This window comes from Jaculus jaculus, chromosome 17 (genome assembly GCF_020740685.1).
Source record: "Jaculus jaculus isolate mJacJac1 chromosome 17, mJacJac1.mat.Y.cur, whole genome shotgun sequence".
NCBI classification, from domain to species: Eukaryota; Metazoa; Chordata; class Mammalia; order Rodentia; family Dipodidae; genus Jaculus; species Jaculus jaculus.
In genome coordinates this window covers 28,566,572-28,638,660 of record NC_059118.1, presented here as the reverse complement: position 1 = coordinate 28,638,660, position 72,089 = coordinate 28,566,572, and the positions used below count along the sequence as shown (strand labels likewise).

Below are 72,089 nucleotides of genomic sequence, written 5' to 3'. Positions count from 1 at the left end.
TAGTTAGTAGGTACTTGCCATACTCTAACACCAGATGATATTCTGGGAATGCAATTCAGAGATGAGCAGGTGCAATCACAGGTACAGCTCTCTGCTTCTATGGCTCTGTGCTTTAGCATCCATGAACCTCAGTCCTCACCAAGAACATGTCATTTGTGGAGATTAAATGGGCTAATTATGTATCAATTAGCAAAGGGGATGTTACTTGGTAAATGCTCTGTCAATGGTAGCTACTTTTATAATTAACATGCATGAGAGCAACACTGGGAAATAAGATGTCCCATGTAATTGATTTTTTTTTTTTTTTTTTTGAGGCAGGGTCTCACTCTGGCCCAGGCTGATCTGGAATTCACTACGTAGTCTCAGGGAGGCCTTGAACTCACAGCGAACCTCCTACCTCTGCCTCCCAAGTGCTGGGATTAAAGGTGTGTGCCATCACGCCCGGCTAAATGAATTTTATTTTACAGTCAAATTGTTTGTTGATAGGACTTCTGAAAACTATGGTATAATGTACATATAATTAGTACATAAATTTTAAACAAATGCATCAATATCTCTTTCAATGTGGATTCTGGCTGGGGATTAAACTCAGGTCCTCATTCTTGCAAGGCAAGTAGTTTACCAGCTGAGCTAGTTCTCCAGCCCAAATGGATCAATATTCATCGAGATATATACTCACGCCACCACCGCCCATATCACTACACAGACTAGTTCCACAGAAATGGCCATAACTTGTTGTTGTTGTGTTTTGAGCCGAGGTCTCACTTTAACCTAGACTGACCTAGAATTCTCTTATAGTTCTGGTGGCTAAAAGTTTGCAATGTGCCTTTCTAGGGCTTACAGGAAGTCAGGAAACCCATTACCCCCATCAGAGGCTCTAAGGAGAAGCTGTTCTAGAATCTAGAGCTCCGCTATTCTCCTTCCTGGGCACACAATCCCTTCTTCCATCTATGAAGCCAGGGATGTACATCTGTTGCTCTGACTCTCTGCTTCTTCCCCATGCTTTTTTTTTTCTTTCTTGATCAAGTCTCCTGCCTCCTCTCTTTCCTTTGGGGCGGGTGTATTGGCATTTAGGACTTTCTTGTATAATCCAGGATAATCTCTCTATCTCAAAAATCCTTAACTTAATCACGTCTTCCAGGTTCCTTTTGTGACAGGTTCCAGAGATTATGAAGTGGACATCTTTGGGTGGCATTATTTGGTACTCACAAGTGTAGAGAAAGGTAGAAAGTGGATCTGGGAGAGCAGATGGAACTTATCCAGCGCAGTCCATCACACTGCCCCCTGACATCCATTCTTGTCCTCCATTCAGAGGAAACACTTGTGTCTCTGACATGCATGAGAAATACCTAAAGTTCCATCAGGTACCTTATCTTTGTGGAATGACACCAATTTGGTTACACTCCCTTCTGAGACTAAAAATGCTTGTCACAGAAAGCATCACTCATACATTTCTAGTGTTGGTGGAAGGAAAAGGGAAACAACAATCAAGTAACATGGAGAAGTGTTCATGCTGATCCTATGTCTACAGTTGCAGGTCCTAGACACTGAAAGATCTAAAGTTCTTGCTACTTATGAGGTAGTCTTAGCAGGGGTCCAGGTTTCCTGGACTATGAGTATGGTTGAAATCTTTCTACTACTTACCAGTAGCTCTACTGCTAAGTGGCTCTCCCGAAATACAGGCAAACTGGCTGTGCATTGGTGCTGTAATCAAAGAAGGCTGGGCTGGCCTGGGATGTTATCAGAACAACATCGTTGGGGTTTCTGGCTATCTGCAAGTGCATCAGATGACCCTTGTCATTTCCTCATCTGTGGAGCTGATTCTGCAACCCAACAGATTTTCTAGGAAATGTCATCACTAAGAAATAATTTGATTTTTCTTTGATAATTTGGAATCCTGCAGTGTCCCAGGGTGGTCATCACACAAATTAATAAGAAGTACAGGCCTACAAAGGGATATTAAGAAGGTCAAAGGCACTGGACTGATTCAATATTGACTCCAGGATATAGCTCCTTTATCAAGACTTTTTTTTCACATATATTAATTTTTCTGAAAGCAATTCTGGTTTGCAACTGCAATTTATTTCATTCCAGCTAATTTAATTGAGTGGGGGAGTTGAAGGGGCTCTGTGAGTGGCCTTTTTTTTTAATCTTAAGCCTCCTGACCAATCCGGGGAGGCCCGTATTGCTTTCTGCAAGGGTTTCTCTGGGCTCAAGACCACTTCCACTTGGAGCTAGTAGCATCTTTCTTCCTGAACTTAACCATCACGTTTTAGTCTGGCCCACTGCAATGATGCAAAATCAAGATATCCATCCACACAGAATTGTTGTTTAAGTACAGTAATGTGCAGCCAAGATGTAATTTAGGGAATGTTGGGCATTTCTTCAAGCTTGTACTAAGAACGAGTGGAGAATTAACACCCAGGCCATGCAGCCAGAGGTTGTTTTCTCTTAGAGGCAGCACTGTCAGAAAGTGTGTTTAAGTTTTAAATAGTTTTCTTAGGAACAACCTTGAAGCAGGCAAACTTCTTTTTTCGAGGCCTCTGGTCTTAGAGTGAACCATACAAGAAGAGTCATCAAAGAGAAAATATGCAAACTGTTTATAAGACAATAATTTTATCGTGACAAAAGCAATTTTACCACAGTTGCAATTCCTATGTTGATTCAAACATGTTTTCCTAAATACTCTTGGGATTTAATCATCACTTAAACCCTAGATCCATATGTCAATAGGAAGCATCTTTTTTAGGAATTTCAGAAAGGATGTTAGTGAGTTTCTGGAGTAGAAATCATCTCATCTGAAACATAGTATCTGGTGACCATATATCCAGTGGAACCATTTTTACAAAGGTAAATAAAATCACAAATGTGGCCAACTCACGCATGGCACACTGCTGGTACATCGCTGGTCCCTTGACAAAGCTCTTCTATTCAGCCTGACATATTAACAATACATCTTATACATTTAGTTTTCCCAATGCTCAGTTAATTCAGTTCTTGCTTTATTTTGGAGCTCAGAGATGTGATCAGCAGACACTACAAATTGTCTACCTCAAACCATCTTTACATCTTCAGCTATGTGGGAAGCCTAACAACCTAGCGTTGAAAGAGCAGAGAGAGATAAAATCTCCTTTGCAAAAGGCCTGGAGTTGGGAAAAAGCAACTTCACAGCGCTCCCTGTTACCAGCAGGTGGCAGCATTGCTCAGGGTGCCATTGCCAACAGTCTCTCCTTGGCAGTTTGGGGCGGAGTCTGAACTGAAGGAGCAATTTGAATACTGGTCACGTGTCAAGGGGGACATCAAGCCCTGGAGTGAGGACGATGATAGGAACTGATAGGAACGCAGGGATCTTGGAAAGTAGAAATCTGGAACAGCTTTCCAAGTAAAGGATTATGTTTGCACAAACACCAGGTTTATATATTCAGGTACTGGTCACTTCTAGAGCAGTGAAATTTGTGGTATTTTTGACTTTGAATTAAGTTGTTTATGAATTATCTTTGTATCATCTATTTAGAGGGCAACCTGTCATCAGGGATTTCTGTTACCAAGAACATTTCATGGCAGTGCATCCTTCTTGACTGAAAGGAATTATCATTGGAATAGACACTTTCGAGAAAAGATCAAATTAAATATAAACTTGTATTTATTTAAATAGATGTGTGTCCTTCTTTAATTTTTTAAAGTTGTTTTTCTTTATTTGCAAAGAGAGAGAGAGAGAGTTGTGTGAGAGAGATAACTGGAGTACCACTCTTGCTACTGCAAATGAAGTCCAGACGCCTGTGCCACTTTGTGCATCGGGCTTTTACATGGGTATTGGGTCATCATGCCTTTAAAGCGGTACCTTAAACTGTTGAGCCTTCTCTCCAGCCCCTCCAGCCTTAATTTTTAAATATTTTGGTGCACTATTAATGTCGACTTCAATTGTGGTACTAGTTGTGTGTGTGTGTTGATGGGGATTGAACTCAGGTCTTTCTGCATACTAGGTAAGCACTCTACCTTCGAATGACATCCAAAACTGTTCAATTTCTTCCTCTCAATATGTTCCTGGTCTCAGTGATCCAGGTGTAGTGTTTCAATACTTGGGAGGCATTGGTTGTGAATGTGTATAAGTGTATACTGGTTGTTTGTATTATTCTTTAAAAGTTATGCTTTGAAGGTCAGGATAGTTTTTAGTGCTTTGGACCTCCTCTTTTCCCTGTGCCCTAGTCTTCTTACTCCTGGGAGCCCACAGAGATAGGATTTACCAGCAGGAACATAGTCTTCAGCAACCCCAAGTCAGACAGGCTGATTCTGTTTTATACAAGACTCCTGCTTTTCTGGTATGATTCTAATCCTTTTTGATTAAGTATGATGGGCTACCAAGGAAAACCAGAAATGTCTTATCATGCCTGTTTGGTTCAAGTAATGTGATAGTATAGGCTTTTAAGTCTAGGGCTGGAACTAGAAAATCAAAAGAAAACACGAGAGAAGTACTTTTTAGAAAAACATATTGCATCACATTAGACTAAACAAAATGTAAAATAACAGCATTTATTATAGACCTTATAAATTGAAATACTTTTTTCAAAAAAAAAGTGAGATCCTCTAAAATGTGCCTAGACTCTGAGCTGTGCATATTGAGAGCACGTCTGGAGAAGGGTTACGTAGGAAAAGGAAAAGCCAAGCCCCAAACATCCACTAAGGTCCTTCCATTTGTATCATTTCTTAAGTAAAGTAATTTTGTACCTCCCCCAAAGAAAGAGACATGTGTTAAAACAGTCTTTGCATCTGGGTGTGGAAGCGCACATTTTTAATCCTAGCACTGGGGCGGGGGGCAGAGGCAAGAGGATCTCAGTGAGTTCGAGGCCACCCTGAGACTACACAGTGAATTCCAGATCAGTCTGGGCTACAGTGAGACCTACCTCAAGAAGAAAAATAGTCTTTGCAGTATTAGCTATAATTCTGAAAAGACAGAACAATGTCAATGGTTGTGTCATACTAACGATTAAGCAAAAGTACACCCAGCTACTGGGCGAAAGAGTGATCAAAAGGAAAACCAAGTACAAACAACATCGAGTCATCTTTTGAAAGACATTTCCCTGTGTGGCTGGGTGGACAGCAAGATCTCCATGGAGGCTGGAGCTCACACCCGTGCTAACGGCCCAGGGCTGCTCTGGTCGTAGCAGCTGCTTCTGTCAAGCCGCCCTGGCATCCAGTGTGTCCAGTGTCCAGCCACTCTGTGAGGCCTGTGGTCAGCATCTGTGTGCCCAGGTGGTGCTCCTCAGCTTTGATGCAGGCATCAGCTTGGTGTTAGGATGCCCATGACAGTACACGTGGCTTCCCAGCAACCGGCCACCTGGTCTGCTGTGATGTCAACTTGTCCGTGTCCCTAGGTGTCATCTGCAAGATGGGAACACAGAGTCATAGCTGTGGCCTCCAGCCTCCTCTCCTCCCCTGGCACCGATCTGATTAGTGGAATAAAAGGAGCTATGAGCAAACACAGGAGTCTCCACTCTCCTCTTTCTAAGGTAGCATGCATTTTTCAGATTCTTAACTGTTATAGGGTAAACTTTGACTTCTCATGATTGACTCTTCTCCTCCCACCCTCTAACTACCCTCTCCTTCTGGCAACTACACAGACTGCAGCCTAATTTTATTATTAGTTTAAATCATGCACAATTAGCGAGGCAAATTGATTAAAATATAAATCATACTAACATGTTCCCAAGACGAATGGTAATGATGTATAAATCGGGCTGTAAGTTATTCTGAAGGTTGTGTTTTTTTTTTTTTTTTTTTTTTTGAAGGGGCAGGGAGGAGGTCAGGTTTTCTCTTCACCAGCCCACATAACTGATAGTTAATTGCATATTGATTTTGTGTAGATATAGTTTAATGTAAGCAGATAAGGTTCCAGATTCCTAACCACATATTCATCAGAGTCAAAATGATAGCCCAGGGAGGCAGTAGGACTGGGAGAGCTGGGCCTGACTTAGCAAGCTCTCCTCAGTGTGTCTATTCTCACCTTGAGACACAGTTTCATATACTAGTGATCCCACGGTTTCCACCACCATTCTATTGAGTGAAGAGACAGTATGAAGAAAACTCAAGTCAATGCCAGTGAGAGAAGCTTTTAGATTATTTTATGAATTATTTCCTGGGTTAGTGTTAATGTCAGAAATTACCTGGAAAAGACTAATTCTGTCTTTGTAACCAGTTTGGATGAAAAAGGAGTTGCTGGTAAATTATAAGAAAGAATTCTACATGCCACCTAGCTTCGATGTACAGCCATGCCTCCTTCCCATTTGAGCTGTTCTTTTGGATGCTGATCATGTTAAATCCTTGCAAGTTTTGAGGTTTATGTAGAAAAGCAACTGGTGCAGGTTGCAAATGAAGTGCTCTTTCAATTAAGAGTGCCATAGCCAGGGCCCCGTCACTTACCCACTCACGTGTGCTCATGAGGGAGTTCTCTAGAAGGTGAGAGGAAGGTCAGAGACTGGGGCAAAAGACAGGTGGGTGTTGGGCTGAGCCTGAGAAGGTCACCTTTCCAGGGCTTCTTGTCAGCTCCATGTCATTCCCAAGACAGTCAGGCTTCAACTGGCAGCCAAACTCCAAGGATGGTGCCAGCACCTACAAAGGATAATTGGAAACAAATGCAAAACCAGGCAGCTTTTCCCTAGATTAACCTCCTTTTCCTTTCATTGCAATGGTTTATACATGAATGGGCTACATCATGCTTTTGCAGCCAAAATAATTTCCATCTTATATTGTGCCTAGGGTGAATGAATTGGAACCCCAACCTTCTGAGTTTGAAGATCTATTGCAGCTCTGCGTGAGAGCCAGGACGGAGGGGCTGCATGCATCAGTAACTCACCACTGTGTTCGTGACTGGTCCAAGGCCAAGAATGCAACCATCCTCCAGAAAGTAATGATTCTAAAAGTCTGACTTCTTACTAGCAAATTCCAAGACACAAAAGTCACAAGCATTTATGAAAAGCAAGGTTAACTCAAGAGAATCAAAAAATGTTACTCTGAAAATTAGATGCATCTTTCTGTGGCAACCAGATGACTAACAAGTGGTTTGTACATGACCTCTATTCAAACTCTGAAGAGATTCACTTCAGACCTCTCCGCCACCACCACTCCCAGGTTGATAAGTATAAACTATTTATCATAAATCACATTTAATAACCTGCTCAAATACACACATACACACATATATATGCATGTGTATGTATACATGCATATGCATATATCAATGAGATAGAGAAGACTGTCCTGTATTCTCCCCAAATATTCTATTTTTTAAATTTAATTTTATTTTAGAAAGAGAAAGAGAGGGAGAATTGGTGAACCAAGGCCCAGGCATGGAAATCAAACTCCAGAAACTTGCACCACCTAGTGGGCATGTGCAGCCTTGCACTTGCCTCACCTTTGTGTGTCTGGCTTACCTGGGATCTGAAGAGTCAAACATAGGTCCTTAGGCTTCACAGGCAAGAACCTTAACTGCTAAGCCATCTCTCCAGCCCTCTTTATTTTATGTTTAAAGTTATATCTGGAATGGATGGATAGTTGAAGAGATGGCTGGCCTACATTATTTCACTTAAAAGAATTCTTTTAATTTAAAAATATGAAGATCAGTACAAACAACATACAAAACCCAAATATTACCAGGCATGATGGTGCATGCCTTTAATCCTAGCACTCGGGAGGCAGTGATAGGAGGATCACTGTGAGTTCGTGGCCAGCCTAGGACTACATAGTAAATTCCAGGTCAACCTAGGCTACAGTGAAACCCTACCTCAAAAGCAATGATAGGGCTGGAGAGATGGCTTAGCAGTTAGGCCCTTGCCTGTGAAGCCTAAGGACTCGGGTTCAAGGCTCGATTCCCCAGGACCCACGTTAGCCAGATGCACAAGGGGGCGCACGCATCTGGAGTTTGTTTGCAGTGGCTAGAGGCCCTGGCGCACCATTCTCTCTCTTTTTCTCTGCCTCTTTCTCCCTCTGTCTGTCACTCTCAAATAAGTAAATAAACAAAAAAATTTTTAAAAAGCAATGACAACAACAAAAAGCAAATATTTATCACCAAAATTTTTATTTAAGCTAATACAGGTAATATTTTGTTGCCCATTTTTTAAGAAATAAAAATTTAGAATAATTTGAGGGCTGGAGAAATTTCTCAGTGGTTAAAGATGCTTGCTTTCAAAGACCAATAGCCCAAGTTCTGTTCCTTAGTATTCATATAAAGCCAGATGTACAAAGTGCCACATGCATCTGGAGTTGTTTCAAGTGGCAAGAGGCCCTGGAGTGCCCTCTCTTGCTCTCTCTCTCTTTCAATCTACTGCCAAATAAATAAATAAATATAATTTAAAAATAAATTTGAAGTCCTTAAATTTCCTCTCTTGATGCCATTCTTGTCCTTCCTCCCTATGTAAAGTCTTAAATTTATGCATTGTCTATATCTTACCACATATATGTTACTAGAAATAATAACCTTGGGGGATTTTATAAAATTATTTAGTTACATGTTCAAATACCCCATGTAAAGTTCTACAGATTGAGTTTCTTCTCAATATTCTCTTTGATCTGTATCCATGGAGTTTATTAATTTTATTATCTATTTGACATTGCTATGTAATCATACAACCTATGGACTGTGCCATAATTCTCCCTTTCCCTTTCTGGATATCAGAGTATTTCATTTTGTTCTTCATAATTATGCTAAAAGGAACATTTTCATTTATGTTGTGCTACACAGAACTGGGTATGAGGTTTGGATAGCCAGTGGAAAATGAAATGATGAGGCATCTCCTTTATCAAAATCTAGGGAAAAAATAGTACTGTTGGAGGTATAAACCTTTAAGTGTTTTCCTTCCTAGTATTTCTCTCTCAACCTACCATTGTGGTTTCTTCCTAACACTGCTTTAAGAAAAAAATAAAGTTGTTATTATGAATTTTAATTTTCATCTTGATCAGTGTACAGTGTCTGTTTTAAATACAAATGGCCAGTATTTTAACTTACATTTGGAATCACTGAAAACTGCTGCCTTGCATTTTGTAGTTCCTATATACATGTGCATGACACCCTTACCAGGTCACTGTAAAGCAGGGTGTTTGTGGGAGCCAGAAGACAACCTTGGGTGCCATCTACCTTTAAAAAATGTATTTCTACTGAGTTATTTTAGAGACAGACAGAAGCAAGATGAGAGAGAGAGAGAATGGACATCCTAGGGTCTCCTGCCACTGCAAATGGACTCCCGATGCAGGTGTCACTTTGTGTATCTGGCTTTACACAGGTGGTGAGGAATAGGACTGTTAGGCTTTGAAAGTAGGTACCTTTAACCACTGAGTCATCCCTCCAGTCCCTATGTACCTTTTTGAAGACAGGGTCTCTTACTGGCCTGGAGCTCTCCAAGGAAAGTAGACTGGCTGGCCAGTGAGCCCTAGGGATGCTTCTCTCTCCACCTCCCCAGTAGCTGAAAACCAAGTGTAAGTTACCATGCTCAGGATCTACATGCTTACAAGGGAAGCCCTTTACTGACTCTCCTGACTTACTTCTCTGGCTCCTAGGCACCCCCTCCCTTTTTCCTTTATTTATTTGAGAGCAACAGACAGAGAGAGAAAGAGGCAGAGAGAGAGAGAGAGAGAGAGAGAGAGAGAGAGAGAGAGAGAGAGAGAGAAAGAGAAAGAATGGGTGCACCAGGGCCTCCAGCCACTGTAAACAAACTCCAGATTCATGCACCACCTTGTGCATCTGGCTTATGCGGGTCCTAGGGAATCAAGCCTCAAACTGGGGTCCTTAGGCTTCACAGGCAAGTGCTTAACTGCTAAGCCATCTCTCCAGCCCCCTTCATTTTCTTTTTTTAAATTTCACCCCTTGATTAATGGCCAGCTTACCAACACTCTCCACCTTTTTCTCACTGAGGAGTAAAAAAGAACTAAAAGGGAAAGGAGCTATGGCTTGTCTGTCTTTCCTGCATGGCCATCATTTTCAGCATACTTGGTTGGTTAATGCAGGCAAGGAGCATGAGTGAAAGCAGATACAACGCAGTACCTGGCTGCTCATGCTTGGCTGTCTGCTGCTCCCTTCTGTCTGTATTTGAAGCAAGTTCTGTTTAAGTGGAAAGTGTGGCCTAATGGTGTGGTTAGCTCCTCATCTTCCCACTAGCAGACTGGATCTGGAGTTCATTTGCAGTGGTAGTAAGCCCTGGGATGCCCATTTTCTCTCTCTCTCCCTTTCATTCTCTCTGTTTCTCTATGTGTGTGTCTCTTTCTGTCTCTTAAATAACTAAATAAAAATAATTTTTAAAAGGTATACCTGAAGAAAGACACCTAAGGACACCAAGGTTGTCCTCTGGCCCCAAAACAAAGTCATGCTTTCTTTTCATCCTCTGAGTCCCTCCGACTTCTCGTGTCAAGGGTCTGGGAGAATTCTGTGTCATGGCATATGTCCTGAACACAGAATGTGCACAGGGTAGCAGCATGCAGTGGCCCCTCTGCCCGCCTGTGCTGAATTGTCCTATGTAGTTTCCATTAAAAATTACAAGTCCAGAAGTATGATTAGGAATTTAAAGACAGTGAAAGCAGAACATTAACTCAAGAACTGAGCCCTCTTGAGGGCAAATCCCCTTGAGACCACAAGTGCCCAGACAGCTGGTCTTGTACCCACATGGAGATTTCTTTGGCATATGTTCAGAAGTGGGTTCCTGAGTGGGTATGCACATTGCCAGTGTTAATTACTTTACAACTTTATATCAATACCACTAATATGATTCCCCTTGGCACATATCCTTACTCACAATTAATAATGATATATGACTCAATTTTTGCCAATGACGCTATTTTTGTTATTTCCCTGTTGGGCTGAACAGTTTTTCATTTGTTTATTTATTCTGGGGGTGTGGGACTCTTTTCTGTGAACTTCGTGTTCTATAACCTTTGTCCATTTATCTACCAAGCTGTCTGTCTTGGAGTATTGATTTGTGGGAGTTTTTTGAGTTTGTTTCTTAATACTTCAATACTAATCTGGACTGTTGTATATCTTGCCAATATCTTCTCTCATGATACTACCCAGCTTTTAACTTTGTTAAATGACCTTTCTGTTCTATAAAAAAAGAAAGAAAGAAAGAAAGATTTGCCAGGCATGGTGGCACACTCCTTTAATCCCAGCTCTCAGCGGACAGAGGTAAGAGAATCACCATGAGTTTGAGACCACCCTGACACTACATAGTAAATTCCAGGTCATCCTGGACTAGAGCAAGACCCTACCTCAAAACAAAATTAAGTTTAGTAGTAGCCAAGTTTATTCATCCTTGTGTCTATATTCTTATATCTTTCCTGCCCTGAGAAAACAAGTACTCTCCTATTTTTATATTTTCTTTTAGGCTTTAGAATATTAAGTCATGTGGACTTTGTTTTTATGTATGGAGTCAGGAAGAGATTTAACTTTTCATCCATTTTAGAGGGACAGTTTGTTTCCCCAACACCACTTACTAAACAAGGCCTCCCCTCCCTTACACACACAACTGTAGCTGGTGTTCACTGGGTTGGTTCTCAGATCCTTAGATCATTTCACTGATCTAGTTATATATCTCCATTATTTGGCAAATTTTTTTCAAGAGTCACATTTTCTAGTCATCAAAAAGCATGTAAGCAAGACTACAAAACCAAGCATGTTTTCTTACCTCTCAGGAGAGACTAAGCCATTCTTCAATCTACATAGCATGAAAACACAATGACTTTGAAATCAGAACTCAGTTCTTATCCCTGGCCTGTCATTTTCTGGCTGTTTGAACTTGGGGCATGTTTCTTAACCTCTGAGGGTGGACTCACTAATCTGTAAAATGGGGATAATAAGATCTACAACCTAAAGCTATTGAGAGGATTAAGTGAGTTAAATGCCTAGCGCAACCTAAACACTTGGGAAATATTACTTTCTTATCCCCTCTCCTACCCTTCAAAGGAGCCATGTGTTTCTGGGTTATTCTATTCACTTGTAGACTCTACAAAGGACAACTGGGGCTTGCTTAAAGGCAAAACAAAATTTATTCCAGGCTGATGATCAAAATCAGTCTCTTTTCTGAAGTCCAAATAATTGCTTGGGCTTTGGGGAAAGTGAAGTGGCAAGGGTATCTTAATGCGGTTCAGGAGCTGTCCAGTTTCTTGTTAATCAAATGACACAGACAGGTCATAAAACCCAAGCCAATTGGCACCCCTTTACCCTGCAAATTAAGAATCAATAGGATTAGAAGTCTGAAAATCTGGGGCTGGAGAGATGGCTTAGTGGTTAAGAAACTTGCCTGCAAAGCCTAAGGACCCAGGTTTGATTCTCCAGTACCTACATAAGCCAGATGTACTTAGGGCACATGCATCTAGAAGAAGCCCTGGCACCCTCATCTTCTCTGTATCCCCCTTTCTCTCTTTTTTCTCTCTCTCATAAATAAATAAACAAATGGCATAAAATAAATGAACAAAACAGTCTGAAATTCTTACATCTTACATGCCATGAGTCTGGGACCTCCAGCTCCATGGCCTTGCTCAGCCCAGTATCATTGCTTCAGACAGTGAGGATTTGTTTACACTCATACACCTTGAAACCTGGGATGGAGGTGAGAGTATGTTTGGAATTTCATGACATCCAGGTAGAAACAGAAATTGACATGGCACGTCTGGAAGATCAAAGGGGGACATGCATCAGGAAGAAATACATGACTAATCTGGAGGCAGCAAAAAGGAAGCTAACAGAGCTAATGAAGTAGGAGGTCATGCCTCTCTGATAACTGACATCATATGGAGCTCAATTTTGGACAGAAATAAACCATCATGAGCCACTGACCATGCTGTCAGTGAGGGTTATGTTTGGGGCCATAAAGTGGTAGAATGGAGAAGCCTAGCTGTGAGGGGTGGGTAGTCTTGAGGCAGCTGCCATGAAGAAAGGAATGTTTTGCTATGTGTTTTGTAGTGTAAGAAAGTTCCAATAAGTTCTATGCCAAGCTTCCTATCTCAACTAGGAATGCTCTGGGTACCATAACCAGCAAACTGGAAATGGAGAAATATACAAGTAGAAGGATGCAGCATACAGTAGCTATGTCACCTCCCCAAATTTCCCGACCTCCTCCACTGTATTTCCATACCTCCAACAAGAATAAGCCTCGCCACAAAGATGTGTTACTGTGGAGAAAGGATCCCAAGCCCAAGACTTGCCACAGTTCCTTGGTTACAATATTCCAAATCAGCGTCTTCTTTGGAAAATCTGGTAAGTTGAGGGAAGACCCAGAAAGAGTTCTGGGGCTGGGGATACAACCCAGAGACAGAATGTTTGCCTAGTACATGAAAGGCCCTGGATGAAATCCCCAGAAACAGAGGAAAAATTAGCTGTAGTCCTTGCTATTAGGGTGGTTTAGCAGCTCTGTGGCGCATTTATCACCTGGAAGCTTTGTTTAAAAACTACTGAATCTTCCATACTTCAGACTTTGTTTAATAAACAAACAAAAAAAAAAAAAAAAAAACAACTGCAGGGGCTGGAGAGATGGCTTAGCTGTTAAGGTGCTTGCCCATGGAGCCTAAGAACTCATGTTTGACTCTTCAGATCCCACATAAGCCAGATGCACAAAGGTGAGGCAAGCACAAGGGTGCATATGCCCACTAGGTGGTGCAAGTGTCTGGAGTTCTACTGCAGTGGTTGAGGCCCTGGCATGCCAATTCTCTTCTCTCTCTGTCTCTCTCACTCTAAAATTAAAAAATAAAAAACTCCAGATAGATATGACTTATAAAATACAGGACAACCAGTAAGTTTGAATTTCATATAAATGATAATTTTTTGGTAGTGTAACCAGATCCTGTAAACATACCTGCATTTTTTATTTGCAAAAATCTGGCAACTGCGTGTTTAGGTAACATTTGTGTGCATGTTTGGGAAACACTGGTCTAGACCAGTGGATTTCAAATTTTCCTATACTTCCCAATCACCGGGAAGCCTTCTGAGACCCAGTTTGTCAGGCCCACTCCCAGAATTTCTGTCTAAATAAGTCTAGGAGGGTCTATTTGCAATTCTAACAAGTTCACAATTGTGTGCATGCACACACACACACACACACACACACACACACACACACACACTTTGAGGTCCACAGCCCCAAAGCTCTAACGTGATGACTAGATCCACCACGAAATAGTCTCTGCAGGATCTCCCAGGAACTTGAATAAAGCAAAAGGTCACTCCAGCATTCATAGATATGAATAAAGAGTGCGAGAATAGGTCTCATACTGCAAGCCGAGAGCATAGAAAACATGATTGCCATTTATAACAAGGTCCAGGCAGACAAGTTTGCCGGCCCATGTGGAGCACCAGGAACTCACCACCTTTTTACTTGTGTATTTCTCCATTTCCTGGTTTTTGGTTATGGCTCCCAGAACATACAGGATTAGTATGGCAGTCTGGGCAGAAATGAATTCAAAGCAAGCGCCGACCTCTAATGGGGCTGGGTGGTAAGTAGAGACAGGGTTTAGGATCAGATTTGGCATGAGGACAAAGGTGGCCGATCACACAATGGCATTGCTAATGATGGTGAGTAAGGAGAGGTGTGGTGGGGCTGGCTCCTCAGTAGAAGTACAGAAGGGACACCAGCTTCTAGAGTCCCAGACCTAGACTCAGATCCCAGTTCTGCCTGTAACTGCGCTCTATGTTCCTCTGTCTTATTTCCTCATGGGAGCAATCGGGGAATGACAGCTTCCTCAGTGGTCGGTAGGCTTGTGAGAGAGAATGGAGACAATGCATGTGTAGAATGACTGCTATCTTGTGCAGGCACTCGGTGAATGGGAGCCATGCTATTAGAGGCACAAGAGATTTTAATTCTGTTAACCTTTACCTTTATTGTTTTCACAAGACAATAGACTTGGGAGATGTGTTGTCTATTTTGACAGTAAAATTATCTTACGAACTATATACTGGAGCAAGAAATACTTTCCCATCCCAACGTGGTTCCCCCAGAGCAACTCCAACTCCCATTTCTACCAGCTCAGGAGGAGTAATGAGGAACAGGAACGCACTGGAGCCTGGGCCCTTGGCTTTCAGCCTGCGTCTCTAGAAGGCCAACTGTACTAGGGAGGCACCAGGTGACACTCAAAGAATGAAATTCTTTAAATACTATTGTATCAATGATTGACAAGTTATTTTAGTAACTACTAAAGGCACACAGTGAGAGAAATGTGAACTAAAATTTAAATATTACAAAGGGGCTGGAAAGATGGCTTAGTGGTTAAGCGCTTGCCTGTGAAGCCTAAGGACTCCGGTTCGAGGCTCGATTCCCCAGGACCCACATTAACCAGATGCACAATGGGGCACACGTGTCTAGAGTTCATTAGCAGTGGCTGGAAGACCTGGCACACCCATTTTCTCTCTCTCTCTCTCTGTCTCTTTCTCTCTCTTTCACACTCAAATAAATAAATAAAAATGAACAAAAAAAATTTTTTAAATAAATAAATATTACAAAGAATAGACGTCTAATGAAGCATTCAAAAAACAATACCATAGCACCGTGAACACAACCCAAGTGATCCTCAGTCAATCTGTTTTGTTTTATAATACTTTGCTATTTTTTTAAGTGATAACACAGTACCGTTATCTTCTTTTGGTGTGCAATCCTCTGATTCTTGGTGCACATGTGTGCATGTGTGGGGATGGCTACATGTAGACACATGTGCACATGGGTGTGGAGGTCAGGGGGCAGCCCTGGCAGTTGTTCTTCCGGTTCTATCTACCTTTTAAGACAGAGCTTCTCAGTGTCCTGGTGCTCAGCAGTTAGGTTAGACTAGCTGACCCATGAGCCCCAGGGGTCTGCCTGTCTTTGCCTCCCAAGAGGGGCTATTACAAGCATGTCCTATTATATTTTGTAAATATGGGTTCTGGGGATTGAACTCTGGTCCTCATGCTTGGTCAGGCAAGTTCTATACCAACTAAGCTACCATGGCAGGTCTCCAGTTCTATGAATTTTACCATGTAGGTAAGATGTACAGAACTACTACTACCAGGTGGACATGGAACAGTTTCAGCAGGTCAGAAGTTTCCTGGTGCTGGTCTTCTGTTAGCTACACAGCCCTGATCCTAAACCCCAGCAGCCGGTGGTTTGGTCAGCATTGCTATGCTTTCATCTTTTTGAGAATGCCATAAAAATGAAAGAAATTACATGGAATGAAAAAGAGACTATTTTTTTGTCTCATTTTATATTTTAAGTTAAGAAACATCAAAAGGCATTAAAGTATCACAAAAGCTCAATATGAAGCCAAGAAAAGACTCATTTGCAAGCTAGCCTTTTCCTTTTATTGGCATAGTCCATGTCTTCATACACATTCCCCCTCAATTATTTTTCTTTCTTTTTATATTCATTTGCAAGGGGAGAAAGAGGAGAGAAAGGAGAAAGTGAGAGAGAATTGGCCTGCCAGGGTGTCTAGCCACTGCAAATAAATTCCAGATACATGTACCACTTTGTGCATCTGGCTTTATGTGGGTACTGAGGAAGCAAACCTGGTCATTGGGCCTTGTAGACAAGTGCATGAAATGTTGAGCCATCTCTTCAGCCTCCCTCTCAATTCTTTATAGACTTACCCCCGGCTTCCAAACTTCCTTATAATCTCATTTTTTGGTCATTTTCCTCCCATATTCTTCACTTTTCTTTCTTCCTTAGGAAACCCATTCTGAACATAAGTTAAACAGCATGACTCAGGGGAAAGAAAGAGCAAGTCTCTTTGAAGATACATTGATCCCAGTATCACCCTGCATCTGTTGGGATGGTGGCAGGACTGGTCAGATTCCTTGGTCCTCAGTGTCCTCTCTGAGTAGAGCAGTATCTGCCCTGCAAGAGTGAGTGACTCCCTGCAGGAGTGAGGATGGCATGAAGGGCTGAATTCAAAGCCCCTGGAAAAGAGGCAATCAACACATAGGCATATATTAGTCCCAGCTACTATAAGCAGCTTGTTATTTAAAGTTTTTTTACATTTGGGTATCCATCACAGGAGCCTACAGACTACTCCACTGGACCACATATATGTACAGGCACAAGACCAACTTTATTCACTGTTTTAAAAAATACCCAAACAGACTGAAAATTCCATGTTCTTGTCCGCTGTTCTGACAGTCTAGTGAGGTGTAGCTCACTTGAGCACCACAAGCCCTTGCTCTGCCAGTTCCCCTGAGTGACCTTGGCTCTAGCCCTGTGCTCCTTCATTTCCTTTTAAATCTGAAAATGTGAGGCTGATCTCAAACCTCTCAAAAGGTTCTCTTAGCTCAGAAGTTCTGAAACTCTGGGTACATAGACCATAGCTTTAAAATGCAGCAAGTTCTTATAACTTCTTTTTCATCCTACCTAGGTCAAAACTGTCCTGGTTGACCCTGACAGTATGGGCCAATTCCTCTTCCTCATTGTCTTATTCTGGTATGTAGCTGGAACTATACAGAAATGTGGAGAAATTATCAAACAAACATACATTGTATAAACAATGAGTAAACAATTGATTTTAAAAACTAAACTGAACCGTCCTTCTTAACTATCATGAAGAAAAAAGAAGACAAGTCTCAATGAATAAAGTGACCCACTCCAGTACTTTCTGCCACATTGATGCTTTTCGCAATAATATATGACAATTGTCACATTTCGTAGACTTCTACCATGTGCCAGGTATGAGGCTGAACACATGTTATCTCACTTAATCCCCCAGAGCACATCTGTGACTAGGTGTTGGGATTGTCATTTTAATCCCCCTTTTAACTGATTAGTAAACTGACCCTGAGAAAGCCATAGTCAATAGCCCATAGTCATACCAGTAGTAAGTGGCAGAGAAGGGGATTACATTCATTTCTATTTAAAAGGAAGACAGTAGCTTCCCGGAGTTGGCCTCATCCCCTTTGAATGTTAGTGCCCCAAAGTACCTGAATCTGATGCTTATTCCATGAATATGATTGAATGAATAAAGATATGGAGGAGAGGAAAAGGAAGAAGCTGGGATAGGAATGTGAGAAGACAGCAGAGGATGAAGGAAGAATTGAGGTATGGGAGGGTCAGGTCCTAGAGGCTAAGAAGTTTTACATGGTTCTGGCTCTGGGAATACAGATTCAGGAGAGGAGAAAGAGAAAGGAGAGGGCAGTGGTGGAGATGGGTGTCAGGAAGGTTCCTAATTGCAGGCCAGAGAGAGACAGTGATTTTTCTGATCTTAGAGCACAGAAATCCCTTGCCATTGCCAATTCCTGATGACCAGGTGGGCCAGTGTTCATGATTTGAAACAGAATTCTTTTGCAATGTAAGTGGGAGGAAAAAGAGATGTATCAATTTAAAATTTCCTAAGTAGTGCTTCTTGTCACAACGAAGTAGGATATGAAGAAAGGAAGGGAGGGACAGAGGGGAGGAGGGAGAGAGGGAGAAAGGAAGGAAAGGGAAAGAAGGAAAGAACCTGTGGAGTGACAGGCAAACCATAGCCTCACAGAAAAAGAGAGAAGCTGTGGATTCTCTATCAATCTTAGGATATACTGTCACTTTGAAGAGGTGGACAGAACATATTCTGAGCTGATATGCTCATTCACAATAAAATATATAATAAAAGGAATCATGCATTTAAAAGGAATTTAAAAAGAGTAAAAGAAAATAGATAATATATTCAAAATAACAGCTGATATTAATTGTGTGACATGGTACTGGGCACTTTACAGTTGTTATGCCCTTTAAGCCCTCAAAACACTCCATGAGGCCTTTATGGCTGTCATGATTTAAGGAATCCTTCATAGCTCCATTTTGCAGATGAGTAAAGCGGTGCATGGGAAGTGAAACAACTTAGTGGAGCTGGTACACCTAGCGAGCAGCAGACCTAGAATTCAAGTCTACAGGGTCTAACTCTCTACACCCCAAGTTATCCAAAATTCAAATCTGCTACCTCAAAAGACTAAGAAAAACGAAAAAAAAATCTAAGGCAGAATGGTCCAATGAGTTAACACTTAAGGTAAAGCTAGAGAGGGACTCCAGACCCTGGAGAAACTGTGTGTGACTTGGAGACAGGCACGTGATGCAGGGAATAAAGGCCTACAGGTATGACCTGTGCAAACAAGGGCCTCAAACTGAGAGAGGAAAGATCTGTTTCATGTCCTCCTCATTGTGGCTTTGAGACTGTAGGCAACTCATTGAGCTTCTTTAAGCTTCCAGCCTCTTCTGGAGAACAGAGTATCTGCAAACATGTTGTGGAGTATAACCTAAAGAGTAGTGGAATCTGGAAGTTGTCACATTCATGCCCTCCATGGATCTCATCAGGTGGCTTATGGCTACAAAGTAATTAATTCCCTGTAAGAAATTTGGTCCAACTTTTTTTCTTCCCTTCTTTCACCCAAGTCTACTTTGAAATATGCGCTGGGAGAGACAAAGAAGAGGGCACGTGATATTGTAAATAACCACAGATTGAAAAAGAAGAAATCTGCCATCAAAATCCAGAACATACCTCAAGTTAAAACAATTACAGAGGGGAGGCAGGCAGTGCTAGGAGGCAGCTGATGGAGGCCACGACTCGTGGCACAGGGGACTTGCTCATGACAGGAGAGCTGGTGGACTGTGACCTTCTCTTTCCTTCCTGCAGACTCCTGTCCAGCTGACCTTTCCACACACTGCGAAGCCCATGGCTCTCTAAACCTTTTTGGGTCCCTCCTTCCTACCCAAGCTCCCATACTTTCCACCACCAATTTCTGCAAAAATGTGTAAAATTTTATACAATATAATTATGAAACTGAACAAGCTATGAATAAGGGATGTAAATCTTAGCATTATTGGGAAAGCATTTAAACTTTACTAGTAAACTTAGTAAATCTCTATGTCCTAAGAGAAATGGCTAATTACTTAATGATTTCTTTTAGCCTCTGAGAAAAAAAAAATGAAGGAATGTATATTACCCAACACCTGGAAAACTTATGTATTAGGGTTGCCTGCTGTGAGGCTGTGTGACTGTGACTTTGGCAAATCACCCACTGTTCTGATCTTTCTCCACTTTCCTCAGTGGTAAGGAGAAAATTTGGATCAGGGTTTTAACCTACATGATTTGAGATAATTGTAACTATTATAAGGAAAATTTTGAATTTCCAATAAACATTATAGAAAACATACAACAAAAAGCTAAGGAGTTATGCACATTCTTGCTTAGGGTGAGGCCAGTCTGAAAACAAAATGAATCAACTGAAAAAAAAAAACTCTAAAGCAAATAAGATCACAGATAGATGTGAAGGTGGTAATTGAAAGAAAGAAATCTGGCCAGTCCTGGTGGCTGGGACCAGGACTCGGTCATCCTTTCTCTTGCTCCTCCTGGCCCTCCTTTATTCTGCATTTGGCCTCCATCAGAGCTTCCTGGCAATATCTGCAGTAACCCTCCCTGCCCAACACAGCCACCTACTTCTCTGAAGTCCTTAAGTATAAAACCACAATTGGCACCAGGGATCATGCCATCAGTTGCACTTCACAGATACAATTTTTAGTAAGGCCAAGAACATATCGAATCTTCTTTAACATTTTTATAAATTTTGTATAAATTTATAAATCTTGCTCACAGGTCTCTGCCCTCAGTTCTTTGTGGATGTATTCCTCTGGCTTCACAGAAGCATTTTTTTTTTTCCATGTGACTTGTTAGGAATTATCTGTATTCCAGTCAAAGGTGTGATCCTAAAACCAGAAGAAGAAGGGCTAAGCAAACAATATTTCAGACCCATTCTACAAAAGTCATACCCGAAGCAAACAGAGGCTTTGGGATGTCCTGATATTGCCTTAACATAAATATTATGATGAGTAATGTTTTATTTATGGCAAGCATTGATCCTTCTAGAAAGAGAGAGCACATGCAAACTATTATTAGCAAAGAAATGCAAAGACCATTTGGTGTACTGGGGGTTGATAAGGAAGAGCTCAGCACAGGATAAGCAAGCAAGAATGGTGTTCTCATCTGAAGGCAAAGACACAGTGGCTGAGCAGATTTAAAGAATCTGGCTAAGAAGTTCAAGGGGATGATCAGGACCATGGGCTTCCTAAGCCTGATTAAGGGCAGGAGAATGACAAACAGGGCTCTTAGAAGTGTTTCTTCTTTCCTTTCCCAGAATATTATACCTTCCCTTGCTAAATAAGCTGCCTAGTAAAGGCAGCCCCTCTGTGATGAGCATCATGAAATGGGCCTGGGATGGGGCTAGGGCTCCTCTGCTGGCTCTGAGGGAATCTGTGTCCATGGAAGTGCCTCCCTTCCCAAGTCTGGATGACATCATGGTCTCTGGCTGTGTCTGCAAGACTTAGAAGCTGTGTGTGACACTTGGTCCTACAAAGCTGAAACAGTGCGAGCCTAACTAGTTAAGAGTGCTCAGTAAAAGGCAATACTGATTGGTTTATGTTGCACACATTCTGCTCCGCCTGAGTGAGGGAAGGACCTTGGGCTCCTCTGCCTGGTCCACTGTCTCCTCTCTTCCTCAGCTGTGAGTTCTGTGGGTTCTCTGTTCTCTCTTTTACTTACATCCCATGAGCCCTTAGGTTTATAAACAATAGGAAGTAGACAGCAGCCCTGCTGGGACACATAGCTCCATTGGGAAGACCATATCCTCTTGGCTGAGTCATTTGATACCACTGAGCTTCAGTGTCTTCATATGTGACATAGGGTTAATAGCAGTGCCTACCCCATGGTGTTTTCAGGAGAACTTGACAAGATGGAGTGTCTTGGGCACTTCACAAACAACTTGACACAGAATACTTAGTTAATAAACCATATGGCTGTCTGTTATTACAAACAGATTACATCTCCCCAGGGAAAGAAGCAAGTTTCAAAGTCCTGGAAAACATACAACCAATTAAAACATATCCCTAAAACACACTTCAATGAAAAAGAACACAATCACATTTAATTTATTAGCTGTAATAGTACCTAAATATTGTTGATGACATTGGCGCTTGTCTCAGTCGGTGATTTCAACAGGATCAACATTTGCAGCCAGTAGGTTATGCTGCTCAACCATTTAGGAGAGTCACTGTTCTTCAGAGAAACATAACTTTCTTGACTTTTTCCTCCTTTCCATCAAAGCCAGGCACTTTAGGAAATAAATGGTTGGCAATTTGGTACTTATCCTTTGGCTTAGGCACCAGACAACATCTCCTCTGGGCTTCTGCGTCTTCCAGTTGCTCTGATTGTACCCCAGGGTTTTTGACTTTAAGTATCATGGATTGCTCTTTAGACAGTTAGAGGTCTCACTGCTGCTTTCTCTTATGGAGGGAAAGAATGAATGAACTTGAAGTATCAATAAGGTACGAATGAGCAATTATTGGGATTTTTTGTGATTAAATGGCAGCAACACACCACTTCCTTCACCATCCCTTTCCCATTTCTGCCACTGAGGGTGTTGTGGAACACTGATAGGAAATCTGGGTTGTATGTAGTGATAATAAGCTACCATACAGTAAGTGAGGAATTTGAAGCATAGAGGTACAGAAATGCTTTCATGAAAGGCCTTTCCAATTGTCTTTTCCCTTAGTAATTAGTGTATTTTGACATCAGCTTGAAACTCAGAGCACGACCAGAAGACAGAAATTGATACATATCTTTCTTGGTCTTAAATCTAAGAACATTTATCTTTCTGAGTTTATCCTACTTTTGAACCCTTCCTAATTAAGTAGAGTAAAACCATATGAGAATTTTCATTAAGGCCACAATTTATTACAAATGAAATTTACCTGTTTTCATTCAGGTTGTCTCAGTGGAGGATGAGGACTCGTTCTCTCAGTGGGTTTGATGATTTCAGATGTCCATCACATTATCTATCAGATGAAGTGGAGATAATCTAATTTTTGCTTCCACAAAAAAATTTTGGAGTCCGAGAAGATAATGTCCCTGTAGAATGTCCTCTGGACGTTAACATAGACTTGAGAGGGCAATAGGATGTCCTCCAAATTGTGGAGGCTCTTGGCCAATTGGAAGTTCTAGAAGTAGCCACCTGTAGAAGGATGGGGGCCTCTGAAAAGAGACCTAGGTACCAGGCTCAGATTCAAGTTCGTCATTGAAATTTCTGTTTATAAAATGAAACATCTAAACCTACCTCCATTATCAATGATTTCACTTTATTGTAAAAACATAGGCTTTCAAGAAATGTTGGAGTATCTTCATCGGTCCAGAAGGAGCAATGTATTTAGTTTTGATAGCAGGCTGACCTCCCTCTGATCCCAACCTTCCCTGTTGAACAGGTTGTCCATGGACACTACTATGACTATATTATACGCTTTGTATATTACCAAGCCTGTGATGACAGGACTGGATGGACCTTAGGTGTCACCTGGATCTGTCACAGCAGAGAGGGTATCATCTATAGTTACACCAAGTTTCTGCTCATATTAGCTCACAGCACAATCTATTTTTATAGGCATGGAAATTTCATATTGCAAATCAAAATTTTACTTAGAAAGAACCAACTCATTGCTTCGTAGACAGCACACATTCAGGCCTTCAGCATTATGTTTATCAGTTTAGTTCTCAGTGATATTTCAGAGCAAATGGGTAGTTTTTATTAGGTGTAATTATTTCAAGTAGGAAGGAACCCAAATGGCAAAAGACAATAGCAAAAAACAATTCTAAAATGTTTTCAAGCTACCTGATTAATATTAAAAGCACTTACATCAAATGAGAATTTGAGACAAGAAATACTTCAATTTCTGATATAAAATGTGACTCCTATTTCCTCTTGCTCTGTCTAAAAATGAGGAGGTTGGCAAGAATGTGCAGTACCACAGTGGAAGAAAGCAAGATCAGAAAGGAGCAACCACAGCCAAGAGTGATGCTGAGAATTTATGAAGACTTAGAGAAAATTTTCTGATCTCCCAGTCGTGTTCATATTTTATGAAGAAAACCTGAACAACAGGAGGAAGAGGAAGAGAAGGAGGAGGAAGAGGAGGAAAAGGAGGGGGAGGAGGAGGAAGAGGTGGGAGAGTAGGAAGATGAAGGGGAAAATGAATGAATCCATCTTCAGTTTGCAGAAGCATCTTCCTGTGGGAACTGTCCAACAGTTGACTGTTTCTCCTACTTGTCAAGGTCCTCACTACATACTGATGACTGAACTTGTCCTTGGTTAGGATCTACAGATACACAGTCATTCATTTGAGCATCATCAAAGCAAGGAGGGACAATATATTATTTGGGAGATGATAAAGATAGTCTCATGCTGAGTATGACTTTTTTTTTTTTAATTTCAAACAAAGCAAACCTACCCTTACATAATCTCTACCACTTGGAAGATCCCAAAATGACAACACCTCTAATGTCTTTCACAATATATGCTAATCTTATATGCTTATGTGAGCATGGAAACTTTAACGCACACACACACACACACACACACACACACACACACACACAATCTGATGTTGCTTTTATCTTGACCAAACAGAAAATTCTCACGGAAGTATGAATTTATTCAGACTCATAAAACAGCTACTTTAATGAAGTAATGCATTATTGACCCACCACTTGACTGTGTATAAGGATTTGTTTTTGCTACACTTTCTGTTACACAAATATCTCCACTTGATAAGCAAATTTCTACCTCATGCATATTTTACAAAAAATAATTGCACATCCTTCTGCATATGATCTTAACCATGGGCAGGTCACGTGTATGCAAACTGCAGCAAAATGAAATGTGACCACTGTTAAAATCTTGTCATAAACTACAATGTTAAATTATCAGGGATATTTAACACCAGCAACACCTTCTCTCTTTTCCTGTGTTTACCTACTTCATCTCAGTCCAATATTACTTTAAAGAAAGAAAACTTCATTGCATATTCTAGCAAAGTGTATTGGTAGGGGAAGGTTTAACAGAGCCAGAGAGAATGTGCAAGGAGTGAGAAAGTGAATTGATGGATGGATGGTTAAATGAATATAAATGAACTGACACCTTTACAGGAAAATAACATTTCTTTTCTTTTTTTATTCTATAGATCAGTGGGTTTTGTATCTGTAATTCTTTCATATCAGCAAAGAGGAAATAAACTCTCATGTAAATCATTTTGCCCCCATCTGGAGCATATTAAAACCATGGTTTTTTTTTCTTTTAAGCAGACTCTTTTTCCCTATTTGCTTATCAGTTCATCCACCATTACATTTTAAATGAAATTGCAAGACCCTTGTCCCTCCCCTAAATTTCAGCCTGATGCAGGAAAGCGGGAAGCAGACTTTTCTTGCTTTAGAATAGTGACCTAGATTCAATTACAGATAGACCCAGAAGAGAGAGGTGACACCTCACAATTTTCTTAGAGGTTTTGAAAAAAAAAAATGAGAAATTCCAAAACAATACTTAATGGCAAAGAATCTGTTTACTTCCTTTTTATCCGTCTTCTTCTCTGACTTAATTATATTGGCTTGGTCCATGTAATTTTCTCATACGACATAACAATTGCTTTCCCAAATCATAAAAATGAAAATTTCAAAGAAATTTCGGAATTTGGCCTTTGAAGGTTGGTGTGTATTTCCGCAACCTAAACCTAGACAAGATGAAAAAAGCACACACAGGGCACATTTCCTCCTTATGTTGTTTAAGACCCCCAACCAATGACTTTACAAAAGTGTAGCTGTTTTGATAGCGTTTTACCCAAGCAGTGAGTGGGGGGCAAAGGCAGGCGCACATAGCTTTTACTGCTTTTTCCAATTTAGTGTAGAAAAATGTGGTCAAAATAAACTATAGGGACGGAGCCTGTGAGTCTGCTTATTGACTTTTATCACTAAATTAAGCATATAAATGACCTTAACGGGTGGCTTGGTATATTAATTTTTTTTTAAGAAGAACAATGATGCTCTATTTTTCCTCCTCCCTCTCTGATCTCAGGCTGAAAGGAGTCTCGGAGAGATAAGAGAGATGGGATTCCGTCTGCGCTCCTCGGGTCCGCCCTGCTTACCAGAGAGCTGGGAGACAGTTGCCTTCTGTGCAGAATTTCCGTTCAGGGTTCACAATAAGCGGTTTCAAGCGGGACACGCAGCCCACCATCTCCACTGCCCTTCCAACAAACAAAGACACCGAAGTCTGAGGACCAAGGCGCGGGAGAAGCGGGGAGCCCTCTGCTGCGGCGTGCGCGGTGGAGCTCCGTGGCCGCCGCGGGTTCGGAGCGTAGGAAGAGGGCAGAAGGGAGCCCGCGTCTACGCGGGTACCCCAAGCACCTTCCCCTTGGGTGCGTGGCAGGAAAGCGGAGCGGGGCCGTTATCGGGGAGCTGAAACCGTGCGTGTGGACGGTTTTTCCTGGGAGATCCTGTCAAGACTTTTGCAAAGGGGGCCTCCGAGGGGCTGGAGGCAAGCTTTGGGTAGGTGGGTGCGCGGCAACCTGAGGGAAGGGTCCCCCCATGGGCGCGCGGGGCAGCGCAGGGAGGCTCCTGGCCCCTGTGGAACCGGTGGAGGATTGTTTCATTTCAAAGTGAAAATCTGCAGGCTTTGGGAAACGATATTCAAAAAACAGTATATAATCTCCATATGCCGCTCAATGGAGGCTCCTCATAATTTACAGCGGCAGATAAGGCTAGAGGGTGTAATAAAAAACTCCCAGGGCCTCCCCTCCCCCTTCTCCGCCTGCCCAGAATTGCACCTTGGGCAGCGGAGCAGAATCCGGAATGTGAACTTCTCCCGACATATGTTTCCCGCAGATAAGTAAACAATCTGGACGTGAAATGGAAATGGTAATTAATGCAGTAATGCTGTTACACCTCGAGTGTGCAAATCCCATTGACTCGCCGCGCCACGGGGGGTGCCGAGCGCACGGAGACCGACGGCGGCGTGCGCCCCGGCCGCCCGCTCCCTCCCTCCCTCCTCCGCCTTCTTCGCTCGGTCCCCGGGCGGGGCGTCCGACCAGCCCTCGGAGGCAGCGGCGAGGCGGCCGGCCGGGACGTCCCGGGATGCTGGGCGGCGCCCCGAGCTCCCTGCCGCACACGTGCGCGGGCCCCGGGGCGCCTCTCACCACGTCCCTCGGTCCTGGCTGTCGCCCCGCAGCCAGCATTTTGGGACCCGGGTTCGGCGGGGTGAGCCCGGCCCTGAAGCCCACTCCCCAGAAAGCCTGCGCTCTCCATCAGGGTGTGGCAGACCGCGCCGCGGGCTGGAAGTAGACAGAACTCCTTCACCCCAGGGCTGCCGTCGAGTATGGCTAACTGCCAGGTATCTTTGCCTCTCAGCACTAAGAGACTAGGGATAGCTTTCCTTATAGACTAGAGCGGGAAAGTTTGGAAACGGCCACTGACCGCCAGACAAACGCAACTTCTCTACTTCTTAGCAAAGAGACAACTTGCACGCACTCCTTCCAAGAGGTCCGGCCTGGGCACAGGCTTTCTCCCAGGATCTTAACTCAACGCCTGGGGCCCTGTGGCGAGGGGGGGGTGTGGGGGCGGGAGGCAGTTAAGGAAGGTCGGAGAGGAGATGGGAACTCTGGAAAAGCTGTCTAGGGATGCCTTGAACTAGCCCTTCGCTCTTCCTGGAGGCACACCTGGCTCACCCAGACCTCAGAGGCGGGGTTTGAGCCGGAGGATAAGGATCTTTGCTCAGCCACACATAGGGCGTGGGGTCGTCAGGAGCAGGGTCTTGGAGCCTCCGCTTCCCTGCCTGCTGGCTTCTTCCCAGGGCGGGAACAGTTATATTTGCATTTTAAAACCGGGGCTGTGCAACGGTCTGGAATCTCCATTGATCCAAAGCAAGGGAGAAGCCCGACAGACTCACAGCCAGGGCTCCACCCAGGCAACGCACTGTTACAGGTAGCGCGGCTTCAGCGCTGGATTTCGAGCGCCCCCTCGCCAACTTCCAGCTTCATTATTTCCCGTGCTGCGGCCCAAGGCCATGACGCAGGTTCTGGGTTCAAGGCGCATCATCTTCGAAGCACCAAAAAAGAAACCAGCCCAAGTTGCTTTCCTACAGTAGTCTTCAAGACGAGGGAGGAGCCCAAGAGAGCCAGTCCTTTGGCAGAGGTAGACTGGCCTTGCACATCCTGCACCCAAAATCTAATGGAACCTCATCTCACCCCATCCTGCCTCTTCGCCTTTACACTGGTACGCAACACCTCACAAATAAAGCCATGAGAATTTTAGCATGAACCTTGTGAATTAAGTGATAATGTGAATACAAATGACTTCAAATTCATGTTCCGTTTAGAACAATGGTAACAAGGCCTGAACCAGGATAGGCAGAAGGGATCGGTAATGCACCAAGGCAGTCCTGGCTTAGCCGCTAGCCAAGTTTCCAGGGAGGACCCTGGCAGCCCCTATTTCTCCCCAGAAGCAGACAGGACAAAAGCTACCCTAGATGGTGCCCAGTGGGGAAAGTCCCCAGAGTGTATCTGGACTGAAATATCTCTTTGCTTTGAACCAGTGGAGATGCCAGGAGGTTAGCTTGTTTTAATGCGCAAATGTTAGGATGTCTCAAATGTCAGTCTTTCACACCTCCGTGGGACTGACTCAAAGTAACTGGCCTTCTCCATCTTCACAGTTAGCGATCTTAAAGAAATGGTTACTAAAGAAAAACCTTCAAGCTGGGAGGGAATCGAATGTTTTAGGATAGGACCCAAATATAGGGAAGTGCTTAGAAAACAAGGAAGCCTTTCCTTTTTTCCTTTGCCTTTCCCTGGCAAAGGGCGGAAGCTGAAGCAAGCCTACGATTCAGAATCTCTCAGAAATATGCCCCTTGGAGAACGGAAACCTAACTAAGACCCCACGACTTTTGTGGGTGTTAGGGGGAGCCGGGCGCCGCCCGCAGCCACCCGGAGCTGGCCTCTGGCCGGCCTAGGAAACGCCCTCCCAGGAGAGGTGGTGGAAGCCGGGTAGGTTGAGAATCAGTTTAGGGGAAGGTTGCTGGAAGTGGCACCTGTGGGCGAGAGGCCGTCCCCCCCGCCCACTATCCCCTGGATTGTGCCTGGTCAGCTGTGCTCCAGGAAGACTCAGGCCGCTCGGGAGCGAAGTCCAGCGTTCCCCGGGCTGCCGGAAGGGCACCTGGCACACCTCGGATCCTCCCGCGCGCCGCCGGACGTCGGGTTCCCGGGACACCCGAAGTCCGCGGAGGGGACCTCCGTGGCAGAAGCGACTCTGCTCCACTCTGGGCAGGCGGGCGGGGCGCTCCTCTCCCTACAGGTCTGCTCTTATGATTTTCTTGAAAGAAAGAGACAGTTGTGAGCAAACAGGTTTGGCAGAGACTGCTTTCCACCAACACCCCCCCCACACACACACACCCTCCCCAGGGGATTTCTTTTTGTCTGCGCCTGACTTCAAAGTCAGTAATCGGGGCCCCTGTCAGCGGTGTGACAAGGAGGATTTGGCTGTTAGGGCGAGTCGTGGCCGCGCACCTCGGTGGATGCTGTGCGGCCCGCGGGGCAACGGTGGCGAAGCAGTCGTGGGCCCCTGGGGGGTGGCGGGCAAGGCTGGGCCCAGGTCTGGGGAAGGCAGACCGGAAACAAATGCAGTGTGATGGGGGAGTGGGGATATAAAAACCAAAAAAGAAAGAAAAAAAAAACCCTTCTGAGCCAACTCTGCAGCCTCAGGTCCAGGTACCCACTGCTGCTGGTGCCTGGCCCATCTGTCTTCTAGAGCACTCCTAGAGCGCCCCTTCGAGTCCCAGGGCCAGGAGTAACCAGGTACCCTCCTTCTTTCTGGTTTTAGTTTTAGCTCTTGCCAATGCATGAGGCCTCAGCCACTCAAAACAGCCTGTTGCCAGCCTTCCGGCCTAGCCTCACTTCGGAGTTGGCTGGGTACCCTAGTGGTGCGGTGCGCGCCGGGTTTCTCCTGGGAATTTGGGTCCTCGCGGTGCCCAGGGCGCTCCTGCGCTGGGCTCTGTCAGGAGACACCAGACCCCTGTAAGCCTTTATCTTAGGATATGTTAAGGGACACTGAGCTATGAAGAAAAAGAGAGAGGCTGACAGGACTGTCAGTTGGAGTTACATCAGACAGCAAAACCCAGAAACCTCAGCCCAGGCCTCTAGGGTTTCCGAGGGCGCGGGAGGAGGGGCCTTCCCTACGCACCCGGAGTCCCCAGACCCCACGGCCACCAGAAGCAAGTCACTTCCTAATTGTCTCGATTTGTAAGAGGGTTTTGTGATGCTAAGTAAGCGAGGCTCAGCCGGCCCGGCCTTCTCCACACCTCCCCCAGTCGGCCTTTGTTTACCTTCGCCTGATCGCTCATTTATTTATCTATCTATTATTTATCGGTGTCCCCTCCTATTCAGAGCCCGTGTATGTTAATTGTGTTATACCATTTAATTCTAACATCGGTCTCAAAAGAGCTCTTAATGAGAAAAGCATATACAACACGGATCACTCTGCTATTCAGCCCAGCCAGATGGACAACTGCTAACTTTTTTTCCCCAAATAATGAAAGTCCCCCTTTGACAAAGGGGCTCGGATGAACAGGCTCCAAATAGCACCTCAAACGCTTCTAATTGTTTTGCGGACAATATGCTAATCCGAGGGTTTGGGCTTTGGTGTCTGTTGACAACGTTTCTCCTGCACCTCGGGCCACGGACTATTTGGAGAGACTAGGAAAAGCGCTCAAACCCCTCCACAGCAGCAGAAAGGCGACAAACCCACGGCACAACCCCGCCCGCCTCCCCGCACCAAAGCAAAGCCAGTGGGGAAAACACACGACCCACAGGGAAATCGCACCAGTATAGATTTAGGGGGTGAAACTCGCTGGAGACGCAGGAAGATGAGAATCCTTCAAGTCTGAAAACAAATTCTGAAGAGTAGTGTCGATAAAATCAGGAAACAGTAACTTCAAGACAACATTCACCCAGAGGGAACAGAAAGGAGCCTTCTTAGCTGTTTCAATTTTTTTGTGATTAAAAAAAAAATACACATCATAACAACATTACCTTCTTTTCATCTCTTTCTACATAGGAATCAGTAAAAAGTCTTTGACAGTCTGTGGCGGAGACCTAGGACACATTTCAGGTCTAAAAATTTAAACATAGGAACGGTATCCAACTCCAGACCCCTAGAAGGCCTGGCACCCTCCTCACTCCATGAGCTGAACTTAAACACCCATATTAGTCCAAACTGCTCCCCCAATAGGCAACTGGTTCCCAGGAGATTCAAGCTTCTCCCCAGTTATTTGGAGAATGTTTCTGAAAAAGCAAATCCACCCAGAACTCGGAGGTCTAAGTTGGCCTTTGTCCTAGCTCACTCGCCCCTGGAACATGGTCTGACCTTTCTGTGCAGACCACCGGGAATGAGTGACATTCAGAGCACTGCTACCTTTGTCTAGCCTCTAAAGGCAAAAAAGTGGGTTCTCGGGGCACGAGACTGAGGCTCTCTATAGCCACTTAGAGGCCACCAAGTTCCTCAAACAGGGTACTCCCAGCCTTGGCAGCTGGCGCCCCTCCAGGCACTTTCAGCCACCAAAAGGACCCCCGGCTCCATGGACCTGGCCTTATGACTTGATTTTATGCACATCAAAGGCTACTTTATTTATTTTTTTTGCAATGACAGATTGTCTTTATTCAAAACGTCTTTGTTCAACAAATGAACAGAGGAACGAGGTAAAATCCTTCTAGGTACATTTCCAAGACATTGTTAAAACACTGATGACCATTAAGGATTTTTTTTTAATGATTTCAACTTTTTCTTCACTTTCTATGTCCTGACTTCATAACCCGACATTCTGTCTAAAAGTAAACTTAGTCTCTAGGAGCACTGCTTTACACAAAGTAAACAGCCATGTGGGTCCTTTTAGTTTCCCCTTTTAAGAAGCAAACACTAAAATAGCATGGTTTTAAATAGAAATGTTTCCCTTTCTGAAGTTTTAAACTTTGAAGCCTTCCCCCCATACACACATGAAGAGCAAACAGTGCCTAGTTGTATCTGATGGCAAAACACAGAGACAAGGCTAACTCTTTTCTTCAGGGAGGGGGAGAGAATATGCATATTCTAGAGATATTACCAGGATCTGGGAATTCCAAGTCCAAAGCCTATCCAAGGAAAGTGAAGGGGACATAAATAAAGCAAAATTGCCTACTTTTTTTTTGTCCAAAGGGGGTACAGTCAGAGACTTGTTTTGGGAGAGTCGGGATAGGGGCAGCCATGTGGCTATCATAACGTTGGCAAGTTTCTGGCACACGTCTGTGCCTTGGGTCCGGAAGGACGACCCCTCCCTTCCTTGTAGAAGAGAGAGGCAGAATCTGGGGTGGGGAAGGGGCAGCGGCCCAGAGGCATCTGCAAGCCAGGCTAGGCGCAGAGGAAGGGGCGCAGACCCCTACTTCCAGGCCACCTTTCAGGTCCGGGCTAGGCTGGGGGTTACATGGCCGTGGCGTGGGCTGAAGAGTAAGGGTCTATGCCAGTCTTGGTCATGCCTGGGAAGAGGATGTAGGCGACAGGGGGCTGCAGGGTGGAGGCAGACCAAGCGGTACAGTTACAGGGCACCACGTAGCCCGGGTTGGTGGGGGACGGATGCGTGTGCGTGTGCTGGCTGGGGCAGCTGAGGCTGCCGAAGGCGCCGTTCTGGTAGCCCAGGGTGGATGCGTAGGGCAGCGCGCTGGTGGCCAAGGTGTGGGGCACTTCACCCATCTTCTGGATGGCACTTGAGCTAAACTGCGCGGGGTCCAGCAAGGAGTAAGGCGCCGAGGCCGGCGGCAAGAAGGCCCGAGCTTTCTCGGGAGCGCTCAGGAGGCCGTCGGAGGCCCCGACCGGCAGGCCGGCCGCCTTGAGCGGGTCCGTGTCGCCCAGGTAGGGCAAGGGGAAGACATACCTGTCTTTCTTGAGCAGGTTCTTGGGTTTGCGTCGTGGCCGGTACTTGTAGTCGGGGTGCTCCTTCATGTGCTGGGCGCGCAGCCTCTTGGCTTCGTCGATGTAAGGCCGCTTCTCGGCCTCCGACAGGAGCTTCCATTCCGCGCCCAGGCGTTTGCTGATCTCCGAGTTGTGCATCTTGGGGTTTTCCTGGGCCATCTTGCGACGCTGGCCCCGGGACCATACCATGAAGGCGTTCATGGGCCGCTTGATGTGATCTGAAGGTTTGGACATGGTCCCGGATAGGACAGCGGGGATGGGGGACTATGAGGCCTCTGCGGGCGAGCCTGGGTGCGCTTGTCCGTTTGTCTGTCCGTCCCCCGCCGGGACTCTGCGCTCCCCTCGCCTTGGCGCCGCGGAGGGGAAGTCACAGAGGAGCTGACCCTGCAAAGTTTTCAGCTGATCATGCCAGTCCTAGCACCCAGGCAGCCCCCCGAGGGGGGGCAAAGGGCAGGATGGGAGGGGGAATGAGCGGGTTGGGGGGGCTGGGGACACCAGAGACTGGGGCCCAAGCACCAGTCCCGGGATGAGATGGGTAGGCAATTTTTTTCTGGCGATGGCTGGAGGTTCCTCCTCCTCTCCCTCGTCACCTTTGCTTCTTCTCCTCTGGCTTCTCTGATTACCCCCTCCCCTGGCTTTCCCGGAGCTGCCTCGCCTAGCACCGCACCTGGCTGAGAATGCGGGGAGGCTGGAGAACCGGAGCCAAAAGCGGCGAAGTTCAAAGGCGAGGTGGGCCGGGACCGCACGCACTCTGACATAAGCGCGGGGCGGCGACTACCCCAACCTGGGCGCCAATCAGCGGCAGGGAAGCCGAGGGGGCGCACCTGCCAACTCGCGACTCGTGCAAAGCCGGAGCTCCGCGGATGGGGGCGGAGAGAGGTGTGGGGGGAAAAAGGGTACTGGCGAGAGAGCCGAGCGACCAGCTCGGGACTGGGGTCCTCGGCTTCACATTGCCACTGGCACTGTCCAAAAAGAAAACCGCTCGGTGCCTCCTCTTTTTCTTTCCCCGCGGTTCCAGGAGAGGACTAGGGCTTTAAAAATGCAAAGACCCAGGGAGGGAGTCCTCCAAGGGAGCCAGTCCAGAGCTGCTCGTGTTGATAAATAGAACGACCTCGCCACGAAATGCAAGGACAGTACTTTCCCCATCCTTGTCAAACATCCTTGAAACAGAAAAAGAATGTATCAAATTCAGGGCAAAAAAATAAAGTGAAATAAACTTTTCACGCCAGACCCTCGGTGGGGCTTCGGCGCTGTTCCCTCAGCTGGGCATCCACCTGCGCTCCGGGATGCGATGCCCACTTCTAGGCCCCTGTATGTCGCAGCAGTGGGCAATGAGCCCAGGTCGGAAGGCCTCCTGGGCTGCGAGGTACAGGATTCCGATCCAGATTGGTGAGCCCTTAGCACCAAGACTCGCTCTTCACTTCGGGGCGTCATTGTGCGTGTATGACGACGGAGAGGGGGAGAATCCATCATGTTTCTTATTTATTTTTATTTGCTGATTCTCAACCTCCAATTTTCCTCAACTATTCACACTGGAAGGACACTCAAGAGGCTCGGCATGGGGGCCTTCTAGTGTCCCTTCTGCCCTCGCTCTACAGTACGGAGCCTCAAGCCATACTTACAACCAGTCTTGGCTTTTCCCAGGACGGCTCTTCCTACCCAGCGAGGCGGCAGGACTCGTTTCCAGAAATCAGATGAGCATTCTTCGGGTAAAGAGGACGAAATAACCCGCACAACCAACCTGCGAGCCTGTTTCCTTTGAATAATTGCCTGCCCGGTGCGAAATGCCCTTGGGGGAAATATTTATTAAATGGAAACCATTGTCCCAGGCCCGGCAGGACCTGCCTGTGTTCCAAGCTTATTGGCTTCTGCACCATCCTCTCCCGGGAGGGCCGACGGAAATGCGCACGGCCCGCCGCGCCGGCGGCTTGGAGGGGCCCCCGGCTGGGGGAGGTAGGCAAGAAGTGAGGAGGAAGGGAGGGGTCGTTCTTTAGAATGTAGTGTATCAAGTTTGGAGAGAAGACTTCTGCTTCCCACAATTAGAAGAAAGACCTTGTGACTTTCTTTCTCACCGTTAGGCACTGTTCCGAGTTCTGGGAGCTGAGCCCATTTTACAGACAAGGTAACTAGGACTGGGAAAAAAGACAGGTGACCTGCCACGAGTAACTCCGGTGGGACGTGGTGGCGGCCCCTGGTGTGTACAATTTGAAAATCTTTCGTTCCTCCCCCACGCCCCATACTGTTCTGCATTACATGGAACTCCGTGGCTGGGCAGCTGAATGCGCCCCACCTAGATCCCGGAAGTCCGGGCAAACCTGCCGTGCAGATAAACCGCGCCAGGCAACCAGTCTTGTTCTAGGTTTCTTAGACTAGGTTGGAGACACAATTCCAGCCAAGGGTGCTACCAACCAGTCCGTTGCATTTCTTCTCAGCCGCAACCCAGGTCTGCCCTCTACCCCTTTTCCTTCCTCTTCTGTTTTCCCCATCCCCCACCCCCTCCAGGGCGTCTCAGAAAGCAGAGACACCTTCCAGATCTGAAGAAGGGTTTCCACGCCTGGCAGGTGACCTTTACTTAGTTCTGACCAGTGGTGCTATCCTTGGGGCCGAGGAGAAATTTAAGTCCACAGTCTGACCATTGTAATTCTACCGAGTGAGCCCAGTGGCTTTGGGAAAGGATGCGAGAAATAACTCAAGTCTGCAGAAAGGTTCGGTATCGAGTGGACTCGTCGGTCGGACTTTCTCTCTGAGCCCCAAAGAGACACCACGTGTGCACCAGAAGGCTTAAGTTAATGCCAGCAGCCCAACCTCTCAGAAATTTCCCAATGAGGCAACCTGACACAGGGTCCTAGACCCTTGCTCTTCTCCCACCCTCCAAGACCCCTCCTTCAATTCTTCCGCCCCCGTCCTAAAGCTCTCCCTAGGTTCCAATCCTTTCCCTACTTGCCCTACGTTGTAGTCCACTAGCTACTCTCAACTCAGGAGCTATCCACTATAAGGAAAGGATTAATACCTCAATATAATGGTTGCATGCCCAGGGGCAGCAGTTTGAGAGCTGGGAGCCACCTGAACCCCAGGGGTTCCAGTGCCCCAGGCAATCCTGACCCAGGAGGCCAGTGGTATCTCAATGGCATTTTAGCCGTGAGACATGAACTTGAATCAGGAGTTAAGGGCTGAACATTTCATGCCTCTCACCCGCTTGTCTCTTATGGGAACTTGGTAGGCGCACCTCTTTCGAAGTCATGCATAGCCATGGGTTTATTAGAGATTCTTTCACTGGCAGGGCGCAGGAGTTCCCGTGTGCCTGGGATCTGGTCTGGTATTGCCTCTGGCCCTAGTCTCTACCAAACTGCATTTTCCCTCCATCTCTTCCATCCCCACAACTCATCCCAGCGAGGTACCCACCTCCTTCCTCCAGCTCCATCCCGCTGCGAGCAGCGATTTCAACTAGTATCAGGGTAGAGGAAGCCTAAACGCCCTGTTCCCCAGTTTGAAGTTCAGGCTTCAGGCTGGGCATGTTGAAGTCTTTCTTCTGTTTTCTTTAATTTTCTTTTCTTTTGTTTTCTTTTCCTTTCCTTTCTTTTCTTCTTTCTTTCCTTCTTTCCTCCCTCCCTCCCTCCCTCCCTCCCTCCTTTCTTTCTTTCTTTCTTTCTTTCTTTCTTTCTTGGAACAGGTCTCACTTTCTGTCTAAGCAAATGAAGAAATCTCTGAGGTCAGGAACCAGTCCGCCTTTTGTTGACCTCCTGGTTGCGCCAGCACTTCTCTTCACCCAAGTCCTTTGCATATTCCAGGCACTAGCTCCCAGGCTCCCACGGCTTCTGGGGACTAGGACTCCTAAATTCTTGTCCAAGCCCCCTTTCCTAGGCTCGCCTGGGTCCCTGTGTTGGCCCTGATGGCTAAGTACATTCATCTCTTGAGTGCAGAGAAGTTCAGTGAAGGTTTCTTCTGCCTGAGCTCAAGGGTAACTTTTCCACAGGCCACTTCAGAGGCAGTCTGGGCAGGGTTCGAGGCCTGCATCCACCTGCCGAGGCCTCGATTCCCCCTCCAGCCACCCCAGGCTGGCTCTTCCCTAGCTAATTGAAGCCACTGCCAGACCCTGAGAGCCCAGAGGAAGGTTTGCAAAGGGCCTCTTGGAGATCAGAGACAGGAAGAGAGGAGCTGGTCAGGATCTTATAGCTTGCAAGGTTTAAGAAGCTAGTAGAAAGTCACCTGCTGAGAAAGGTCGACCCTGCTGGGACACAGTTTGGTTTGCCTGCTCAAGGCAACCCTGGCCCAACTCCTTGCTGCTCATATTTGGTCTCGAGGTGCACAGGTGTTTAGTGACAAGAACATAAATTTGGCCCACAATCCAGGAGCCACCAGAAGATCTCTGGAAATACTAAACTTTGGTCGAATCCTGAACTTTTAATTTCTTATCAAACTTATTAAAGAAAATTCTCCACACCCCTCATGTCCCAGCTCTACTTTAAAATCCAGAGACTTTGTGTGCCTTATCTCTCAAAAGTGCTTAGAAGGACCTCTATTTTTTAAAAAATAAGACACTTTCTAGAATTTGCTTGGGCTCTTCCCTTCAGAATTTAGCCCTGCTCACTCCCTGGCATGTTGACCTTTTGCAAGACATTTTGGCACCAAGATGACACTGGAGGGCGTGGCTTTTAACCAGAAAACAGAGAGATGGCAGAGCAAAAGCTGGTCCCAGGACAAACATCTGCAGAGCCAGTGTCAGAACATATTTACTACCTCTTTGGCAGAGGTAGTTGGGCTGGTTGAAGGTCATTTGTTTCCACACCAGAGCATGCTCAAGTAAGAAGGTTCCCATCTCCCAGCATGCTTCAAACTGTCTTCATATGAACTATTTAACTTGAGTCTATTTGTAGCAGAGATGAGGTGACTCGCTGACCCTGTGAAAATTTAATAGGGGATTGTGTAACATCTACACACAACCCACAGAAGATTGAAAGGTAAAAGTTGTAGGAGGGTTTTACATTTATTTATTTCACTTATTTATTCATTCATTGACTGTTTATTGAACAGCACCACTATGTGCCTGGCATTGTTCTAGGCGCTGGGCTTCCTCAGGGAGAAGACCTACAACGGTGATTGCTGCAGCCTGATAGCAGATAGGCAATGAACAAGAGTCAATTCCTGGCAGTGATTCCAGGTTCTCCAACCAAGTAGTTGTATCCCTGCAATTGACCTATTTGTTATATTTTTATAGCTTGTAATAAAGAAACACCGATTTACTATGAGATCTAAAATTATTTCATATCTGAAAGGCCCTTAGAACAATGCTGGCCATGTTGGAACTGCTCAATAAATGGTCAAGTCGTATTATTTTACCATTAAGTATGGAGTTAACTTTTTATCAGTGTAGGGATGGAACCCAGGGCTTTTTATTTTTATATATGCTGGGTAGGCAATCTATGACTACATACTATTCCCAGCTCTTGTCAGTAACTGCTTTAAAAATTTTTTTTTTAGATATTTATTTATTTGACAGAGAAAGAGGAAGAGAAGGAGAGAGAATGGGTGTGCCAGGGCCTCCAGACATTGTAAACAAACTCCAGACATGTGCACCCCCTTATGCATCTGGCTAACGTGGGTCCTAGGGAATAGAACCTGGGTCCTTTGGCTTTGTAGGCAAATGCCTTAACCACTAAGCCATTCCTCTGGCCTCATATAACTTCTGATAGTGATAAGTGCTAAGAAGCTAATCATGTGATGGTCTAGTTCACACTGAATGGTCAAGAATCTGAAACTGGGAAGGAACTGTCCTTATGAGGGAAGAACAGGCAGACCAGGTGTCACATCTCACACAAAGAAGAGCTGGAAATACCACGGCCTGAAGAAGACCAGTTGAAGCATCTGGAGTTCTTAGGGAGTTAATGAGGCTGAAGCTTGGCCGTGATGCTGGGAAGGAGTATAAGCAAAAAGCTGGTAGAAGCAGGTAGTGCCAAATTTCAAGGCCAAATAGGCTCCATAGGGTCTGGGTTTTATTCTAAATGTATTGAGAAGTTATTGGATGGAGACACACCAGAACCACCTAACAATAACCCCATGACTACACACAAAAGTATTCATAACTGTACCTATGACAGAATCTCATCTCCAATAATCTTCATATGTGGGTGGATTTTTGGCCTTAAGATCAGGTGATTCAATGACACTTAAAGGTACCTTACTGAATGCTACAGACTCCTCCCATTCTTCCTATATGCTAGGAAACCTAGGAATAAAATAAGGGGTCCTCACAGCTATTCATAATTCTACAAAACATGTCCATTTACATACAGTAGGTATTAGAAAACTGCTGTGTCCCTAGCTTTTCTCATTTTCCACCAAGTGGAGTTATCTATACCCCTGAGATCGTCAGACCTTGGAATTGATTTTATCTGGGGACGCTTACTCAGAATTTAGTTATATTATAGCTCAGTGGTTAAAGGTGCTTACTTGCAAAGCCTGTCAGGCAGGATTCAATTCACAGTACAATATAAAGCCAGATACACAAAGTGGTGTATACATCTGGGGTTTATTTGCAGTGGCAAGAGGCCCTGGTGCACTCATTCTCTTCTCTTGCTCAAATAAATAAATAATATATTTTAAAATAATTTAGATATTAAGTATCTTGGTCTCAGAAAGTCAAGCATCACATATGAGCAAATAATGTTTCTTATAAAAATAAGAAAGTCACATTTTATTTCTAAGGACAACAGTCAGAAAAATATGAACACACGATGCCACTGCCTGGGGTGTTACTGTCCTCAGGTATTCCAGGAACATAATCCTTGCCTCCCCTCATTCTTCTAATGTAAGGTTCCTAGGGCAACAGAGACAATACTCTTTGCCTAATGCAATTGGCCAAGTCATTGCAGCATACATTTTCTTGCCAGTTTTATCATAAACGACTTATTGCAGAGGATCAAAACAAACTTTGGCAACAAGCCCCAGTCAAGGATCAGGACAGCAGTTACTCCTTTTAGGTTACCTGCTTCTGCCACAGACTGAACAGGTGAGAATAGTATGGGACTTACCACGAGATGCCGTGTTCAATATGTTTTTGATGTCCCTGTTATATCTTTGAAGCTTCCTTTTTATCTGTCCTGAAGAACAATACTTAACATTTTATTGACTAGAAAGTCATGGAAATATTTGCTGAGTAAGCTGATGGCTCAGCAGGAAGAACTATAAAAAAAATGTAGTTTAAGATCTCAGGTTGCTAATTACTGTCAGACTTTGGGAAATTGGTAATGTCTTTTGGCCTCAACTTTCTCATCTGAAAAATGGAAATAACACAGGGGTAGTTTGAACATATGTCCCCTATGGGCTCAGGTGTTTTATTAAAGCTTATGACTTGGATCTCCAGCTGCCTGGTTGGAGAAGGTGCAACTGGGGGAAGATCCTGGGGCCCAGCCTTAAGGTGTGTTTGGGGCAGATCTGAATTCCAGCACTGGAAGAGCAAAGACAAGCAGCACATTCAGGTCCAAGTTCTACTTGCAGATCTTGCATCTTCCTGGCATGATCAAAGCTAGCAGCTGGCAGAACTGGCAGAGAACACCATTTGGTGGTGCTCCACCCCATCTGCTTGACCTCAGCTGCTCTCCCGATGTAGTTCCAGGGTAGTATTTTTTTTTTTTTTGCTAAATAAATCATACAAACATTCCTACACCTTGAAAAATGTTCATAGGTGGGCGTTATGACTATTTTCCTTTTCTAATTTCTTTCTCTGCTCTCATGGCCTAATCACCCATTTTCCACTCAATCTACTTTGCAGGTAATGTTTGTTCCCCCCATGCTTTCTCATAACCTCCCACATCATTTTCCACAAGATCAGTGGCAGAGTCTGTCTTGCATATATAACAGAATACTAGTGACTGGGTAACCTAACTAACAGAAATGTGTTTCCATAGGTCCAGAGCCTGGGAAGTCCAATGTAACTGTGCTGGCAGCTAGAAGAGGACCTTTCTTCTTCTTTCTTTCTTCAACTTTGTGTGTGTCTGCCTGCATGCATTTGTGCGTGTGCACTTATTTGTATGTGAGTGTGGGTATATGCATGCTGAGGTCAGAAGACAACTTTTGGGTTACCCCTCACCTATTCTACCTCATTTGAGGCAAGGTTTTTCACTCTGGATTTTACTTAACTCTGCTATTGTCTGCTAGGCTTGCTGAAAGCTTTGGGGGAATTTCTCCTGTCCCTATCAGTGTGCTGGGAGTATAGAAGACTGCCATGGTTTCCTGTTTTGTTTATTTATTTATGTATTTTTATTAATATTCTGTTTTTTTACTTGAGAGAAGGGGGAGAGAAGGAGGGGGACAGACTGGATACATTAGGGCCTCTAGCCACTGCAAATGAACTCCAGATGCAGGAGCCACCATGTGTATCTGGCTTACATGGGTACTGGGGAATTGAACCTGGATCCTTAGGTTTCACAGGCAAGGGCCTTAACCGCTAACCCATCTCTCCATCCCTGTTTTGTTTTGTTTTTTTAAAAGATTTTTATTTATTAGAGACAGAGAGGAGAGAGAGAGAGAGAGAATGGGCTCACCAGGGCCTTTAGCCATTTCAAAGGAACTCCAGACACATGTGCCACCATGTGCATCTGGCTTATATGGGACCTGGAGAATTGAACCTGGGTCCTTAAGTTTTACAGTCATGTGCCTTAAATGCTAATTCATTTGTCCAGCTCACCCCCCCCACATTTAAAAAAATGTGGAATCTGGGGATTGCATTCAAGAACTCCAGCTTGGGATGCAAGCATTTTATCCACTGAGCGTTCCCTTCAGCTCCTAGAGGGTCTTTTTGCTCCATCTAACATGTATTGTATAACAAGAGAGGGAAGGAGGAAAGGAGAATGGAAGAGAAAGAGAAAGAAAGAGAACCAAATTTATGTTTCTCCCCTTATCTGAAGGGGAATATGCTTCAAGACCTCCACAGGATGCCTGAAACTGCAAATTTGATTAAACTCTATATGTATTTATACCCATGATAGAATTTAATTTGTAAATTAAGTATAGTAAGAGATTAACAGCAATAACCAATAAAAGGACAATAATTAATAGAACCAAAATAATCCATTATTAACTAAAATACCAGTTCCTTGAATGCAATTACTGTGATACTGCTGTGGTTGATATGACAACCAGGAAGGCTTGTAAGTGACTAAGGGTGAGCAGCATGTCCAGTGGGGATATGCTGGCCAAGGGGAGATTCACGTTCTAGATAGGACGGAGTAGGACAGTGTTCATCAGAATACTCAAAATGACTAGAAACTCACAACTTGTGACTTTATACTTCTAGAAGTTTCGACTTAATATCTTTAGACCATGACTCACTACAGGTAACTGCAATTGTGAAAGATAAAACTACAGGTAAGAGAGCCACTACTGTACAGTAAACCCATTCTTAAGAACAACACTATCCTCGAGGAAAGGCCTCATGGCCTAATTACTTTGTAAAGACTCTACTTCTCTGGTGTTTAAAGTAAAGGGATGGTGGGGGGAAGAGAGAGTAATGAAAGGAGGAAGAAAGACACATGGCAACTTTCAGTCATGTACAGAATCGAGATTTAAATACATGCAGAAGCATATAAAGTGACATGAAGTGGGGGACTGTTTAGGGTGGGAGAGGAGCAGTGGGAACAAGCAAGAGGAAGAAGAAAAGGCAATGGGGATGGATTTAAGCACAGTTCAATGATACATGTATGGAAAATATCAATGAAGCTCATTATTTCTTTTACACACACTAAAACATTAATACAAACATGTAAATAGCTAGCCCCGGGAGAGAGCTCAGTCAGGATAGTACTTGCTTTGCAAACATGAGGACCTAATTTCAATCCATATAAATGCCAGGTATGGTGATGTCTGCCTATGATCCCAGTGCTGGGGGCAGAGGTGGATCACTAGAGCTCACTGGCCAGTCTATTCTGACTGATGAACTTCAGACCAGTGGTAGAACCTTCTCAAGAAGAGGTGGACAGCATATCTGAGGATGACACCCAAAGTTTCCCTCTGACCTCCACATGGACATACATACATGTGCACATACACCTACACACATAAACACACATCACACATGGATACAAAATGTAAACAGGTTGGGGATGTAGCTCAATGATAGAGCATAGTTAGTAGACAAGATACCTTGGGTTCAATCTCCAACACTACATAAATAGAAATAAAAATGTAATAATTATCTCTAATAAATAAAGATCAGACCTGGGATGGGGCCCATTGGGTTTGGGTCCCCAGACCCCACATAAATATCTGGCATGATAGTGTGTGCCAATAATCCCAGCACTGGGGAGGCAGAGAGAGCGATTCCCTGAGACTCACTGAGTATATTCTAGCTGAACAGAGCTCTAGGTTCTGTGAGAGACCTTGTCACAAAGAACGCAGAGAGTGACTGAGGAAGACCCTCAACACTGACAGCTGCTTCCATACTCATGTGCATACGCATGTGCACACACACACACACACGTGCAAGATGACCCCATATGCACACAAGTGCAAAAAAGAAAAAGTCCTGCTAATCTCTACCTCTTCCGTTTAACTGGAGATTTAGTTTCTAACAGAGGAAGTTTGTGGGGCTACATTCAAAAGACAGAAGTCGGTCCTATCAGGCAGTTACCATTCTGGTCTCCTTAGGGACATTGCCTTCTACTGGTCTTTTCTTCCCGGGTTGACTTTCCTATTTTCTGTTTCTCACACCTTATCTCTTCTCATTTTACTCCCATGTCTGGCTGAGGCGCGTCCTCCAGCCTTTTTAGCCATGGCAGCCCTCAGTGTGAGTGGACTACAGGGTCCCACGCTTCAGTGGACTCCAGTGGAATGGCTGGAATGGCTGCTGCTCTGCCTGGTGCCAGGAATCTCCTTTCATCCTCACATGGAGCATCCCGTTTACTTCTCTCCCATGTTGGAATTCCAGTTATTGCTATCCCATCTTCCCCTCTCAGGTTAAATCTTCATGCTTTTGGGTTGCAGGAATGCCGTGTCTTCAAGTTTGCTATCCTTGAGGTGATAACTCCTTACTTCTCTTTATCCCAGCTCCTTTCTTTCCTGCATCTTAGCAGTTCTTTCTCCCCTCTCTTCTGGGAGCCAATCATTGCTGCAGTTTTACCCTCTGGGAAGCAGAGCCTCCCCTAAAATCTGACAAAGAAATCACTTTTTTTTTTGGCTCTTGAAATCTCAAATTTAATTCAAAGTGAAATTTTGCAATCAGTAAACATAATACTTAGATGGAGTCCATCTGTGTCCACCACTGGTGATGTTTTTATCTATTAGTTTTTTATTGATTAATTTTTAAACTTTGTTTTATTTTACTTTATTTGTTTAACACTCTGTTAGAAAAAGAGACAGAGAGAGGGAGGTAGAGAGAGAGAGAATGGGTGCATCAGAGCCTGCAGCCACTGCAAACAAACTCCAGATGTATGAGCCACCTTGTGCACCTGGCTTATGTGGGTCCTGGGGAATTGAACCTGGGTCCTTTGGCTTTGCAGGCAAGTGTCTTATCTTAACTGCTAAGCCATCACTCCAGCCTTTTATTGATTAATTTTTAAACAGACGTGGTAATAATTCTCCTCCCCAGGTCCCCATTTCCCTGTGGGTTCTCCTCAGTAAGGTTATTTGTGTTCACTGTGGGGTAATTAGGGCCTTTGACTCTGGAGGGGAGCTGTGTCTCAGGGTGAAACAGTTGTTTCTTAAACATCTCTGCCTATGAGTCTGGAAGACCCAGTGCCTCTGATTCTCCTTTGAGTTACTGGAGAGAACATGAGCTTATATATGGGCACAAGGACAGCCTGGTTGTCCTTGTCACTCTAGGTGGAGAGGATCCAAGAGGAGTTGATGGAGGAGATAGACAAAAGAAAGAAAGGGATCTGTCCTTCTTGGTCAGTATCAGCTGCAAGTATCAAATCCTTCTTGGATCATACCATCTTTAACTGTTTTGCATAAATACTTTACACACATTATTTATTCAATAAGCAACAAGCCTAGAAAGAAAGACCTGCCATTTTCATACTTGAAGATGAGGAAAAGAAGGCCCATAAAAGTACAGGCAGGACTTGCCCGAAGGTCACAGAATTACTTAGTCCTGAGGATCCAGGGTTTTCGCTGATGTGTTGTCTCACTCTTGCTGTCGTGGCTGCCTACCTGCTAACCCTGTGCGACATTGGGTGGAACCCAGGTGGGGGTAGGAAGCAGAAGAGAACTCTGTGGGTTCCAGAGAATAAGACCTTCGTGGAAAGCTGTCTTGGCCTGGGCTTGACTCCTTGTTCTTCATGGAAACACAGAAAGGTCATATGGGCTGATGGAGGGAAGGAGGAACTTTAGGTACAGATGTGTATGCATCTGGGGCAGTATAGAGATGAGGTGAAGGACTCCCATGAGTTGAGGAAAGACCCATCGTAAGGCAAACTAGATCCAAGCGACATCAACTGCCAGAATGAGGGGTGACAACATAGAGATAAGAAGTCACCATAATTGTACATTTTACACATAGAGGGTGACAATAAGATTTTGTGATACTCCGAGATTATCATTTAGCTAGAAGTAAACAAGAAGAGACTGAAAGTTAACCAGTACTTATTCTGGATAAGAAGTTACTATTGCCTTTAGTATAATTTTTACTTCAATACATTTTCCTAATTTTAATTTTTTCTAATTTATTTACTTATTTGTGAAAGAAAGAAAGAGTATGAGAGAGAGAGACAGACAGACAGAGAGAGAGAGAGAGGGAGGGGGGAGAGATTGGAATATGGGCATGCCAGGGCCTCCAGCCACTCACTGCAAATGAACTTCAGATGCATGTGCTACCCTGTGCATCTGGCTTATGTGGGTTCTGGGGAATTGAAACTGGGTCCTTAGGCCTCACAGGCAAGCGCCTTTACTGCTAAGCCATCTCTCCAGCCCCATTTTCCTAAAATTTTGGGTTTATCAGAAAGCATACTGGTTTGATAAGGAGGACTTATTCTGGCCTGCTATTATGGTTTTAACCAAATGTATCATTTTTTTCAAAAAATTTTATTTTAAAGAGAAAGAATTGGTGCACCAGGGCCTCAGCCACTGAAATTAATACTTGTGCCACCTAGTGGTCATGTGTGACCTTGAGCTTGCCTCACCTTTGTGTGTCTGGCTAAAGTGGGATCTGGAGAGAAGAGCATGGGTCCTTAGCTTCACAGGCAAACACCTTAACCACTAAGGCATCTCTCCAGCCCCAAATGTGTCTTTTAATAATTCTTTGCTAAAAATATTTTTAGGTTTATATTTATGATGGTAGAGTAGATTTATTCCTCTATCTACCTATATTCAATAATTAAATTCTGGGGGATAAATTTAGCAATGATTAGCTTAGACATGAGTCAGAGCAGTTCATTTGTAATTCTCTGGTTATATTTTAAACTATAATCTCACATCTTGCGATCTATAGTTCTTATGCCCTGGGATCCTTTTTGTAAATGAATTTTCATTCTGGGCACAAGATAATATCAGAAGGAAGTCATGGAATGCCTTGGCCAGTGCCTCTTAGGCATATACACATCTCTAGACCAGGATCATTATTTCAGCTTGTATGATCCTACCAAACCAAAACACTTCTTTAAAGATGTCTATATGGAAGGCACATTTACTCTGTATGTGAAGATGGTTTTGAGCGGAGTAAGCAGGTCACTTAGACATTCTCTTGTGGCCCTGGTTGATGGCATAGAACTCCTTCTTCATTGGTGATTTCTCTAACATATTATACAAAGTCTGAGACAGATGATGCTAACTTCCCAGCCAATGGCCATTCACCTATGCTTCTTGCTACTACAACTCCATGTTTTTCTCTTCCTGGGGTTGCTTGATCCAACTGAGATAAGCAAATAATTTAAAATCAGACATATTATCCAATTTGGCCAATGAGAATTCTGTTTAGGGGTTGGGATCTTTTATTTTTATTTTATTTATTCATTTATTTTATTCATGAATTTGCATGTCATCCTTGCACAAGGGCCAGGCTAATCTTCTCTGTATCATTCCAACTCTAGTATATGTTCTGCCAAAGCGAGCACTGGCTTTCTTACTTTTCAATGGAGCTTCACTGGAAGAAATGAACTCAAATTTTCCCATTTTTGGATCTTGTTGCCTACATGCCACCACCACCTTCCCACTGTATTGAAGTGGTCCCAGGAGGAAAACTAAGAGAGTATAAAGAATAGACGAGGATGGAGAATGGCAGTTTCTTGATAGTTCTACAGAGTTGCTTTGCTGGGATTCCCTTTGTATGTGAGATCACACACACACACACACACACACACACACACACACACACGAGCTGGTTTTATTGTCTAACAACTTTCTGGTTAGGTTTTATGTTGGTACAGCCAAAACTTTACTGTGCGATTGGGAAACAACCCTCCATCCTTACCTCAGGACTTGGCTCCTGTTATCCAACCACGGCTTAGCTTTTATCTGTAGAAGCTGAAACTCTTTTGGTATGCACATCTGAATCTTTTATAGATTTTCTGCTCAGCCACACTGTATTTTCATATACTTTTATCTAGTAAAATTGTGATTACTTTTACTGACCAGTTTGTTTAGGTTGACATCTACTACTTGCTGTATAAATAACACCTCAGTGTTGAAATCCAGAAGGAATAGCAATGAGCTATGCTGAATTTCACCCCATAATGATTCTGGGAGAGCAGACAGCTCTCCTTTTACAACGGCTGAGGAAACATGTTAGTTCCAGTGGGAGAGACCAGCTTTCCTCTCCTGGGGCCAAGTACTGAGTTCCAGGATTGTGGTGATTTGCCAGTCCTGCCATGCTGCCCTTGGCTGCTGAGCAGCCTTTTTCTCACCAACTGTCCTGCCTGTACTTCCTTCAGTAGGGCTGTAGGAAGCATCTGCTGGCCATCAGCCAGTCTACCTATAACAACTCTCTTGATACCTCTCCACATCCAAATGTGGCTAATGTCCCCTCCCCAACCCCATCTCCATCTTTTACTTCTTTCTTCTCTTCAGAGGAACAGGTGTCCTTCTTTTCGCTATTGATCATTTCTGTGTCTTCTTGCTCTGGTGCATAGGACCTTTATATTAACACATCTCTTGCAAAGATTGTTCTTTTCACCTGCAGATGAACACTGGCCTTCCTAGTTCTAGTGCCACAAATAAACAAACAAACAAAACCAGCTGACTGAATTAGTTCATCAAGGTATCATCCTATCCCTCTTCTCTCTAAAAAAAAAAAATATTACTTGGGTTTTGCATTTCAGAAGGAGTAGGCATGAACCCTGCTGAGCTTATTTCTGCAGTGATCTTGGGTAGAAGGTAGAGCTCCAGACATCTCACATGGAAAGTCTGTGCCTTTGCCTTCCTGTCTTTCCTCCACCCCAGCACTGATGCCCTGCTTATTGCTTCTACTGATTACAACCGTCAACTGCCAAAGGCAGTTGGTTCTCCTAACTGCAACCCATGCTGATCAGTTCTGCTCATTTGTAATACTTGGAGTTTCTCCCCATCTTCTAATTATTATTATTTTTTCTCTCCAGAAGATCCAGCCTAAGCCCCCTGTCATCTTCCTTGTACTTTCTTTCAAGGAGAGCCCCAGTGTGTACCTATGACAGGGTACTAGTGGTTCAGGAAAACCCTTGAACCCCAAACCCTAGGTTTGTGTCTAATTGTAATCAAGGCATTGAATAAAGTAAGACTGAGAAGGATAATTATTAAATTATATTTATTGATGGAAATAGAGAACCAAGGAAAGAATGAATATACCCCCATGACTTGAGAGCCCATGTGGTGGGTCTGTAAAACTGATCGAGATGACAGAAAAAAGAAAGTTCAAAGAGCTCCTGCCATGTAAAGAGCCCATGTGGAAAGTAAGGGCTGTGGGGGGGGGCCTCTCCACGTGGCTCAACCTGTTGGACTAAGCTGAAGGGAAACTTACCAGCATCTGGAGGTTCAGGGGAAGTTAGAAAGCATAGAGACTTTGCTCTTACCCTGCAAATATATTTATAACCTTATGTTGGTGCCCCTCCTTCCGGTTCCAGTGAGCCAAAGGGACAGCTGATTAGTTAGGGGACTGTCTCAGGAAGAGGCCATCCAACTTCTGGGGTCCAAGCTTGACCACCCATAATGTTAGCATTAGATTTCAATCCTAGTGAAAACCTCCCTCCCAGGAGGGACCCAGGTTGTTTGTTAGTGGGAAAAACAGGTCTAGAGAACTAGGCAAGAGATAAGAAGTCAGATCATAGACTTTTTTGCCTTCGGGGTCCCAGTCACCCTACCTGCCTCCCAGTTACACCTTCAAGCCTCCCAGTCATGCCAAAAATCTACTAGCTGAGCTCAGAGGAGCATTTAGCCAAGAACCATCTGGTTAGCCTTATTTGCATTCAACATTCTTCAGGTTATTGTGCCTGTTAACTAAATGGATGTCTTCTGAGTGGACTGAGACTTGTCTTCTGCTATGATCTCCACTACGCCCCAGGTGTAGTACTGGTTTTTGTGCTCACTGTGCGTTTTAATGTGAAAGCCCAGACATTACTTCTAATTCTTTCTGTCCCAAGCAAAAGTTGCCTTTGTTTCCACATTGAGTCATAGGCTGACATAGAGAAGGAAAAGCATCATAGTTACATCTTTTTTTTCTTCTTTCCCCCATATGATAGCTAAAACTGCGTAGGTTGTCTCGGGAGTTAAGCTTAGTGGTCTGTGACCTGAGAGAATGTCATGCTTAAGAAACAAGCACTCTTACCCCAAAAGCCACTTTACCAGCCCATAACATGATTCTTTTTTTTTCCCCTCCCCATCTCAATAAGTCTCTCTTTTATTTTGATGTCGTGATCTTTCCCTCCTCTTATGATGGTCTTGTGTAGGTAGTGTCAGGCACTATGAGGTCATGGATATCAAGGCCATTTTTTTTTTCAAATTTTTATTAGCATGTTAATTCCCTCCCCCCCACTTTCTCCTTTGAAATTCCATTCTCCATCATATTACCTCCCCATCACAATCATTGTAGTTACATATATACAATATCAACCTATTAAGTACCCTCCTCCCTTCCTTTCTCTTCCCTTTATGTCTTCTTTTTAACTTACTGGTTGAGGCCATTTTGTATCTGGAGGGAGCATGTTATAAGGAGTCCTACCCTTCCTTTGGCTCTTACATTCTTTCCTCCACCTCTTCTGCATTAGACCCTGAGCCTTGGAAGGTATGATTGAGATGTTACTCCGTACTCTAGTCACTTCTTTCCAGCACCATGATACCTTCTGAGTTGTCCCAAGGTCACTGCCATCTGAAAAGAGAAGATTCTCTACCCAAAGTGAGAGTAGCATTAATATAAGGGTATAAATATTAACAGAAGTGCTTATGGGGCAGTTTGATAAGCATAGTATATACACTTATCCAGACATCAGCAGACGTTACACCCCTAGGGCTCATGACAACTCCTGTTTTACGTTTTCAGTATCAGGGATGTATTCCCTCCCTTGGAGAGGGCTTCCAATTGCACCTGTTGGCTCATTTGGCCTGGCTGACCAATTATAAGGCTTGCAGTGTCCACTGTTGAGTATCTTCACTGGTGGTATCTCTTTCTCCCATTGAACTGCATGTAGAATGGCTTCTTCTAGCTTTGTGTCAGCTGGTCTACATGGAGGAGGTTATCAGCTCAGTTCCAGCAGGATTTCTCAGTGGCCTTGCAGCCCAAGTATGTGGAGTCTTCAGCAATAGGGTCTTACCATCAATTCCTGGTGGGAAACCAAGGACCTTGGCAATGGCCTATAATGTTTTGGGGGCATCAGGGACCTCCCTGGCCAACAACTCACTGGAAGGTATTCCATCCCTGGCACTGAAACTTTTCTCGCAATGATCTAAGGCTCCTGAGTGTTCCATTGTCCAAAACTGGAGGATTCCACATGATTTATTTATATCCTCTTAGATTTTAATAAGCCCTCTCTCCACCTTTCCTTTACTCAGTCTCCTCCCCTGACTCACTTTGGGCCTTTTCACCCCTGTTAATCTATTCTTCTGCTTATATATATACAATACCAACCTATTAGGTACTCCCTTCCTTTCTCTTCCCTTGGTATCTCTCTCTCTCTCTCTCTCTTTTTTTTTTTTTTTTTTTTTTTTTTTTTTTTTTAGCTTACTGGCCTCTGCTACTGAGTTTTTTCCTTCTCACACAGAAGCCCAATCATCTATAGCTAGGATCCATATATGAGAGAGAACATGCGCCACTTGGCTTTCTAGGCCTGTGGTAAAGAAAAATGAAGTTATGAAATTTGCAGAAAAATGGATGGATCTGGAAAGGATTATTCTTTAAAAAAATTTTTTTTTAAGTTTTAGAGAGCAAGTATGTGTGTGTGTGTATGTGTATGTGTGTGTGTGTGTGCGTGTGTGTGTGTGTGTGTGTGTGAGAGAGAGAGAGAGAGAGAGAGAGAGAGAGAGAGAGAGAGAGAGAGAAAGAGAATTGGCACACCAGGGCTTCAGCCCCTGCAACCAAACTCCAGACTCTTGCACCACCTAGTGGGTGCATGCCACCTTGTGCTAGCCTCACCTTTGTACGTCTGGCTTAAGTGGGATCTGGAGAGTCAAACATGGGTCCTTAGGCTTCACAGGCAAGTGCCTTAACCACTAAGCAATCTCTCCAGCCCCATAACATGATTCTTAATGGCTGAAGTGTTCATTGCTTGTTTGGCTTATAGAATAATATTCAGTTAGCTATTCCCAATCTCTTTTGGTTAGGGGAAGGTCTTCCCTCTCTATTGATCTGCCATCCCAAGGCATTTGGATGTTAGCTAGTGGGTTTGGATAGATGGCAGGAAGGCTGGGTTGTGGAGGAGCTGGCAATGTTCTTAGGTTTGTAGCTCTGATAATACTTCAACCTTTTTCTGTTCCCTTCTCTCTGCTTCCTGGACCGTCATAAAATGAGCTGCTTGGCTGGCTGTGCCATGCCCTCCCGTCATAATGGACTGAATCCACTGAGACTATGAGCCAACATGCATCCTTCCTCCTTTCTCCTTCTGTCAAGTATTTTGTCACAGCTATGCAAAAGTAATAAATACCCAGCTAGGCATGGCAGTGCATACCTTCAATCCCAGCAGTTGGGAGGTAGGAGGATCACCATGAGTTCGAGGCCAGCCTAACACTGTAATGAGGAAATTGGGGTTCTGGAGTGCTTCCTGGAACCTCAAGACCTGAGTTCATATCTGAAAACTAACCAAAGAATTGACCATTTCAGATTTAAGAGAATGATTTTTAAAATACCACATTTTATTCAGATTTTACAAAGGAGTGAGGAAAGGGGAAGGCTGGGGGATAAAATGGGAAGAAGTATACACATGGAATGAAAAGATAAAAGAAAGCTTAAGGAGCTCCTGCCATGTGGGAAGCTGGAGGGTATAAATAACCCATGTGGAGAGTAAGTGCCAGGGGGCCCTCCCTGCTGGGCCTGGGGTAGGGCCTAGGCCCAGCCAAGGGAGAAACTCATCCATAACTAAAAGTTCCCAAGTGATCAGAGAGAGCCACTACCCTCTCCTTGCAAAAGTATTTGTAACATTAGGATAGTGGGCTGTCTTTTGGCCCAGGTGGACCAGAGGGCCAGCTGATTTGTTAGAGCTAGGAGCTGTCTCAGGAAGACATTAGCTTTGGCACCAAGTTCTGGGGGCTGAACTTGACCAACCACAATGTTTAAATCTATGAAAGGCCTCCCTCCTAGGAGGGGTTCTGATTTTTTATGGAAAAACTGGCCCCTAGGGAACTAGGCAAAAAGATAAGAAGTCAGATGATCTTGGATTTCTAGAAAGTGCAAGCTTCCTTGTCCATTTTATGTTCAGGGGTCCAGTCACCCTAACTCTACCCTCCCTCAACACTATATAGTCAATTCAGGTCAGCCTGGGATAGAGCAAGACTCTACATTGAAAAACACAAAAAGACTGGGTGTGGTGGCATGTGCCTTTAATCCCAGCCCTTGATATGCAGAGATAGGAGGACTGCTGTGAGTTCAAGGCCACCTTGAGACTACACAGAGAATTCCAGATCAGCCTGGGCTACAGTGAGAAAACTGACCCCAAGAAACCCAAAACCAAAAAGCCAAAAAGTAACCCCCCCAAATGTAATAAATACAACACATTACATCAGGACATATATTACCACCTTCTTGCTAACAAAACCACCCTTTATTCCCCAGGCTATAAATGGGACATCTAGCATGCTTTACATTCATGGGTGAGCTTGTCACTTGTTTGTGGACAATGAGGGCTCACACAAGAGAATACCTGCTGAGGGCTTCAGGAATAATCTTCCACCGTCAAGAACAAAAGCAATTTTATTAGTGTCTCTGGTATACCAGTTCACAATCCCCTTGGTCCTTTTCTTAAGGAAACTGGCTGTGTGCAAGCCAGTGCCTAGCAAGCCAGTACCTGTGTGCAAGCCAGTACCTGTATGCAAGTCAGTGACTGTGTGCAAATGCAGTCTGGTGAGTCCACACCAGAGCCCAGAGTTGTATATCTCACTCCTGTCCTGTGGCTTCTCTGAATCTGTAGCCGTACAAATTAGTGGGAACCCTGCTCTCTGCCCTTCTTAAAGCACGAGCTGGTGGTATGGGGAATAATAATGACTTGGAGGCAAATTGATCACTGTGGTGATAATTTCTCTCTCTCTCTCTTTTTTCAGACTGAAGAGTTGTGACATTTTATAAAGCTTCTACAAAAGTTCCAGTAGATTTGGACCCTAGTATCCCATGGTGTTGGCCACCTCGACAGTGCATTCTGTTATTGGCCCTCATCTCTGTTTCATTGCTCAGATCTTAGAACTTCCCTTTTTGTTTAGAGAATTCTATTCTCAGTACATCAGCTGTGGGTAAATCTCTGTCTTAGGTTCTACATCCAGAAAAAGTCAGACTAAGAGAATTTGAGTGGAATAAATATACTCTTTCCTTCTGTGTTTTTCCTTCCCTTCCATCTCCTCTTTTTCTCTTTCTTATCCCATGAGGATGAGATATGTGGAACAATAGCCCATTTGTGACCATAAGGAGAAAATAAAGACAACTATTTGGAAATTGACCAACAGCCTTCACTCTAGTGAGCCATTGAGCCAATTCTCAAGCCACCTACTTTAGGTATTTCTGTTGTGTGTCAAAAATAAACTAAATTGTTTAAACTGTTTGACTATCATGGAATCTTCAGTTCAAAGCATCTGATTTGATTTATTTATTTATTTGTTTGTTTTTTCTGAGGTAGGATTTTGCTCTAGCCCAGCTGGAATTCACTATGTATTCTCAGGGTGATCTTGAACTCATGGTGATCCTCTTAAGTGCTGGGATTAAAGGTGTGTGCCACCTTGCAGGGCCCATCTGATTTTAGATAAACATAAATATCATTTTATATTCAGTCTGGCTTCTCAAATGCATGTTACTGGACTAGAAATTCATCTGAAGGGATGTAATGAGAACTATTATTTGTTCACGCAATGTGCAGTCCCCCTTGTGTTTGCAGACCAGAGGCTAGTTTCACTCCTAGGTGTCTGCCCGTTTCCATTGCAGCTAGTACCTGGGGAAAGCCAACTCTTAGGAATAAGGCCAATATGCTGCCACAGTCTAATCCTGGTTTCTCCTCATGGTCAGTCCAGAAATAGACATGTGGACATATTTAGGCCAATGAGAGACTTTGAGGAAAGGTTTCCAGGAGGTCTCTGGACACAATTTCCATTCTCTAAATGAGAACTCTGGGGAGAGATGGGTATTCTTGCCTTTCTGAGGTGACAGGTGGAATTCTACAGTGAGGATGCAGAATGGCATGATGGGAAGAGTCCAAGTTAAGGATGACAATGGTAAACTTGATAGATCACTTTCCTGTGAAGTCCTTTCCTTTGGGCTTGCTGTTTTATGAGATAAAACAAGCAAACAAACAAATATCTTTTGTGTCACAGGCAGGCATGCCTGAATTTCTGTGTTTTCCCACTGAAAGCATTCTATTTCAAATCATTATGGAATTTAGAGTTATTTTCGGTTCCATATTTTCTCAACTTATACTCAGCACACACTCCCAGTCATGCTAAGGACTGTGAATAGTATGGATGTTAGGAAGGGCTCTGCTTTTTCCAAAGTCTTAGGAATGGTGATTCTAGAAAACCTTTTAGGCCCAGTGCACCTTTCCTCTATCAGTTGGTATTTGTCTCCTCTACATTTCTTCTCCTCCAGGGGACAAGGGGAATATTCTAGGTGAAGGAACAAGAGTGATCATGGCACTATGAAGCTACTTTTGTTGAGGGGAGGAAGATGGTTTCTCCACAGTAGGGAAGCATGGAGTTGCTTGGACCTGAGCTTGGCTTTTGATGGCCACATAGTTCATGGCTATTAAGTTTAATGAGCTGTCATGGGAAAGATGAAAGAGAGAGGAGCCTTTGTAATTGCTTAGTGCAGAAGTGATATGGTTGTGGTAGAAAATTCAAGTCAATTAGACCCAATTCCCAAATCCAAATTCAATAAAATTTTATTTGCATTAAAATAACACTTTTGTGCGCATAACATGTCTAAAATGTCATGGCAGTTGCTTTCGGAGCTTACATTATATGCAGTTCACATCTCTGCAGTCAGAGAAAGTAAAAGCCACTAAAAGGTGCAATGTGATGTTCTGGGCTGCAGGCTACCAGCCTGGACAGGGAGTGAAGCTGCAGTAAAACTAGTGACTCTTCAGACAGTGTTGAGACCCCACAGCTCCACCTGGAGGAAATGCTGCCTCTTTTCATTACATGGACCGACAGAGTAGTGAAAAACATCTCTAGATTGGGTGAAAATGGGAAACATGCAAGATATGGCCCATAGTTTAACTCATCACCAGATTTATTATGCTGCAAGGGTCTTCAAGTCTGATTCTTAAATGCTAGGTTCAAAGTTGGTACAGAGTATCTTTACTGCAGGTTTTCTCTGGCACTTAGTGTGCCAACTTGCATGATGAATCTTTAAGAAAATAATGTTAGGTAAATCCTTTCTCAAACTTAAGGGCCAAAGAGTTCTTTCTTCAATGGCATGGCTTAGTAGACTATTCTTTGGTCAAGCTATAGAGGATTTCAGCAGAAATGGAGTACTCTCACATGGTAAAAGGTAGGTTCAAGATATGTAAAATTCCCACTCAACTGGCATTATTATCATTCTACTCTGCCCTTCTGCATTTGTGATAATGTGCTCTGTTTAGAGCTAATGCCCGATTTTTGGTAATAATACTAACAATAGTACCAGCTTCTCTGGAAGTATTACCAACTTAACATACCCACGGAAAATAGCCAGTATGTTTTCTCCAATATCCTGCATGTGGAAACCCATTTGTCATTTCCCTTGCCCAGTTTCTTGCAACAAGGAAGATTTACATTTTCCTCTTTTGACTATTATCTTTTTCCTAATGTGGGTTAAAGAAAATTTTCCTTATAGAGTCCTGACTATTTTTATGCCCCATAGTGTAGGAAAGACTTTGGATGTTCTATGAACAGTATTGAAATCTTTCCCTGTGTGGATCAGCACAAGTGAAGGATGTATGCAGACCTCATCGATAAGCTTTGGGCTAAATGGATTATTGGTTATATAATATATCTTCAAACCTCACAGAAGTTAATAGCTGTGAAATCAAGGACTCTTATCATGACCAAGGGCTCAAAGGTAAGTGTGTTGCCTGGAGAAGGAAGCAAAAATGTCTTTTAGTCACTGTAAGGAGAGAAAAAGGCACAGTGGCATTCAAGTAATAGATAGATGATATTTAAAAAGTGATGTAATGCTGACAGTGAGAGAGAAGAAAATACTCATGTTTTCTGGTGCAATGGTTCCCCAATACAAATCACTTTTTCTCTTGTGGGGGAGTGAAAAAGACAATTGTGTGGTGACTCATTCATATCTAAATGTTAAAGCATGGATTGTTCAAGAAATGCAAATTAAAATATAGTAAGATGCCACCTCATACATGTTAGAATAGCTATTATCAAAAGCGTGTATCCATGTAAGTAGAAGAACAGCTTACTGGGGGTGGAAAAGCCTAAGTGAGGTTAGGGGAAGAGATTGAGTAAAGGAAGGGTCGGGGAGGGCTAAGCAAATTTTAATATGTTATGAATAAACCACATGGAAACCTCCTATTTTGGATAATAGTATATCCAGAAGGCATAGATTGTTACTAGAGAAATTTCAGTGCCATGGATGGGATGTCTTCCAGTGAGTTTTTGGCCAGGGAGATCCCTGATGCTCTCAAAACATTATAGGCTATTGCTAAGCCTCTTTGTTTCCCACCAGAAATAGATGGCTATTGCTGAAGACTCCACATGCTTGAGCTGCAAGTTCACTGAGAAATCAAGCTGGAGCTGAGCTGGAAATCTCCTCCTTATTGGCCAACTGACAGCTGGAAAAAGCTATGATACATGCGGCCCTATGGGAAAGAGAAGTCATCAGGGGTGATTAACAACAGTGGATACTGAAAGCCTTAAGTTTAGCCAGCCAGGCCAGATGAACCAATGGGTGATAGTGGCATGTCTGTTATGGGAGAAACCAAATGCTCTTTAATTGGTCTGGATACCCACTCCATGGGAGGGAATAAATGCCTGGTACTGAAAATCTAGTCGAAAGCCTATGTAGGGGGAGATCATGAGCCTTAGGGATGTAATGCCTGCTGTTGTCTGACTACATGCATATATTATACTCACCAAACTGGTCTGTAAGCACTTTTCTTAATGTTTATACCCATATATTAATGCTACTCTCACTTTTGGTTACAGAAGTTTCACTTTTAAGATGGGAGTGACCACTGGGATGACTCAAAAGGCATAATAGTGCTGAGAAGAAGTGACAGAGGAGTGTTCAGCACTGTAACATCTCTATCACAATTTCCAAGACCATTGTGGAAGAGGTGGTGGAAAGAGTGTAAGAGCCAAAGGAAGGATAGAACTCCTTACAATGCACTCTTCTAGACTCATTTTGGTCTCAATATCCATGACCTTGCAGTGCCTAGTACTACCTGCATAAGACCCTTATAATAGGAGGAAAAGATGATGCCATCAACATAAAAGAGAGACAGAGAGAGGGAATATGATGAAGGCTGGATTTGTAAAGGAGAAAGTGGGGTAGGGGAGGGAATTATTATGGTTTATTGTCTATAGCTTTGGGAGTTGTTAATAAAAAAGATAAAAGATGGGCTGGGAAAGATGCTTTAGTGGTTAAGGTGCTTGTCATCAAAGCCTAATGATCTGGGTCCAATTTCCCAATATCCATGTGAAGCCAGATACACAAAGTGACACATGTGTCTGGAGTTCATTTGCAATGGATGGAGGACCTGGCATGCCCATTCTTTCTCTCTCTCTGTCCTTGAAAATAAATAAATAAAATATCTTAAAAAGATAAAAGACAAGAAGTGTTGGTAATGATGTGGACAAAATAGTTACTTTGTATAATGTTGGTGGGAATGTCAATTAGTACCTTATAGGAAACAGTATGGAGGTGTCTTAAAAAATTAAAAACAGAACTAACATTGTTCTGGAAACCTCAGTTCCAAGTATACATCCAAAAGAACTGAAATCAGTATGTGAGAAAGAGATATTTACACTTCCATGTTCAATGTCACATGTTTAAAAGATGTGTAATCAACTTAACAGACATTGTCAGATGGCTTCCTCATGATTCAAGAGTTCAAGGGTGAGAGGAGGATGCAGTGCATTGCCTGGGAAGGAGAGTAAGTCCTGTAGCCAGCCTCTATAAGAAGACTGAGCAGACCCACTCCCCAGGAGATCAACCCCACAAGTATGACACTGCCCATGTGGCATAATATGCACAAAAGAACATAATTCAGCCTTTATAAAGAAGGAAATCCTACCATCATTCCTGACAACACAGATGAACCTGGAAGATATGATACCAATTGTCACCAACCAGGTACAGAAAGGCAAATACTACATGATCATACTAACATATGGAATATAAGAAAAAAAAAATCCTGAACTCATGGAAGTGAGTAGAAAAGTCACCGAGGTTGGCAGAAGTCTAGGAGGTGATAGTTAAAGGATACAATTTTTCAGTTAGAAGGAGTTTAGCTAATAGCAATGTATATTGAATGTATATAATTTAATGTATGTTGAAAATCGCCAAGAGAATAGATTTCCGTGATCTTACCATCCAAACTAATAGCTATGTGTGGTGATATGTATGGTAATGAGCTTAATTTCCCCATTCTATAAAGCATATATAACATATCCATGATAAACACATGTCATTTTATTGGTCTATAAGGATAATTAAAAATTAAAGTATTATGGCCAGAGAGATAGCATAGCAGTGCAAGTGCTTACCTGCTAAGCCTAAGGACCCAGGAATTATTCCCCGTAATGCAGGTAAACCAGATGTACAAGGTCACACATGCGCATGAAGTGACACATGCTCACAAGGTGGTACACACATCTGAAGTTTGATTGTAGTGGCTAGAGGCCTTAGTGTGCCAATTCTCTCTCATAAAATAAATAAAGAATTTTTTAAAAATTGAAGTATGACATTAGTTTTTTCCCAAACTTTAAATGGGGGTGTGACTTTAGTTCAGAAATGATAGGAAATAGTAGATATTTTTTGCATGTGTATTATATATGTGCATGCATACATATTCATATGTGTGTGGGGGGGCACGTGAGTTCAGGTGCATGCCTACAAACAGGTGCAGATCAGAGGTTGATGTAGGGTGTTTTCCTCAATCACTCTCCACCTTATTTTTTGAGACACTTAAAAGGAGCTCACTGAACCAGCTAGAATAGCTAGCTAGCAAACCCCAGGAGCTTCCTGAATTCTCCCCGCCTTCAAGCACTAGGATTACAGACACACACTGTGATGGCTGGCTTTGTAGAGTGCTTGAGATCAGAACTCAGGTCCTCATGCTTGTACAAGCTTGTACAGCAAGCACTTTATCCACTCATCCAAACCTAGCCCAATAGATGATTTTTTTTAAACTTTTAATGTACTTGGCAAAATGAAAAGTCAGAAACTCTCATGTTTTTCCATAGTTTTAGCATTTGTATTTTTTTTTCTGTAATTATCCTGTCTCACATGTAGTTAGTCCTGCCTTGGCACATAGTAGAACTTGATTTAGAATTTCACATTAGATTTTAAGACCTTAAGACCTGGTGAGAAGAAAGGATAGACATGACTTGGAAAAAGTGATAGTGAAAATATGCCCAATGAGGATTATCAGTGCAAAGTTGAAATACAATTTTCATTAAGTCAGCATGTTCTAAGGTCAATGTTTATTTATAAATGATAAAGGTGTAATTCCTATGTCAAGTAGCCATGATGGCCCACCTTCGTGAGGACAGTTCTGTCTATCTGTACTCACTAAGCTTAAGGGAACAAAGCTGACCTTGTAGAGTGACGTATTTTGAAAAATATTCAGAAACATTGAAGAGGTTGACACGGTTAATTGTTCCTGTTTTAAGCACACAATTTAAAACTGTTATAAAATATTACTTTGAAAGTTATCTATTATTCTTCTGCCTATTAAGTACCAGTTACTAGTTATAAAGTCATATTTTTCCTGGTAAAGAATTTGTTATCTAAAATGGTGACATATATCTTTTGAAATCATAGAATAAGAAGCTGCTAAGCCCAAGCTATCAAAGTTTCATAAGCCATCTATTGATGATACTAAAATACTTCACATATGAGGTTTGATTACAAGGGAATAGAGTTGATTTATATGTATGGCTGATGAAATCTGTCTCATTTATCTCTAGCAATATTTTGTACATGAACAAGAACTTTTAAGAAAGGAGTAGAGCACTGTAACTTTGGAGTCACACTGGTTTCAATTTCTCAAGCTTTAGTTAGTGACTTTACCTTTCTAAGCCTCAGATTCTATAACTGTGAGATGTGGATAGTAAAAGTTCCAGCCTGAGGAAATTATGTTCAGTATGATGGGCTGAGGAGACACTAAAACCTTCTGATCATATAGCAAGCCAGAAAAATGATAACATAAAGAGAAACATGGCCAAGCTTTAAAACAACAAAGATGACTGTGGTTTTACTGAAAATACAGAGCCCCTCTGAATGGAAAAATGTCAGACCAGGGAAAAGATCAGCAAGCAGACACTTCCATGATGTTCCAAAGGGCTCTGAGCTTTGGGTCATCTCCCTGAGACAGAAGCTGCTGTGCTCACAAGATTGCCCCATCAGGAAGGATGGCACATATGTGAATGATACACTAAAAATAGCTTAGGAAATATGCTTAGGAACGTCATTATAGCAGTTACTTCTTTGTTGCTGGGACAAAACACCCAACCAGAAGCAGCTAATGAAAGGAAAGGGTGTGTTTTTGGCTCACAGTTTAAAGGGGAAGTTTCATCATGGTGAGGAAAGGATGGCAGGGGCAGGCAGCTAGGGGGCATCACATGTCCACATCAGCAGGGAAGAACTACAGTGAGTAAGTTGTGAACATTCAATGTGGCTTGACCAATAAACCCAAGGCCTGTCCTTGGTAACATATCTCCTCTAGTAAGTCTCTATCTCCCAAGAGCTCCATAAATTTCCCAAACAAAAATGCAATCACATTATTAAGTATGAGGTTTAGTCATAAACACATGAGGCTATGAGAGACATTAAACATTCAAATCACCCTCAGTCACCTTCACAAAGGAGAATCAATGAGACAAATTGTATTATTAAGTGGTCCTAACAAGATCTTCCTTCTATAGTATGACTTTGAAAGTTCTCACCATGAAAGGTTGAATCTATACTTCAAAATCCTGGATTTATGTCAGTTAATAGTTGTGATAGTTTTGTCAACTTGATCTGTTTAGGAATCCACAGATATTCCTCTTGAGTGGGTCTCTGGTGTTGCTTCCAGAAAGGATTAACTGAAGAAGGAAGTCCTTCCCCCAGAGTGAGTCCCTACCCCAGAGTGGGTGGCCCCTCTCTGAGGGGGATTTTATCAAAAGTAGCTTTGGAAGAAAAGAATCCATTCCTCCTACATGGCTGCTGGTGCTGCTTGCTGCCTTCTAGTATGGTCTAAAGACCAGTATGGATTAAAGACCAGTAGCTCTCCAGGAATCCTTCAGGCCTTCAGTGCTGGATTGGGACTGTTGAGGACTCCACACTCGTGGACTGAGCAGCTACTGGGTTCCTTGACTCTCAGACCTGCAAACTGCTAGTGTTGGGTTACTGTTAGCTAACCCCAAAAGTTCTCTTTTAATACAATTCATTCACTGGTTCTATTCCTCTTGAGAACCTTAACTAATACAACGGCTATGGCAGAAGTAGAATTATGGGGCTTCTAAGGTTAAGTCATGAAAGGTGTAAAGCTTTACAACATCCACTTGGATCTTCTGGGATGGTTGTTTTAACCACATCATTCCATGTGGGGGCCCAAGCTGATGAAACCAAGGTCTCTGGTTTTCAATCTAGGCTGAGAGCTTGGGTGACAACAAACACCAGCTTCTACTCACAGGTCTGTTATGAACATACTTCAGCTATTGAAAAAAAAAAAGGCCTCTATTTGTGGTCTGAGTAGCACACTGAGACAGATGGAAAGTGAATCAGTGAGGTGATCAGTTGAGCTGGGAATTCTGCTACAACACCATACAAAGAGAATAAAAGATGAAAATGAGAAATAATAATGAGTGAAATGGAGAAATCTACAGGACAGAAGGCCCCTTAAGTGGTATAGATGAGTATCCCACAAGTATTCTGTGGGTGAAGTCACAAGATTTTGTGGCAAAGCCATAAGTAACTTGAGATATCTTTCTGAATATTATGCCAGTCAGCTCCAGAAAAGTTTTCACCAAAAATCAACCAAATACATAAATCAGTCTCAGTTTTCCACAAAAGTGTCTTTATTTTTATTTTATAAATCCCATCTCACCCTTGTTAGTTGACAATCAGTTTCTGTGTGTTTGATTTTCTTATTGAGGTTCATTTTAGAGGTATGCATTTTAAAAATATTATATATATATATATGTGTGTGTGTGTGTGTGTGTGTGTGTGTGTGTATGGAGAGAGAGAGAGAGAGAGGAGAGAGAGAGGCACACACACACACACACAGAAAGAAAGAGTGAAAGTATAAGCACATAAGAGTTTCCTTCCACTGCAAACAAACTCCAGATGCATGAGCCACTTTGTGCATCTGGATTTTATGTGGGTATTGGGGAATCAAATATGGGCCATCAGGATTTGTAAGCAAGTTCCTTTGACCACTGAGCCATCTCTTTGGACATAGGTATATTTTAATTGAGCTAAAAATAAGTAATAAAAATAGAAACAAAGAACTCCAAACATTCTTATGACTTCATTGTAGTTACCTTCGTGTTGCTGGGATAAAACGCCTGACCAAAAGTAGCTGATGGGATGAAAGGATTTATTTTGGCTTTATCTCAAGGGTAGCTTCATGATGGCAGGGGAAAAGATTATAGATAAAAGTAAATTTTCAGCTGGGCCTGGTGGTACATGCCTTTAATCCCAGCACTTGGAAGATAGAGGTAGGAGAATCACCATGAATTAAAGACTGCTCTGAGACTATATAATGAATTGCAGGTCACCCTGTATGCAAAACCCTATCTTAAAACCACCCCTCCCCCCAAAAAGGTGACTTTTCAGACACTTTAGACTTAAAAATTTTGCTATTACAGATTCTTACCAAAAGAACTTCCAAAAGATATGCTCCTAAAACAAGATAATTAAATATGACAATGATGCTGAATGCTTTAATAAGTCCAAAACATTTAGAATGATGTCAAATCTCCTTTTTCCTCTACTGATACAAGGGACAGAAATGGCTTACACATTCTCCTTTCACCTTCCTCTCTGAATGTGGTTGAAGTATGTGGTGGTTTGAATGGATGTCCTCCAATAGATTCTGGAGTTTATTAAAATCTGTGTATCAGTCAGGGTTCTGTAGGGGAATAGAAATGTTAGAATGAATTATATTAAAAAGGGAATTTGTTGGATTATTTTAAGGTAGTCCAATAGCAGTTGCAGGCCTGAGAATTAAGGAACCCAGTAGCTTCTCAGTCCACATGGCCAGATGACTCAGCAGTCCCAAACAGGCACTGAAGGCCTGGAGGCTTCATGAAGAGACGCTGGTTTTCAAACCACACAGGTCTTCCGCTGATGCTGATCTTCAGTCCGCACTGGTCTTCAATCCATGCTGGAAGGCAGCAAGCAGCTCTAGAAGCCAAGTAGAAGGGAAGGGGATTCTTTTCACCCACGTCTTCCTTATATAAAGTTCCCATCTGACAGGAGCCACCCACTCTGGGGGCAGGGTTCACTCTGGGGGAAGGACTTCCTCCTCAGTTAATCCTTCCTGGAAGCAACTTCAGAGACTCACCTGAAAGAGATTTCTGTGGATTACTAAACAGATCAAGTTGACAACACCTTAACCATCCCAACTTGTAACTTAGCTGCCTGGTTGGAGGAGGTGTCACTGTGGTTGGATCATAGGGTCCAGCTCTAAGGTGTGGAGCCGATCTTGGATTTCTAGCCCAAGATATGTACTTTTTCCTGGAGTGTGCTTGCATGTGATGCTGCTGGTGATAGCTTTTCTCTCTGCCTGGGCCTGTGAAAGTGGGTCAACTTCTGCCATTTTGGAACTTCCCCTCAATCTGTGAGGTTCAATAAATCCCTTCCTCCATAACTGTGCCTGGTTTTGAAGTTTATCCCAGTTATCTGAAGCGGACTGAGACAGAGTATATCTGGCTCTGCCATGAGTGTCTTAATGACTGAAGTTACAAGGAAGAACAGGAAAAAAATGACATAAGTGAAGACCATGACATTGCTTCCTTATTATTATTTCATTTGCAGTAATCTATATACTTTCATATTTGAAAAAAAAATCCTCTTTAGTTAGGCTATTGCTAATTAGGTTTACTGTTAATTCACCAAATGCATTACTAAGTGATTAATTTTTATACTTTTCTTGTCTTGAAAGTAGGATCTGGCTTTCTGATAGAAGGGCCCCTGGTTCCCTAATTCCCAGATATCCTGCTCTGGAGGGTGCATGCTGGAGTGAGTAGGCTAGATCTCTCTATGCCCCCTCTCCCATTCTCCCACTTCCCTGTTCCTGGTTGGATACCCTGCCACTGGCTTGGGGCTGCTTGGACTCGGTGAGCTTGCTACAGAAGAGACCCTTTGCTCTGCCTTCCTGATTAAAGGGCCCCTGGGTCCCCAACTCCTGGCCTCCCCACTCCAGAGGGTGTGTGTAGTAAGTGAAGAGGCCCAAACTCCTGATTGGTTCCCTACCTCCCAGTTCCCTAGTCTTGGTACTTCTGCTACTGCCTTGGCATGGCCTGGTCCCTGCCTGTGGGCTATAGAGGTAGGCTTTTTGCTCTGATTTCCTGATTGACTGGCCCCTGGGTACCCAAATCCTTATTCCCCTGAGTCAGAGGGTGCATGGGACACTGTAGGAGCTGGACCCTGACTCTCTAGCTTCCTGGGTCCTGGTTTCCCCAACTCCTGATCCCCATGTGTTTAAGAGTACATGCAAGTGGAGTGAGGAAGCCAGAGCTCCCAGTTCCCTACCTCCCACTTCTCCAGGTATCTTTGATGTATTTGAAATCTCCATAATCTGTACATCTATGGTTATAACCCCACCATACACCAATCCAGTTCACATTTAAAACAGAACACCCTCTGAAGATCTTACAAAGACTAAAATGTTTCCCCAAGATGGGTAGACCATAATGAAAAAAAAAAAAATCAAAAGTCAGAAAACTGAAAGATATCCACCAAGTCACACAATGGAAGCCTCCAATGAACTCATAGAGAAATTAACAGAAAGTCAATACCCAAATGAGAATTGCTAAATTGGAAGCAAACCACCTAAAAACCAACAATCAATAAAATTTAGCAGAATCATCTCTTAGGGCACTCAGCTTTTTTTTTGTAATTTATTTTATTTATTTATTAGAAACAGAGATGAGAGAGAGAGAGAGAGAGAGAGAGAGAGAGAGAGAGAGAGAGAGAATGGGCACACCAGGCCCTCTAGCTTCTGCAAATGAACTTTAGACACATATGCCACCATGTGCATTTGGCTTATGTGGGACCTGAAGAATTGAACCTGGAGAGCCCTCAGCTTTTGATAGTAGGCTTAACTTAATTGAAAAAAAAATTACAAGCCTCAAAAGAGATATAAATGAATTGAAGGTGAGTCAGCAAATGGAAGATCTCAATAACCAGTTGTTTAAGCTTAATGAAGACTTGATCAAATGCAAGAATGAATTCTAGGAAGCATCAGGAAAATTAGAACCTGAACTGAAATTGTACCTCCAAAAAGAGAGGGACACAATGCAAAACATTACAACAGAAAACAAAAATCAAATAGAACCTATAAAAAGTTCTCTAGAACCCCTCACTAATAGAATTACTCATGTGGAAGACAGAACCTCTGGCCTGGAAGACAAGACAGAAGAAACTGATCAGGAAGCCAAAAACTTTACTAAGTTAAAAAAAAATCATATGAACAGAATATGAGGGAATTGTGGGATACCCTAAAACAACCCAACAACTAGGTCATGGGTATGCCAGAAGAAAAGGAAATCCAGGCCAGATATAGGGGTGGGGAAAAACTTCCTGAATAAAATCCCAGTAGCCTAGGAAATTAAACAATCACTCAATCAATGGTATCTCATGAAGCTAAAAAGCTTTTGCACAGACAAACATACCATTAGCAGGCCAATATATTACCCACTGAATGGGAGAAAAAAAATTCACCAGCTCTGGCAATGATGAAAAAAATAAGACATCCCACTTCAAAAATGGGGCAGAGGACTAAATAGGGAGTTCTTAGAGGAAGAAATAAAAATGTCTAACACACATTTAAGAAAATGGTCGGGCTGGAGAGATGGCATAGCGGTTAAGCGCTTGCCTGTGAAGCCTATGGACTCCGGTTTGAGGCTCGGTTCCCCAGGTCCCACGTTAGCCAGATGCACAAGGGGGCTCTCGTGTCTGGAGTTCGTTTGCAGTGGCTGGAAGCCCTGATGCGCCCATTCTCTCTCTCACTCTCTATCTGCCTCTTTCTCTCTGTCACTCTCAAATAATCAAATAAATAAATAAATCTAAAAAAAAAAGAAAGAAAATGGCCAACATCCCTAACCATTAGAGAAATGCAAATTAAAACAACCATGAGATTCCACCTTACTCCATAAGGATGGCAATCATTTAAAAATCTAACAACAACAAAAGTTGGCAAAGATGTGGGGAAAGAGGAACCCTCATCCATTGTTAGTGGGAATGTAAACTTGCTCAACCACTATGGAAATCAATTTGGAGATTCCTGACATAGAGCTGGACATAGAGCTACCAATAGACCCAATTATTCCCTTGCTGGGCACTTATCCTAAATGTTCCATGCATCACTACAAAGATATTTGCTCAACCATGTTTATAGCTGCTCAATTCATTATTGCTAAGAATTGGAATCAACCCAGATGCCCATCACTGGATGGATGGATAATGAAGTGGTGCATTTACACAATGGAATTCTATTCAGCAGTTAAAAAAAAAACAACAAAAAACAACCCAAAAAACAAGATGTGTAGAAAAATGGACAGACTTGGAACAGATCATACTCAATGAACTCACATAATCACAGAAAGGCAAACACAGCATGGTGTCACTTATCTGTAGTTCCTAACCTGGACCTGCTCAGATAGGCAACTCAAAGCCCAGACAATAGGGACAAATGGGTTTTGGGGGAGGGGAAACAAACACAAAACTAAATCCAAACTGAGCTGCTACCATAGAAACCTTTATCTTTGGAGATCGCCTAAAAGATACAACCCTCAAAAGGGGTAAGGGGGGAGCACCTGAAAAGTAGGACCCTGGAGAGGGTGGGATGCAGCCTAAGCTTAAAAGATTTTTTCCTGTCTCTGGCCTGTATCTCCCGTACCAGCGATTGGTTGCTTCCCACATTGAGCTGTTGATGGGAGAGACTTATGAGGTCCCCCAAGTCAAGACAGCTTTCTGTCAAAGTACTTGATTACCCACCTGAGGCAAAAGACATCATATGCTGCTAACACAGAGAATGGAGAGACAAGGCTGGAATTCAGAAAAAAGCCAGTTCCCAGAAAGTCAGTCTGCCTAGTGCAGGAAAGCCCTACATGAGCTACTGGACAAAAGTGACCAACAACAGTCTGAGTAACCAGAGGTCTAAGCTACGCAGAATCAAACACCCTGACAGTATATACACACCAGTGCAATAATGGCCATAGGGTAACCAATTAATTGCTTTCTGGTTGGCTATGAAATCCTCTCAGTGGAAAGGAACCCATATCTGGAATTGGGAACAAGATCAGATTCCTATGGAGACAAAGTTTATGCTCTCCAGTGTCAAGCTTTCACTACTCTTTGGCTAAAAGAGGGGTTACATACATCAATTTCTCCCTAAATTAATAATGCTTATCCCATTTCAATGATGCTGACTTTACTCTTCATGGGAGAAACTGTTCTTATTTTCAGAAGGTAGTGAGACCTGAGGAGATAAACTACCCCTCACACTTCACCCAAGCCACAGCTGAAATCACAGAGGAACTTAGGAGATGAACCAGAGTGCTGTTTCTATGCTGAACCTGGTAATCGGCCCCAGAGTGCAGGAGACAGGTCCTGAGGATACTCAACACCTACCAAAACAGAGACCCAGAGGCTGGTAAGAGCTCACCAGTGAAGTAGACTTAAAACTCACCCACCATGACTCAGGGAATATTGTGGAAGAGGAGGTGGAAAGATAGTAAAAGTTACAGGCTGAGACATCATGCCCAGAGACATTCCCTCCCCCCAAAATAACTGACTGCTGCTCCCACATATGCATAAATCACAACCCTAATGGGAAATACCTGCAACCCTACTAAGGAGCATACCCAAAGGAAGAGGCAAGAATAAAAAAAAAAGAGGGTACCAACGCATGATGTATCCATATGAAATATTTTGTTAATAATAGTAATAAAAACATAACAAGAAAATAACTAAATGAGGAAAAAGTAGGATCCATTTGGATTAAGTTAAAAAATTTCTAGCACATAACAGGTTTTCAAATAAATATTAAATCTCATCTTATTTCTCATTCTAGATTGTAGCTCTAGAAATCATACTGTCATCATTACATTTAAATCCATGCTCCTTAAGTAACTTAGTTAGGTTCACTAAACTTTTTTTTTGAATTTCAAGTTATGTGCTAGATTTTCTATAATTTTGAATTCATAGTTTGGTATTAATAAAGATACTTTGAATGGATAGATGGATAAAAATTTAATATAGGAACCAATCACCTGTCACTTTTATCTTTCCCTTTTGTGTTAACACTACATCTGCATTGTTCAGAACAGTTCAATTTACTGTATTTTTCCATCTCCTTATCTCTATTGATTTTTAACACAAATATAACTTTTAACTTTTTCTGAAAATAGTTGTAAGTGGAAGGTAAAGTGACTTTATTATTCTCTCCCTTTACTGACTCAGATTTTATCAATTTAAATTTATTTCAAGAGCTACAAACTCCAAGTAATAGAAAGAAATCATATACAGAGCAGGGAGGTATTTTTCTGTCACTGAAATAATTAATTTATATACAGGGACACAAAAATGATGAGTGTAGCCTTTGAAAAGAAGTGACAACTGAAAGGAGTAAGGAAGAATGAAAGCTTAAGACCTAAACAATACCCAAGAACTTCAAACACAAATGTCAAAGGAAAGCCATACCTATATAACAGAAATTGAGGAGTGGATAAATAAAGGCTACTTAAAAGGCTGAAAGAGGGCTGGAGAGATGGATTAGCAGTTAATGCATTTGCTTACAAAGCCTAACAACCTGAGTTCATTCCTTAGTACCCATGTAAAGCCAGATGAACAAAGTGATGCATGCATCTGGAGTTCATTTGTACTGGCTGGAGGCCCTGGGATGCCCATTCTCTCTTTCTGTTTCTCTCTGCTTGCAAAGAAATAAAAATATGTTTTTAAAAGTTTGAAAGAAACTGCAGGACTTAGAATAAATTAAGTCAAATAGGATGACTTGACCCTCTTGTGAAGATCAGTCAGACCACTGAAGACCTTATCTTGGAACTATCAGTTCTGCTGAAAATCCATTGGTATAAACAACTCAGAGGGCCAAGCACAGCCTTGATAGAGCAGTGAGTATACACTGTCCACAGTGGGAGGTTTTCTATAAAAAGTGTAGAGTTATCTTACTACAGGAGAATGTAGCACTGGGAGCAATGATTCAACTATGCATTTCCACATAAAGACATGCATGTAGCAGTATTCACAGGAGCCCCAAACTGAGTGATACAAATGTCCATCAACCAGAGAATAAACAAAATATGGAATATCCATGAATGGACTCCTTTTCAACAATAATGAGTAGAGTTCTGATACATTCTTTCATGGATGAACCTCAAAGGCACTATATTAAGTGAAAGAAAGTGGGCACAAAGCACTATATATCAACCAATCCATTTAGATGAAATGTTCAGAAAAGCCAGAGAAACAGGGGGAGGGAGAGAGACTATATGGGCTGGTATTTGGGATAGGGAGTGATAGGTAACAAATGGACAGGATCTTAATGGAGTGCTGGAAATGCTCTATAATTAAGTTGTCATTTGAAGCTCAGTGTGAGAAAGGTCTTCAGTTATAACCTCAAATTGCTGATCTTAGAAAAAAATAAACACACCTGTTTGTGCTTATTTGATTTAACTTTAAACTTAGAAACCACGAGGGAGTATCGCTGAACTCAGCAAGCAAATTTGATTGTCCTAAGTACTGATAGAGTAGGGGTTAAAAGGACCACATTCCAGAGTGGACATACCCTATGCCCTGGCTGGAGATAAGGGTGTGGACTTGCTTGAATATGGCTAGTAAACTAATATAAGCCTTTATGGCACCTGGGGTAGTAGCTAACTACTGTGGGCTAGGAATCGAGGGCAGGGGCTTCAAGTTCTGCTACCAACTGCATCACCTAAAGCAAAAAGCCTTGGACGAGAGAGAGAGAGAGAGAGACAGAGAGAGACAGAGAGAGAGAGAGAGACAGAGAGAGAGGTATGTGCATCAGAAGTGGTTTAGGATGCCACCTGTGTTCAAAGTGGAGCCAAATCGTGGCAGCATCATGTGGAAAATAGGGCCTGACTTTCAGCCAGAAAGAGGTGTGATAGAGGGAGGATAAGGCTGCTGCTGTTCGTTGCTCAAGGGCCCCTTGAGGTTAAAGAAATCACAGAGGTCAATATGTATTAATAAGGGAAGATGCACCTAGTATATAGTAAAGTTAAAAAGAACATGTTGCAGCACCATAGTTATAGTATAATATGACTTTTGTAAAATATACAAAGACACGTGTAAGTACACTTTACCTTTTGGAATACAAAATTATTTCCTTTATTGTGTACTTCCTTGCTACACTGTATTCTCCAAGAGAGCTACGACTGAGTTTGGTTCCTAGAACAGTGCCCAGGGCATGCCAGACACTTCATAAATAATTGTTAATAGTTGCTGATAGTAATTAGCAATACCTTGATGTACAATATGTGGAAGAACTGCCCCCTGCTGCATTCTCTCTGAAGATTTGATTATGCACACTGGCAAGTATTTGGGTCTACATATATTTTGGGGAAGACTTTTGGAGTCATTTGGCAAAGATTATGGGAAAAAAAGTGCCAGAACTTTATGTCAACCTTCAGAAGTCGTGGGTAGAAAAGAGCAAAAGTAGCAGCAACAATAGAGAGAATATGATCAGGAAAACTTGGAGATTTGGGGATGGAAGTAACCTCCTTTGCATGTGCAAAGGAAAGAGAGTGGGATGGAGAGAAACTCAATCCAAGTTTATGAGGGGATCTGGCTTCACAAGACAAGTCCTGTGAACATGCTCTGCTCATTCCAGTTTCAAGTCCGGGGAACATGCTGTGTCTTTGCTGGGACACTATGCATCTGGCCAATGGCTGCTTTTCCTTATGCTTAGTGTTTTTTTCTTCCTGACAGCTTCTCCTGAGATCTCATTCCCTGCCCTGCCCTGCCCTGCCCTGCCCTGCCCTGCCCTGCCCTGCCCTGCCCTGCCCTGCCCTGCCCTGCCCTGCCCTGCCCTGCCCTGCCCTGCCCTGCCCTGCCCTGCCCTGCCCTGCCCTGCCCTGCCCTGCCCTGCCCTGCCCTGCCCTGCCCTGCCCTGCCCTGCCCTGCCCTGCCCTGCCCTGCCCTGCCCTGCCCTGCCCTGCCCTGCCCTGCCCTGCCCTGCCCTGCCCTGCCCTGCCCTGCCCTGCCCTGCCCTGCCCTGCCCTGCCCTGCCCTGCCCTGCCCTGCCCTGCCCTGCCCTGCCCTGCCCTGCCCTGCCCTGCCCTGCCCTGCCCTGCCCTGCCCTGCCCTGCCCTGCCCTGCCCTGCCCTGCCCTGCCCTGCCCTGCCCTGCCCTGCCCTGC

General features: G+C 43.5%; 1 protein-coding gene and 1 non-coding gene across 2 annotated transcripts; both read right to left on the bottom strand.

Moving 5' to 3' along the window:
* Positions 1-32,253: 32,253 nt before the first annotated feature.
* Sox14 (SRY-box transcription factor 14) lies at positions 32,254-32,976 on the bottom strand. The gene has a single exon (XM_004664353.2). It carries the CDS (start codon positions 32,974-32,976, stop codon positions 32,254-32,256), a length of 723 nt encoding a protein of 240 aa, XP_004664410.1.
* A 13,701-nt stretch (positions 32,977-46,677) lies between these two features.
* Positions 46,678-46,784, bottom strand: LOC123455653. The gene has a single exon (XR_006634042.1). It is a non-coding gene; the product is annotated as a U6 spliceosomal RNA (small nuclear RNA).
* Between the last annotated feature and the right edge of the window lie 25,305 nt (positions 46,785-72,089).

Coding starts and splice junctions, on each gene's coding strand:
- Sox14 (XM_004664353.2), bottom strand. CDS start 32,976: ATGTCCAAACCTTCAGATCACATCAAGCGGCCCATGAACGCCTTCATG.